The sequence below is a fragment of the Tyto alba genome, unplaced genomic scaffold (genome assembly GCF_018691265.1).
Source record: "Tyto alba isolate M040663 unplaced genomic scaffold, T.alba_DEE_v4.0 Super-Scaffold_41, whole genome shotgun sequence".
Classification (NCBI taxonomy): domain Eukaryota; kingdom Metazoa; phylum Chordata; class Aves; order Strigiformes; family Tytonidae; genus Tyto; species Tyto alba.
The window spans coordinates 492,616-558,281 of record NW_024881317.1 but is presented as its reverse complement, the minus strand read 5'-3'; the positions used below and the strand labels follow the sequence as shown (position 1 = coordinate 558,281).

Below are 65,666 nucleotides of genomic sequence, written 5' to 3'. Positions count from 1 at the left end.
CAGCACCGCGGGCACAGGGGGAGCGCACAAATCCTGCGGGCTGGTCCTGTGCAGGCAGGTGAGCGAGGTGGGTATGCACCAACTGAGATAAGCACCCACGGAGCTGATCCCCACATGGGGCTGAGCGCGGTCAGGAGCTCCTAGCCCTGCCTTCTTGAGCTCTGCCCTTTCAAGGAGAAATGCTGGAATATTTGCACTCACCCTCGAAGCCCCAGCACCCACCCGCTGCTGCAGCCAAGGCCCGGGCCCATCCTGGCACATCTCCTGGACCCCCCACGCCGCGGGGACGCACAGGGACGTGGCAGAGGTGCTGGGCACTTCGCAGAGCTGCAGGGGAGGTCTGCAAGCTCCGTCCCACATCAACCTCTCCCGCCCCATCCCTGCGCTCAGCCGTTTGCAGCTCCGGCAGCACGAGAGCCCGGTGACTTTTGCCAGCAAGTGGGGTGAAGGCAGAGGGACCCCCACGCTCCCACGGGCCAGTGCTGTTGGCAGGCAGGCCCTAAAGAGAGGGGTTCCTGCTCGCATCCCGCACAGGCTCCTTCCACCCCAAGACCTCAGCTGCGGGGGGGGGGACACCTCGCAGCAGGGTGGGCAGCAGCGGCACCGCTCGGACCCCAGCCGAGCCACCACGGGGTGCCAGGGTTTGGCTTCGCAGGCTGCCGTGCCCACCGTGAGCGGGTGCAGAGCGGCACACCGGCACCGGTGGGGACCGAGACCCAGAGGCATGGAGAGCGCTGGGGACAGAGCTGGAGACACAACCACGGCTGTTTGGGGGTGTCCAGAGGGGCTGGGAGCGAAGACGCCGGGTGTGGGCCGTGCTGCTTGTGCGTGTCAGAGCTGGGGGAGCGGTGAGGTGCTGCCCGGTGTGTGCCGGGAAAATGGGAAGCAGCCTGCGGGAAAGCTGCTGTGCTGGAGGGGGCTGCTGCTCCCGAAAGCTGCACCTCTGCCCAGCACGCCGGGCCGTGCTCGGGACGGGCTGTGCGGGTGCTGGACACGCACCCGGAGCCCACGTGCCGCTCTCGGGGTGTCGATGTGCAGAGCGGCCACGAAGAGCATCCCCGGGCTGCCCTGTCTGGGTGGGTGGCGAGTCCCAATCCTGCTGGGACACCCCAGGGGAGAGCCCAGGCTCCCCGCACGCCAGGCAGAAGCAGGGGCTCAGGCTGGGAGCCGGACAAGGCTGCCATCCACAGACCACCGAGCAGGTGGAGGGGGGTCCTGCCCAGGGACAGGGATGCTGGGGGTCCCCAGGCCCCTCCAGCCAGAGGCATGAGCCACCTCGGCCGCTGCCGCAGCAGCTGACCCCACAGTGGGGGCCCCAGGGAGCACCCACAGCCCCGACGGGGCTCTGCAGGGTGCCCGCTGGGCTCCCACGGGACCCCGCTCGCTGCCTGCAGCCAAGCGCCCTGCCCGCAGGGAGCACGCGGGCAGCCGGGCGAGAGAAGGCTCAGTTTATGCCACGTCATTTAAATTGATAAATCACGCTAACGAGAGCTGCATCCGCCGCAAACGTCCTCATTAGGCTTTGGTCATGCGTTAATATTTAATAGGGATCTCTCGCCTGGGCTGAGCTGGGCTGAGCACCCGGACTCCCGACCCCCCGCAGCCCGTGGGGTGGCAGCTCCAGGCAAAGAGCAGCGTGGGGGGATGTATCACAGGAAAACCCGCCTGGCACATCCCACGGGAGCCGCCGTCCCGCTCCGGTCAAGGCTCGACCATCCCGGGGCCAGGACACCGAGCGGGAAGGTCCGGTGCATCACCCTCGCCCTCCTCGCCGTGGTGGCACCAGGAAAGCCGTGTCCGGCTGCCAGCCCGCTGCTCCTCCAGCACCGTGCCGGCAGAGAGCTGGGCACAGGCTCCGGGACCCCGGCTCTGCCATCGCCCCGGTGCCAGGACGCCTCAGGGGTGTCACACCGAGACCCCCGGGTGCCACCCCCGGGGTGCCGGGGTCGGTGGCTCTGAGTGCCGCAGCCGGCGATGCAGCGCGGGTGGATTTGCCGCTTCGGCTCCTCGCTCGCCCCAGAGCCCCTCGCCCGCCCCAGAGCCCCTCGCCCGCCCCAGAGCCCCTCGCCATCGCGGGGCCGGGGCCGGAGCCCCTCGCCGGGGCATCGCGGCTGCAGCCCCATCGCTCCCGCAGCGCGGGCCCGGGCGGGAGGTGCGGGGCCGGCCGCGCACAGCCCATATTGCAGGTGACATCCAGCGGCTGCGGGGAGGCAGTGCAGCCCCGCCGGCACCCAGCACCCCGGCACCCGCACTCCGGCACCCGCACCCTGGCACCAGCATCCTGGCACCCTCACCCCGGCACCCAGCACCCCGGCACCCACACCCTGGCACCAGCACCCCAGCACCCTCACCCCAGCACCCAGCACCCCGGCACCCACACCCTGGCACCAGCACCCCAGCACCCTCACCCCGGCACCCAGCACCCTGGCACCCACACCCTGGCACCCACACTCCAGCACCCGCACCCGGCACCAGCACCCCGGCACCCTCACCCCGGCACCCAGCACCCCGGCACCCGCACCCTGGCACCAGCATCCTGGCACCAGCACCCCGGCACCCAGCACCCCAGCACCCACACCCTGGCACCAGCACCCCGGCACCCTCACCCCGGCACCCAGCACCCCGGCACCCAGCACCCCAGCACCCCGGCACCCACACCCTGGCACCAGCACCCCAGCACCTTCACCCCGGCACCCAGCACCCCAGCACCCCGGCACCCACACCCTGGCACCACCACCCCAGCACCTTCACACCGGCACCCAGCACCCCGGCACCCAGCATCCTGGCACCTGCGCCCTGGCGCTCACACCCTGGCACCCACACCCTGCACCCTGGCACCCTGCTCCCCAGCACTCTCACCCCAGCACCCTGGCATCAGCATCCCAGCACCCTAGTACCTGCACCCCAGCACCCACACCTTGGCACTCACACCCTGGCACCCACACTCCAGCACCCCAGCACCCTGACACCCACACCCCAGCACCCCACATTCTGACACCCACACCCTGGCACCCCACATCCTGGCACCCTGCACCCCACCACCGACACCCAGCACCCGCCAGCCTGGTCCCGGAGGGAGACCCTGGGTGCCCGGCCGTGCTTCCCCCTGCTCCTCTGGCACATGGTGCTTGCACAGGAGACTGGGACCCCCGGCAAGGCACCAATGGGTGCCTCCGATCCAGGAAAAAATAGGATGTCTGTGCCAGGTCAGGACCAGTGAAAACCAGTGGAAAGACAGCCCTAAACAGGAGCTTCGGGAAGTTTAGTCTGGTGTTAGTCCCGGCACATCACCCTGCAGCACCCGCCAGGCACGGGGCAGGCTGGACGTGCCGGGGCCCCCTCGAGCCCAGGTAGCCAGAGGGTCCAGCGCTGGGAGCAGGGACCTGCTGGGGGGGAGGAATCAGGAGGTATTTGCAATTTCCTCCCCACCCCAAGGGGATTTTCTCTCCCCTCTCCAGAGGGCAGCAGCAGAAAGTTCACTTTTCGTCTCCTCCAAGAGCTACTTTAATAACAGAAATATGTGGGGGGAGGCCTGTAAGCACAAATAAATCTGCAGAGGGGAGCAGTGGCGAAGGGAGCTCACCTTGCACCCAGGGCCTCGTCACCGGGAGCCCTGCCCCATGCCCCCACAGCTCCCACACCTCAGCCCCACGGCAGCCCCGCACCCGGCGAGTGTGTCTTGAGCCCTCCTGCCCCCCTGCCAAAGGGGGTTTGCCCCACGGGCAGCAAGCGTTGGCTAGCACCAAACAGAACCAGGATGGGACACCCCAGCCCCGCAGAGCTGGGACCCGAGGGGACACCCCAGCCCCACAGAGCTGGGACCCGAGGGGACACCCCAGTCCTGCAGAGCTGGGACCCGAGGGGACACCCCAGCCTCGCAGAGCTGGGACCTGAGGGGACACCCCAGCCCCGCAGAGCTGGGACCCGATGGGACACCCCAGTCCTGCAGAGCTGGGACCCGAGGGGACACCCCAGCCCCGCAGAGCTGGGACCCGATGGGACACCCCAGTCCTGCAGAGCTGGGACCCGATGGGACACCCCAGCCCCGCAGAGCTGGGACCCGAGGGGACACCCCAGTCCTGCAGAGCTGGGACCCGAGGGGACACCCCAGTCCTGCAGAGCTGGGACCCGAGGGGACACCCCAGCCCCGCAGAGCTGGGACCTGAGGGGACACCCCAGCCCCACAAGCAGACCAGCCTTTTGCTTGGCGGGTGGCAGCAGCAGGATCCGGTGTGTCAGCACCGGGCTGCCTGAATCCATGTGACACCTCAGGAGTCACTGCCAGCCCCCCCCTTGCCATCCTGCCCAGGGCTGCGCTCACCCCCAGGCACGTCCAGCTCAGCGGGGCTGGGGGACAGCACGTCCCTTGGTGCCACCTCCCTCCCGGTGCTGCTCAGCACCGCAGCCCCGTGTCTGCCCCTCCTGTTGGGGCATCAGCCCCACTGCCATCGCGTTGGCATTGTGAATGAGCAGCTTCTGCAAAGAAACTCGTTTTGGGGGCGAGCCCTTGTTTACTCTGAAACAAATGTTCACATCCCTTGGAGCTACTCAGCTACATAATCATCAAAACCAACACGGGACCCAGGGCTGCTCTTTCTTTTTGTGCTTGCCCACTGGCCGCTCACAAAGATAAAAGGCTTGGCTCCGGCCGGCCGCAGCCAGTCCCACGGCCTTTGTCTGGCTGAGCCCGCCGCGCTTTCCCACCGCGCCGGGACGGTGGCACCGGGCACGGCGCGGCAGCGCCGGCGGGAACGCCGTGAGAGCCACCGGCACAGCCGGCGATGCCGCAGGGCTGGAGCTGCTCCGGCGCGGGGCTCGAGCCTCCTGCTGACCCCGGGGCATGAGCAGCCCGAGAGCTGGCACAGCCCGGGGGGGCGAGGAGCTGCGGGCCGTGCTCTGGCGCGGGCAGGGGGGGCTCGCTGGGCACAGGCCACTTGCGCCCCTTTGGTGTTGCCCTGGGTTTGTCGTACCCCCCACTTCTCTCCCACCGCCCAAAGCAGGGGGGACGTGATTGTCACTGTCACCCCACTTTTCCCCCAGCACACCCCGAGGCAGGGCCAGGGCGAGGGGCAAGGGATGGGGTCCCAGCCCCGGGGGGGGCACGTGGGGAGTGCACAGCCCTTGGCTGTGTCCAGGGGAGGGCTGGCATCGGGACAGCTTCTCACAAGTCTCCTTTTGTCCAGGATATACCCTGGGGACACGGGGGATGGGGTCTCACCCCGGGGCGTTTGTGCTCGCAGGCACAGACCCTCACCCCGGCACATGGACTCCTGCGGAGGTTTTGTTGGTCCAGTTTAACCCAGTCCAGCCTCACGGCCCTCGCCCCCCCAGTCCTGCTCTACACCCAAACAGCCATCCCCACGTGTGCCGAGCCGTGACCGTCTCGTGGGACTTGGACAGCAGCGGGACGCAATCGCCATCTCCACGTGTGCTCGCCCGAAGCGGCTGGGGTGCGCGGGCAGAGGGGGCTTCTCCCCAGCACCCCCGGCAGCATGCAGCACCGCCAGCCTCAGTGCGACGCAGGGAAACATCTGCCTCCTCTCCCTCCTCCTCTCCTCGCAGATGTTTTAAATGGGACAGTTTGTACCTTCCAGCGAACTCAGACCCTGAACACGGCCTCGTCCGGCAGCCTGAATGCCCGGCGCGGAGCCAGGGAGGCCACAGCACCCGCCGCTGCCGCCCGGCCCGGGGCCCCGGGGAGCTGCGCGCTCCCGGCGGGGAGCAAGGCTCTCCCCGTGCCCCTTCCCTGTCCCCGCGAGCTTTTGTCAGCTCCAGTCAGAGGAACCGTTCCCCAGCTCTGTTTTGCGTGCGGGGGGGAGGCTGGAGCGCCGGGGCCGCCCCTGAGTCAGAGGGAGGTGTGCGGGTTCCGGAGCGTGCCCGCGCCGGACGCCGGGAGCCGGCGGCAAAGGGCAGATGCTCGAGGGCTGAACGCGGCCCCGGGCGCTTCAACAGACCCTGTTCCTGAGCGAGCCGAGCCGGGGCTCCCGCGCCCTTCCCGTGGGGTGGCCGAGGTGACAACCTCAGCCGAGCCCCCCACAAGTGCAGGGCGGGGGGGGGGGGGGGGCAGCGAGGGGCAGCGTGTCAAGCTTGCCAGCGCTGTCGCCGTCTCCTGTCCTTAAGGGAGCAAATAAACGGAGGAAAGGGTGAATGGGAGATGCAGCTGCCCTGAGCTCACGGCCGCAGAGACGTGTGATAAAGCCCCCAGAGCTCACTGCGCTGCAACAGAGGAACGGGGCAAAAGTTTTTAGTTTTGAAAGAAAGTCTATTTCCACCTCAGAGGTCACCCTGTGCTCCCTCCGTGCTCGTGCATGGCCTGGGAGAGGGTGACGAAGCCCCTGGGAAAGCGGCGGGTGAGGGGGAAGGGAGGGATTTGGGGGTGGGGTAGGACACACGGCATCCGTACCCAGGGCTGCTTCGTCGACCCCACCCTGCCCTGCCAACCCTCCCCATCGCCGCCTCCAAACCCAGTTTCCAGGAGCTGTGCCGGCGGCGAGGCCGGCTGCTGGAGCAGGGGACGTGCCAGCCCCAGGGCACCCAGCAAGGGCTTTGCCACCCCCCTCCAGCTCTGCACCGGGGCAGGGACACCGGGGGGGCCCTTGGAGCCCGCAAGGACCCGGCAGGTGTCGTACTGGCCTCATTTCGGCCAAAATGTACCTGCGGTGACCCCCCCCAACCCAGCTGGGTGGCTGTGGCTGAGGGCTGCGATCGCCGGGGCCAGGCTCGGCCGTGCAGAGGTTCCCCCACCTTGGGGGGCATCGCTCCCACCTCGGGGATGCCCAGAGCCGTGACCGAAGGACAGGGGGGACCCTGGCTGTGGGGCGGTTGAGCCAGGAACATCCCCTCGACATCGCCAGCAGCTACGAAGGTGTCGGGGGGGGGGTCTTTTGCCTCTGACTGACACCAGGAAAGGATCTCGGGCTTAACCCGAGCATCCCCCAACACGCTTGGTGTGGGACCGGCCCCAGCTCTCACTCGTGCCCACGAGGAGAGGTTTGACACAAGCTCGCACACGCCCAAACTGGGGAGCAGAGATCCAAATTCCTCAGCTCCGGCCTCGGCTGCACTGGAGCTGAAAAACGAGGGGTTGGGGTGCTCCGGGGCGAAGGTGCTGGTGGCCGGGCAGAGCGGGCACGTGCCCACGGCTGGCCCAGCCCGCCGGGATGGTCCAGGCTTGGCCGCTCGCCTTGAGCCGTCGCCCTGGAGCGTGCCGAGGGGCAGGAATCACTCCCGAGAGGGGTGGAGGACAGCGCGGGGACGCGGTGACACAGGGGGAGCTGCCTTGGGGGGTGGGGTGGGGTGGCACCGCGGGCACAGGGGCCCCGGCACCCGCTGCGGGCATCTCCCAGCCGCCCGCGATGGGGTTTTCTTGCCTTTGGGAAGTGGGGCACCCCCAGCCCCGGTCCCGCCGCGGCAGCGGGCTGGGGAAGGCGGCGGCCGTCGGTGCCTTTCTGCAGCGTCAGATGAATCCGCCCAGCCGAACCCCCGCGATTTATACAGCTTAATCCAGCGTTGGGCAGGTCCCCACCCGCGCCCGGCCAGGCCGGGGTGCCGGGCTCAGCCCCGGCGGGCGCGGGGCCGAGGGGGACGGTCCCACCCCGCAGGGAGGGGACTGAGGTGATGAAATTTGTGAATGGGGAGTGTCTGGGGGGCTGGAGCAGAGGGAGCCCACGGGGCGCGGGGCACTCGCTGCGGGCAGCGCGGGGGCAGCGGCCGCTCGCACCCGGGGTCCCGGCGCTGCACCTCCCGCCCTCGCCAGCACCCAGCCCCGCCGCCTGCCCGCACCCAGCGCCGGCGCCGGCCCGAGAGAAGAGGCGACCGGTGATGTCCTGACCTTTATTTCACGCGTTACTGGTCTAGCTTGCTTTCTGCATTTTCTATCCTAAGGTTTTAGGGGGGGAGACGTCTCCTGAGGCCATTCTCATCTCCTTATCACTTTTCCAGCCCAGCTTCTTCACTGTAACTGTTGGACGGAGAACTGATAAGGGTATGCGGGTGACACGAGCGACCGTCTCGGCACGCCAGCCCGAGTGTCCCCAGTGCAGCCCGCGCAGGCTGGGAGGCAGCAGGCGTGCTTGCTCTGCTGCAGATGCTGGCTCTAAAGAAAACCAACTGCAAAGCAAACTCAAGGGTTAAAGAAACATATTTTTTTCACTAAGAGCTGGCAGGTCCTGTCATTCCAGGCTTTTTCTCTTGCAGCATCTACAACAGGTCTCCTGCAGAAAAACGCACCTTTTTTTTAAAAAGGTCTTGAAATACTGTTTGGACGAGGGGTCCTGAAATGCTATTTTAGCACTTTGCCGCTTGCTTGCGTTTCAGTGGCGTTAGCTTGAAATTGTTTGGAACTGGTATAAGGAGTAACTACAAAAGAAAGAAGTGTTGTGCAAGTGTAAAGCTCCAATGCTTCATGTGCTTCTGGAATTGTTTACGTTAGAAGTTACTTATTCCAAAGGTTTACATAATTTTAAAGGTGTGTGCTCACCGTAAGGCTCGAACTGGAGCTGACGAAAGGACTTGCGCTGCCAGACGGGCAGATACCCCTGTGAGTCCGAGAAGCAGAGCCGGGATTTAGGGAAGCAAACCAAAGCGCAAGGTAAGGGGGCACTTGCTCAGCAGGGGCAGGCGGCAGAGCCCCGCGCTCGCACGCAGGTTGGGTGCACAGCCCGTGTCCCCGCCGAGCCCAGGGACGCCGGGGGTCCCGCAGGGGCTGCCCCCCCCGCTGCACAAACCGCTGCTCTAAACCACCAAGGATTTGCTTCATGTTTCCACCCTTGGTTTTTGTTTGGTTGGGTTTTTTTGGGTTTGGTTTTTTTTTTTTTTCCAGTTTTCCAGCTATTCTGGTCAGTCAGATCTTCCCGATCTCCGCTAACGTGTCCTGCCCAGGCGGGGTGCCGGGAAGGGCTGCGCCGCCTTGCAGAGCCCGTGCTGGCACGCCAGCGTTCCCGGGCGCTCGCCCCACGGCCACAGGGCACACGGAGTGGATGGAGATGGCACCAGGGGGGCGGGGGGGGGTTCTTCACAGCGGGGAGAGAGTCTGGCCCGGCTGAATCCCCTCGGCCGCACAGCCCTCGCCCCAGCGCTGCCCCAGCCCCACACGATCCCCCCACAGCCCACCCTGGCCCCACGGGGCTCCCGGCAACAGGAGCATCCTCACGGGGACCGAGATGTTGGGGAAGGGGCAATGCCACAGCTCCCTGCAGAGGCTGGGGGGGGTCCCAGAGCTGCCTGGGCGTGGGTACCCCAAATCCCCTCAATTTCCAGGCGCAGGCATCGGGGCCGGGACCGACGTGGACGAGGCAGCTCCCAGTCAGGCAGCACAATCACCGGTTGGCCTGGGGAGGGGGGTGCACCCCCCAAACCCAGGTGCTGCCTTCGGGCACCCAGACCTTCCTGCTCCCAGAGCCTGGGCCCGATCCTGACCCTTGGGACCTGGCCCGGCCCCAGAACAGTGAGTTGGAGGTGCAGCACCAATGTGGGGGTCTCAGCCCGCCCTGGGGTCATCATCCCGGGCTGCGCTGGCTTGTGCACCCACTGTGACTGTTTGGGGGGGGCCCCGGGCTGCACCCCGGGTGCTCTCCCCCAGCCTCAGGCGGCACAACGGCAGCCCCCGCCGCAGCCGGGGGGCCGGGGCATGTGCTGCGGCCAGCCCCTCCCGCCAAATCCAAGCACCCTCTCCAAGCAGAGAGGGACGCGCCAACATTTAGGACAGGCTCTACTGCCCCTCGCCTTCGGCTTCCGCCGGCTGGAGTCGTGAGAGGATAACCTTGGGGTGCAGCCCCTCCCTTGCTGACTCAGACCCCAGGCCAAGGGTGGCAGGATCAGGCCCACCCCCCATCCCCCCCCAGCAGAGTCTGCAGAGCCGGGGGTGGCAGGCAGCAGACATCCCAAGCAGACTGGCACCAGTGGGCATGGAGCTTTTGGGGGCCCCAGGACATCCCCCCAGGCCCCCCCCATCCTCTGGGGAGCTGGAGGGGCAGAGCACAGCTCTACAAGCAGCCCCTCCAGCTCCTCAGGGCTGCTCCCACCCCCCAGGGAGGTGGTGGGGAGCCCCAGAAACGGAGTGGGGGGGAGAGGAAGTTTATCCTTAGCGTCCCCTCCATGAGCTGGTCCAGGGGACCAAAGCCGGGGAGCTCCCAGCACCCCTTGGCCTTGACCCGGCTGCCAGCGGTGCTGGGGGGGTTTTCCCCGAGAGCTTGGGGGGGGGATGTTTCTGGATCCAGAAACTGGCCGGGTGCGAGCGTCTGCATTCTCACGGCTGCTTCTGCATGAGGGGTTCAGCAGCGGGACGGGACCTCATCTGATCCCTCTCCAAACAGAGCCGGCAGCGAATTGTCAGTGTGCATTCGGATTTCCCCCGCGGCAGGCAGTGTGATTAGCCATGAAAAGCAGGCTTAGCGCCGGCTGGAAAACTACTGAGGCAGCCGAATTCCCCGCAGTGGCCCCAGCCCAGCCCTGTGAGGGGGAGCCGAGCCGGGGGAGCCGCGGCCGGGGGGTGTCAGAGCGGGGGGAGAGCGATGGCTGAGCCAGCACCGGCACTGCCGCCGTGCAGCCGCTTCCCTCCCAGAGCACGTAGCCCTTATATTAAATCCATAAATAGGAAATTCCACTTCTTCAGAAAAAAAAAAAACAGAATCCGGATGTTTCATAAGTGTCCCAACGGACATGAAAGCTGAATCAGGAAATTTCGTTCAGCAGAGATTAAAATTGCTGCAGCCCTCCAGCCAGCCGCAGCAAAGCCCCCGCGCCGCCCGCCCGGGGCCCGGCACAGCACGGGGGCTGGCTGCGGGCACACGCGTGTGCCACGGCCCCGGCCCTGCACACGCAGCCCCTCAGCCACATGTTTCACCGTCCCTCGCGTCCCTCCTCCCCCCCCCGGCGCTGCCACAGCCGCTATTTTCCTCTTCAGGAGGTGACCCCAGGTCTAGCAGAGCCGGGCTGCAGCTCTGGGAGAGCTCCCACGGGAGAGCATTGCCTCCCACCCGGGGCATCCCCAGCTGCAAAAGCGAGATCCGCGCCCCCCCCTTTGCAGCCACAGCCCCCGATCCTGCCACAGGCAGCGTGGGCTACGTGTGCCGCGCAACCACCGCCCGCCCGCGCCCCGGTAATGGGGCAACGGGCTGCAAGGGCACGGACCAAAGTGCCCAAGAGGCTCTTCCCAACGCAGGGACGAGCAGAGGCGCGGTGCAGGGAGGTCAGGCAGGCAAAAGGGTCTTGCCCTGCGTGGCTGGAGCCGGGGCCCCCCATCAGCCCCCTCCGCTCCCAAACACAACCCCTGCGGGGCGAAGCCCGTCGGCACAACTCGCCTTCCCACCCTTGAGGTGTTGCAGCGCGATCCCAGCGCTGCGCGGGGAGGTGGGGTGGGGGAATCATGGTGAGTGGTCGTGCTTAACCGACGTGGCGGCACGGCCACGGGTGGTCGTGGGAGCTGGGGGGGGGGGAGACACTGGACATGGCTGGGGAAAGCGGGCGGCCGCCCTGGCGCTGCCGAGGCTGCACTTCGGGGCCGGTGTCTGCACCACGCTCGGCTCCCAGCCGGAGCACCCAGAGCCAGGACCCCCCCAGCACTCCTTGCCCAATGCAAAGTGTCCCTTTGATCACCAAGAGGCCAAGGACCCCCCCCCCCCCTTTGGAGAACCCCACCGGCTCTGTCAACCCCAGCCTTGCCAACTGGCAACCCACCGGTGCCCGCCGAGCGCGGGGCCTTGCACCAGGCCCCGAGAGCATCGCGCCGAGGAGGGGGGACGCGCCGGGAGCAGCCCCCCCATCCTGGCACCACACTCTGCTCAGAAACGCTCAACCCCCCCCCCCCCCCTCGCTCTGCCAGGGAAAGAGCCGCCCCCACAGGCACCGCGCAGAGGTAATTGCAGGTTATTACAGCGCTCTGTTGTTAAATACAGATCACTTCTCTTCCGACAAGCGTTCTGCGTAATGCAAACTCAAATCATCTCCCTCCTCCACCGGGCACCTCTGCTCACCTGCCAGGAGCCACGGCGGTGGCAGAGGCTGCGAGAGCACCGATCGTGCCACGGCGGTGGCAGAGGCTGCACTGTGCGTTGGACACATCATGGACACGGACACCTCAAACCACAAAGTCACTTTCCCGCCCCAGAGCACATTCATCCCCAGGATGGGGTTGGGGGGGTCTCAGGCGGGTGAAAGCTCTGCCTCTCCCCCCGTGGATTTTCAGCAGGCCGCTCAGCCCGCAGCTCTGCCCGCTGTCCCGCCCCAGCTGAGGGACTAAATCGTTATTTTTTTGGCCTTCCTGCTGCCGCCCATCTGAAATTCCCGGTGAAGCCCGAGGTGAGGTGCTGCAGCAGAGCCATCCCCTCCCCGGGTGCCTGCCCTCTGGTGCTGCGCACATCCCTGGCCGCAAGACATTTTGTTACAGCTGCCCCAATAATTCCTTCATTTACATGATTTTAAGGAAAAACTGGAAGTTAACCAAGCGTGAGTTTAACCACTGCGGCTCGGCCCCTGTTCCACCACAGTTGTCCCTGTAATTAGGGACACGTAGTGATGAAAGAAGCAGGTCGGAGCCCTGGAAAGCCAAGGCCAAGGCTGAGTCCGTCTGCGCCGTCCCCCTCACTGGGTGCTCCCCCAGCCCCCCACCCCCCTGGCCGGGACGTGGTGCCACGGCTGCCGTCTGCTCCCATGGAGAGTCATTTTGAGGCAACAAGAGAAAATGTCACCCCAAGGGGCCTCAACTTTGTCAGAATCAGAAACCAAGTGCCCAAATCTCGGGCTTTGTTTCCAAAACCAGCACGCCTTCGCCGAGGGGCTGATGCTCCGGCACGGCGTGTCCAGCATCTCGCCCCACCTCAGCCGCAGCCGGCGGGGGGGGGGTCCCACCACACACGACATTCAGAGCCCCCCCGGAGCTGTCTGTCCCCAGCTCGGCGGCACAGATCATCCGGAGAGGGACGAGCGAGGGTTCTCCGCGTTCAAGGAGCAAGGACGTGAACTCGAGGGAAGAGAAATAGGAAGAAGAAATGCTTACTAATGACTGCTGGGTGGCACCCGAGGACCCCAAACCCCTCTGAAACCATTAACTCTGCTCCATGACCCCTGCAGCCCCGGCACTGACGCAGCTGCTCGGCCGTAGGTAACAGAAGCCCTGATCCAGCGAGGGGCTGAGCTGAGACAGGAGCACAGGACCGCTGGCTGCTCGCCCTCCTGCACCTCTACCCTGCCCATAAACTAAGGCATTAACCCCCCCACCTCAGCTGCCCTTCTCCGCAGCCATGAACATTAACGTTTCACCAGGCAGAATTGGTGCGAGGCCAACACAAAATTGCTTTCTGTATAAACGAGCTTAAATCAAGGCGATTTTTACATGGGGATCTGTTTGCCGTGATGGGTCTCAGTGCTACACGCGTAAGGCAGGAGCGCCAGAACGGCGGGGCCAGTATTTACCCAACCCACCCGGAGCACAAAAAATGTCTGGAACGGGAATTCGGCAGTGGACACTGATGAAACACGGACGCCAGCTCGCGGCCTCGCTCCCCGCAGCCCAGAAAGCACGAGCACGGCGCATCGGGCACGCGTGGTCCCCAGGGCAGGGCAGCCCTGCCGTGCTGCCAAGAAATAGGAAACTGGTCTGGGGGGGGGGGGGGGGCGTGGAAAATCCTTCTGTATTTTGTGGTTACTGCGATAGTAACTTAAAACGATCTGGTTTCGGTCCTTGGCCCTTTGCCCCGGTGAAATGAGGTTTCTCGGACAGGGGCGCAGGACGCCCGCGCTGCCGGGCTCACATTCAGCCCCTGTTTGCTGAGCCCCAGGGTGGCAGCCGGGGCTGGGGGGGTGGGCTGCCTCGCATGTGCTTCCCGCACAAGAGCCTTGGTGTCACCAGCAGCCCCCCCCGAGCACCCCTTCGTGGTGCAGGGGGGCCCGATCCTCGGCAGGGGGGGGTGGGTGCCCGCAGACCCCGGGGCAGCGCTTGCGGCTGGGGTCCCACTGGTGCTCCCCGGGGAGATTTGGGGGGTGGGAGACGCGGTGCCCAGGCAGCCCTGCACAGACCCGTTCTGGGGGAGTCTCCTCCTATTTCTTGTTAGAAAGCGCTTTCCTGCGCACGGCAGGATTTCACCTTCCGGCGAAGCCTCTGCCGGTCCCCAGGACGAGGCGCTGACATTTTGCTTTTGTGGCTCCACGCGCCGTTACGTTTGCAGAGCCTTACGGGGTTAGAAGTGAAACGCAACCCAAAGAGTAACGTAATGGCTTCTCGAGAGAAAATGAGTTTCTAAAAATAAACCAGCAAAATGAGAGAATGGAATATTTTCGCATTGATTTCACTGCCATGAATATTTATAAAACTTAGTTTAATAATATTAAATAAAATAAAAAAAGCGCACGGGGTGAGAACTACTGCCAGCATCCCTGTTCGCATCAAACTGCAAAGCACACATGAGGAAACACCCCAACGACGGCCGCTCCTGAGACCCTGCCACAGCACCCACCCTGCAGAGATCGATTCCAGGGGCAGGGAACCACCAGTCCAGAAACCAGAAAGATCCCCAGAAAGACCCCCAAAGCCCCGTGGGGTTTATTGCCCGTGGTGACAGGTCACTGCCCGGGGAGGCCCCAGCACCCCGGTGTGTCACCAGCCCCATCTCTTTCCCCTCCCGGCTTCACCTCTGCCTTGTCAAGCCCTGTCCTCAGGCCAAGCAGCTTGTTTCTCCCATCCCAGATGATGCCCCTGCTCATCTTAACGGGCAAATAATCACGACAAATTGAATTGCCACTCAGCTCCTACTCCTGCCTATTAACCCCTGGAGTTAGCAGGTGAAACCGCTCCCCAGCACAGGCTCCAGCCCGTTTCCAAGTTCCAGCACTTGGTGCCGTCACCCCGGGCTCACCCACCCGCTCCCAAACCCCTGGATGTACCAGCTGCCCCAGCCCCGGGGCCGGGGGGGGCCCGTGGCTTGGGAAGGACACAGGACACTGTTCACTACGGTGAGATGGAGCAAGTGCCGCTTCGCCCAGCTGCGACACGACTGTCCTCTTCTTCCACCGCTGCCTATAAATATTCCCTCCTCCCGCAGTGTGCGGTTTTCCAGCCCGGCACTGAGCGCATTTCCCTGCCTTCCAACCCAAAGGGCTTCTCTGCAGCACCTCCGGAGCACAGCCGAGATTATGGGGGGTTAAAAAAAAAAAAAAAAAGGCAACATGGAGGTGCAGGAATGTACAGATTACAAAGGAAAAAGGATGAAGAAGTGCAAGGAGAGGGATGCGTTGCCAAAGCAACCACTGACTGTGGGGATGAGAGCGGGAGACCGAGGAGGGGGCAGAGGGAGCGAGGGCACCGGGGGAGCTGGGCGAGGAGCTGCACCCATGGCACGGGCTCACCGGAGGAAACGCGGCTCCGCGAGCACAGGAGCCGGTTTGCAAATGCTTTTCCAGCTGCTTTTAAAACCCATCCCCACCCGCGTGCGAGGGGAGGGGAGGGGGGAAAGGAAGGGGTTTCTGAAGCGGACCTTCAGCTCGGGAGCCTGGGGCCGCCCGGAAAGCCCAGGGGAGAGACCCCCCAGCCCCTCTGCCTGCCGGGGCAGCCCCCGGCCCCGCTCCCAGCGAGGGAGGGGGACACAGGCACAGCAGCCCCCCCCCCCCCCCCCGAGCCCACCAGACCCCACAGCCCGGCTCCCTGGAGCAGAGCGGTCAGGATCCAAGGGGTGGAAGCTGCCGTTATCTGAGGGCCAGCGCATTGAGTTAATTGTGCAAAATGTCAACCAGTAATTAGAAAATGAGAAGCACTCGCTGTTTAGTGACACATAGCAGTGGCATTTCTATTTTCAGACCTTAACACAACTTATTAGAGTCAAAGTCTAATCAACGCCCCACACTTGAGCAGAGGATGGAGAGTGACCCAGATCTCACCCATCTCTAAATGCCCCTCGCTTACGGGAAGGTTTTAAACTTTGTTCACGCTTCAGACGTGGATCAGGAGGAGATGGGCACTGAAGTCCCTGGAGCAGGGCAAAGCGCTGGCATCACACAGGGGCTCGTTCTCTGTACAGGTGCCATTTTGTGCTTCGTTTGCAAGTGGAAAATGAAGCAATGCCAGACTCCTCCTGGCAGAGCCAGGCCTGGGGGGGTGCTGGCAAACGGGAGCGAGTGGATTTCCACGCGCGGTCTCCATCTCTGCAGCAGGGAGGGATGCCCCGAAGCTGCTGGCCCCCAGCCGCGCTGTCCTCGCAGCAGGCAGAGGGGGCCACCAACGCCCCGAGATCCCCAAGTCTCGGTGCGATCCCCTGCAGAGGATGCCACAGCAGTTGCCCAGCCCTGGTCCCACAGAGGATGGCCCCAAAGCCCCGGGTCTCCTGTGTCCCCCCTACACAAATCACTGGGGGGTGACAAGTGGCCCCCCCTGACCTGCCCCCAACCCGGGGTGAGCCCAGCCTGGCTTTGGCACAGCTGGAGATCCCCATCTCTGACAATCAGGGTCGAGCAACTAAACCCTCCCGAGGTCCCTCAGGCTGGCCCCAAAAATCACTGCCCCCGCGAGCCTCCGGCGGGATTTAGGCTGCTCCTGTGTTCACCTGATGTTGGAGCTTCGGAAACCTCCGACCTCGTCACGCTGGGCAGCAAACACCGTCACCCAGAGGGGTCTGAGCCGCAGCCCCTGCCCGGGGGCACGGCCGTCTGCAGAACCCGGGGAGGGGGACAGCAAGGCACAGCCACCCCCAAGGCCCACGGTGGCTGCAGAGCTGCTGCTCCGACACGGGACGGCAGCAGGGAGGGCAGCCTTGAATCCGAGCTGAACACCACAGCAGCGACCGTGCACGCGTGCTGCTGCTTTTACAACCCTTTACGCTTGTTGACCTGCGAGAGCCCCTCGTGTGCAAGCGCCCATCACCGTGCAGCCAGGACTGGGAGAGCCCAGGCGCTGGTGCAGGAGCATCCCGGAGCTCTGCACTGCCAGGATCCCACACCGAGACGGGAGGCACATCCTGAGCCCCACAGCTCCCCCTCTCCTCGGCTGCTGGTGGCCCTGGAGCATCCCCGGCCCAGACGGCAGCTCCCAGCAGCAAGGCGAGCCCTGCTCGTCGGGTGAACCCCTGCTCCCCCAAGCACTGCATCCCAGGAGCTCTCCCTGACAGCTCCAAAATTCTCTGGCACTATTTTTACCCCGCGGTTGCTATAGAGACACCAGACCCACTCGCCGTGATGCAGCCTCTTTCGGAAGCGCTGCATCACCGGCTGCCTCCAACAACGCACGGGGCAGGAGGCCACTATTTTGGGCAGAGCCCCACCGTAGCCGGAGGAAGCCCAGCTCTGCAGCGCAGCCTGGACTGGGAAAGCCGAAAGGTCCAGCAGGGAGAGTGAGATGTGGATGGCGGGAGGGGGACAGCAGCATTTTGGAGCCCCAGGAGCCTGCAGCCCATCACCCTGCCCTCCCCATCCAGCCCCGCTGCTCTTTATCCCCCGGGCTGCACTTAAAAGCAAGCAGGGAAACGCTGAGGCTGCCCGACATGGGGTATGCCAGGAAGGGTTCGGGGCCTGGAGATGAGAGAGCTCACGTTCAGGATTCATCCGCTCAGGGCTGGATGCAGCCTGGCAGCAATACCACAACATCCAGACTCGGAAATAAAGGGGCAGCAGCTTTCCGAAGACATGAGAAGGGCTCGGTTACGGCCGTGCTGGAGCAGGAGCGGGGTGCAGGTCCCCCTGGACACCCCCTCCAGCCTGGGGGAGCTTTGCCAGCTCCCCCTGCCCTGCCGAGGGGCGATGCTGCAGGACGTGGGAGCAAACAGCCTCCTGCTCCATCACTCCTGGTGTCCCTGGGGCGAGCTTCTGCCTCCCCCCCAGCCTGGCCAAGGTGCAGCCGTGCCCGGGCAATGTCCCTGTGCCGGGGCTCTGCTTTCCCAGAACCACGGCCAGCTCGACCCTCGGGCCAAAGCCGGGGACAGGAGGGGACGTGGAGCCGGCTGTGCCCAGCACGGGTGCAGCCCTGTGTGGCCACCCACGGCGTCAGTGGCAGGGCTGTCATGAGCAGAGGCCATCACGGATGGCAGCTAATTAATCTCCATTACACCGTGGGAAGCCGGGACTTGCTTGTTTAACACACACCTGCAGCATCCTCCCGGCACAGCGAGGCGTGGGACAAGCCCACCGCAGGGCCAATGCACACACTGCTGCGCGCGAGGAGCACGCTGAAGGGCTGGGGACCCCCCCCCCCCCATCTGCCTTTGCAGGGCACAGGGACCCCCACCACCACCCCACAGGTCACCCCAGGAGACACGGGCCGTGCCCCAGCCAGGGCGCTCGGCAGCAGCAGCGGTCCCCTCCAAAACGCTAAAAGCTGCCCCCCTTCACCTGCGCTCATCCCCCCGGGGGGAAGCACGTTTATAAAAAGGCCTTGCGTGGATGAGCTGGCAGAAATAGCTGCGCGCAGCCCTCTCCGGGCGGTGTAAGGGATGAGCACCAGCTGTGCTGCAAAACACCCAAAATAGAACCAGCGCCAGCGCCGCGCAGCCCTCGGGGAGCTGGTCCCCGGTTAGCCAAGGCAGCCAGAGAAGGGAGACCGTGCCCGTGTCCCCCCCTGCCTGCATCTGCACCCCCCCACTGCCGGGGCAGCCTCAGAGCAGCCGGGAGCTTGGGGAGAAGCCCCCTCCCCAGCAGATGGGCTCTGACAAGCTCCTCCCGTGGCTTCAGAAGCAGCCGGAGCCGTGCTTGACCCTGAGCCGGCGGCATCCCTGGCCTCGGACCCTCGAAGCGTCTCTACAGCCCCTGCTTGAACGCCCCAGGGGTCGCGGCTGCACCACACACAAACCAGACAGGCCCCTCACGGTCCCAGCAAGCTGCTGAAAGCAGCTCCCTCCTCCTCTGCGCTGGGCCAGACTCTAATTACCACTTCAGAAGGCTGCACTAAACAGATGCGAGCTGCCCCACAGTTTGTCTGGGGCGAGATATTGCTGGAGTGGCCCAACAAAACCCTCGACATCCCTGCTATTCCCTTCGGTGTCACAGCCCTGTCACCTCTGCCTCTCCCTGCCCGGGAGGAGGGCACCACAGGGGAGGAACGGCCCCTCTGCCGGGATGAGGGCTCTGGGTACCAGCATCCCAGTGCACTCCGGCAGCATCTCCACAGCAGCGCCCAGCCCCCCGCTGCCTGCCAGGGCTGTTCTCCAGAGCAGAGCCCAGATCACCCGCGGGATGGCACCCACAAAACCGCCTCCATCCCAGCCTGGCCCGGAACTGGCTGGGTCTGGACACCGTCCCGCAGCCCCCGGGCCTGCCCAGGGCACTGCTGCAGCGCTCAGGATCGAAGCGAAGGCTCGGAGCCCGCTTGCACCGGAGCTACAGCTTCTCCTCCCGCAGCCATCCCTGCCAGCCCTGTTGCCATGGCACCCTCAGGGATGGCACGGATGCCGGCAAGGAAGATGAGGAGGATGAAGGTAGGTGGACACCTTGGCTCCGCGTAGCCAGGACGGGGCTGGGGTGGATCTGGGGGTCCCCCGTGCAGCAGGCGGGAGCCATTCCCCCCGCCCGGGGTGTCCCAGCTCTCCAGGATAACTGGCGGCAGTGGGCAGCCACACAAGGTGCTGAGCCGGCCTTGGCGGCACAGGGCTGGCCCTGCCCCGGGCTCCACCGTCCCTGTCCCCATCCTCGGCACGCAGGTTGGGTGAGCTGCTCCCATCCGCGCCTCCGACACAGCCACGGGAAGAAATCAGCTTTTGCGCTGGGTCATGAACAGTAACCGGGCTGAGGGCTGCTGCCCCCCAGCCTACCCCTGCCTCCACCTCCCTCTCCCCCCTCTCTGGTTGCTTTTTGGGGGTCTCAGACCGCGCTGTTTGCATCAGCGCTAGCAGAGGCTGAGCAGCGAGCCACAGTGATGCTGGTCCCACAGCAGAGGTCACATAAAAAGGCTCGGTCCAGAAGAACAGCAGGGTTAAAGCCGAGATGACACAGATGACACTTTCCAGGAGTCTACGCATCCCCCGGGGTTCAGCCAAGACCCTTCGTGTTCACCGCTCCTCATAAACCAAGGGAGAGGCAGGGATATTCAACCCCAAAGCTCTTGTTTAACCCACCACGCAATTAAAATCTCCCATTTTAGGCACATCTCCTATTCACAGCAACTGAACTTGGTACCCGGAGCCTGGCGAGCCGGCACTGGGCACGCAGTGCCCGGAGTCCTGGTACCAGGGCAGGGAGCAGCGCGGTTCCCCCAGGTCCCACAGTGAATCGTCAGGGAGCAAACCGCAGCCCAGGGAACGGCGCAGACATTACTCAGCAAATCATTACGAATAACTAATAGGTCTGAAAAAACGTAACCTGTGATCATGTGCGAATAAGAAGGGGGGGGGGGGGTGAGGAACAACGACACACATCTCCATTAATCACTCATCATGAATTATTCAGCAAAAGAGGAAGCAGAAGGCAAACACAGGAACGATTCGTGTAGAAATGGAGTGGGTTTGGTGTTCAGCCCCTCCATAGCCAGCGGTCCCAGCAGCCTGGCAGGGCCCCCCCAGCCCCTCGGGGAGATGGAGCTGGCACCGCCGTGCTCAGCCCTCGCTGCCAGGAGCGGGGCCGGGGCATCTCCCACCCGCCCGGGCCCCGGCGAGCTCAGGCTGGCAGAGCAGGAAAGCAAACGCTCAGGTCCTGACCTCTCAAGGAAGCTGCTGGCAGGTCTGCCCTCCGGGACACGGCACCCAGGAGCTGCAGGGAGAGCCCACGGGTGGGAGACGGGGCCTCTGAGCACAGCCCCCCCCCGAGGGGCTGGTTTCCACCCACACAGGGTCATTTCTGCCACCTCCACCTGTACCCAGGCCGCAGCTTTTGTCCCCGATGACCCGAACGCCAAGGCAAAGGCAGGGCAGAGAGTCTGCGCTTCGGTATTTCCTCAATGCGGTGGAAACCGCCAAGCACTCCTGTAATCCCACGCTACAGAAGCGTGCTCGGCGAGGCCGGAGCACCAGCTCCACCCCAGAGGCACCTCGGGGCCCCGCACCCACAGCTCCCCGCTCCAGGCACCCACTCCCGACACCCCAGGACCTTCCTTCTCCCCCCCTGCTCCCTCCCCAGTGTGACCATCCCTCACCAGTCCCTCTGCTCCCCAGCAGCCGTGTGACCCCCCCTCGAGCGGGCACACACACGGCCCCTCCACGCCCGAATGCTGCCGTGGCTTTTCTCTGGTGCTGGAGAACAAACCCCCGCTCCCAGGCAGCCTGTGCTCATCCTGCCAAGACAATTTATCTGCTTCTAAATTTTTCTTTTTCTTTTTTTTTTTTTAAAGTAAAGCTTTTCTACAAATAATCTGGTGTGCGTGCATGCATCTGAAAATGAACGGACAAACATATATTTTCAGGGTTTATATGGCCAATTTAGCCAGCTACTGAGACATCTCTGTGTTACTGGAGTTAGCAAAGAAGCTGCCATAAGGTTTTCCTAAACGCTTGCTAATGTAATAAGACCTTCATTTCTCTGTTAGCTCTGATTATTATTATCATCTTTTACCAAAGAAGGTTGCAATTTTAGATTATATTTTAGTAATCACAAGAGAAATTTCCCCTAATGTTAATCTAATCTAGGAGAGTGCTATGATAAATACTGTTACAGGCAGCGGTAGTCTGCTAAATTACAGACCCATGTGCAACACTGTGTTTATTGTGCATTTATGACCATTTCCCCACTTTCCACCCAATTACCTGTTTCTGCTGGGACCGCTCCTGCAGCCAGCAGCCACAGGGCGAAAGGCACTGGAGTCTGCAGGAAAGCGGGTTTCTGCCCGGGTGAGAGATTTGGGGACCCAAGGTCTGGCCAGGGACAGGTCCCAGTAACCTCCCAGCAGCGCCGAGGGGAGCTCTGTGCCCCAGAGAGCAGCACGCAGGGGCCCCAGATCCCCCCCACCCAGCACAGAGCACGCGGGCACCCCAGACGTGCGCTGGGACCCCAGGGCCATTAGCACCGGAGGGGAGCGGGGGGGTCTCTGGTCCAGCCCCCAGCTCCTAGTGGGGTCAGCTGGGGGCTCGCGTTTGCTCCCAGCTGGGTGCCCCTGGGTCCGGAGCCTCTCCGGGAGCCCACGCCGGTGCTGAGTGGTCCCCGCAGCGACACCCACGGGGCACACGCACCAGTGCACGGCCACCCTCCCAGTGCCCGGGCACACGCGGGTGGCACGGCCTCCCCCACTCCAGACGTGGGCACGCAGACCCCCAGGGACACGAGCACCCCGGGGCAGACACACGCAGAGCCCCCCCCGCACGTGGACACACCCTTGCATGTGGGCACACGTGCAAATATGCGTGTGCAGGGGCACGCGGGCACGGGCACACGCACACAGGGATGCCGCCCCGCAAAGGGGCACGCACCCACAGCGCAGCACCCACGTGGGCACACGCGTGGGGACACCCCCACACACACCCCCACACCCCCCGCACAAACACACACCCACGCTCACCCACCACACGCACAAACGCCCACGCACGGGTGGGCACAGACGCTCACACCCCTCCCACTCCCGCCCACGGACACATCCACATACCCCACGCTCACGGTCGGGCACTCACACGGACACGCCCCCCCAGCCGGGCAGGGACACAAACCCGCATCCCCCCCCCCCCCCCCCCCCACGCCGCACACGGACACCCCCGCCCCGCCGCTCCCCGCACCCACCCGGGGGCGGACGCGCCGCCTCCCCCCCCCCCCCCCCCGCCCGTGCCCTCCTCCCCACGCAGCCCGGGGAGCGGCGGCGGGTGACGCAGCCGCCCGGAGCGAACATAAGGGACGATGCGGGCGGGGGCCCCGGTGTAGCCCGGTACCGCCAGACCGGGCACCGGCACCGGGAACCGGGCAGCAGGTAGCGGGCCGGGCACGGGGGCGGTGGGCTCCCCCCCTCCCCTCCCCAGCACCGCGGACAGGCCCTGGTGGCGGGGGGGGGGGGTAAGGGGGGGACTCGGGGGGGGTCCCCGGTGCCCCCGTCCTCCCCCCGCGGGCAGCGGGAAGGGCCGAGGCTGCAGCCGGGCTGGGACCCGCCGGCGAGATGGAGGTGAGGAGCCGTCGGGGAGCGACTTGGAAAGGAGCCTGCGGGGTCCCCCGGGGTGGGGGGCAGCGGCCGCGGGCAGCTCCCGGGGACGGGGACACACACACGCACACCCCCCCACACCCCCCCGCTTGCGCCTTTGAGGGGGGCTGTGGGGGGTGATGCCCCCAGGGCGAGCACTTACAGCGGGTCCCAGAGGTGCGGGGTGCGCGAAGGGCAGGGCAGCCTGCGCACACCACGGGGGAGGCTTTTGGGGAGCCCCTGTGAGCACGGGCTGCCAAGAGCTCCGGGGGGGGGGGGGGGGGGGGAGATGCTCCGGGTGGGGACACACGCACGCAGAGCCGGGCAGGCAGCAAGGGGCAACAAGAGCGTGGAGCAGGCGGGGGCCGGGGCGTGTGGGCAGAAGGTCTGTCTGTGCCTCGGGTGTTTCCACGGTGCTGGGCACCCACCGGGCCCTCCAGCACGGCTCCGAGCTGCCAGCGGAGCCCCCCCCCAGGTCGCAGAGGTGCAGGGGGGGGCGGGTGTCGCCCCCCGGGGGCAGCAGGGCCGCGATGGGGAGCGATGCGCAGGAGCCTTACCTGGCTGCATCTCCCGTAGCCAGCCCGTGGCAGGCAGCGCCAGGGAAGCACTTGCCCGAAGAGCCGGTGCCTGTCGGTCCTGCGGAGCCGGCCCTGCTGCGGGGGGAAGCTGCTCCCCCGGCACAAGCGGCTCACACCACCATTAAGCAGCACGGGGTTACGGGCAGCGTGGCCACAGCTCCTTCACGTTTCCTCCAGCAGTGAGGAAGCAAAGATCACGGCTCCAGCCCGAGAAGCCACGGGAGATGCTCACGCTGTCACCAGCGGGCTCTGCGTTACCTCCCGAGAGACCTAGAAGACGTGGTGGAAACCGCCTCGGCATCAGGACCATGCTGATTTCTGGGGCATTTGGGGAAATCGGCTGCACCCGGGCAAACGCCAGCGCAGCCACCGGCGAGGCCGGGCTGGAGAAGAGCGAGGCAGGATGAACCGAGGGACATTGCCCGGGAGCAGCGAGAGCAAAGCTGCTCTGCAAGGGCGGCCGAGCCGTAGGCTGAGGGTGACCCCCCACACAGGCTGGGGACGAGATTGCATCAGCAGGGCCAAATCAGTGACGGGTCCCACAAACAGAGACCATCGGGCCAAGGCAGGGCGGCAAGTCAGGTCCTAGGTCAGGGAGAAAAGTCCCATGAAGGAATCTCACAGGAGCGGAGGCACCTCCATCACCTCCATAGCTCAAACCAGGACTGGAGGGCTGGGCCAGCGTTTAAATAGAGCCCCCGCCCAGGGGCTGAGGGAGGGAGGGAGGGTGGGGGTCTCAGGTGAGGCTGGTCAGGGCAATTAAGGGCAATTAGTGCGCTCAGGGCCCTGGCAGCCAAGTCCACTAGTGTGTCTGGAGCAGCGGAAGGCCAGAGGCTCAGTGACAGATGGAAAAAAATACAGTACCCCCTAGAGATGAGATTATTGAGAGGGGGCAGATGCCGTAAAGCAAAGGCGTGGAGCGGCTGTGAGAAGGCAGGGCTGGGGCATCTCCCACCTGACAAAGATCAGCTCTTTCTCCCCAGGAGACCCCCGAGGAGAGCCAGCCTGTCCTCCCACTGCCACCCACCTGCCCCGCACCCTGGGTCCCCGCTGTGTGCAGGGGGCTGCGGTGCTGCACACGGGTGGGGAGTGGTTTTGGGGGGCTCCTAGTGCCCCAGGGCGGGGGTGGACGTGGCTGGAGAGGTGGGAGCAGGGCTGAGGAGCAACCCTCACCTCTCCTTCACGGTTCCTTCCGCAGCCGCTGGCCGACGCCATCTCTGCCCACCAGTGATCAGCGGCCGGTGCCATGGATGAGGTGACGGAGCTGGAGATGGGGGGGAACTCTCTCCTGAAGGCAGTGTGGCTCGGCCGGCTCCGGCTGACCCGCCTGCTGCTGGAAGGGGGGGCTTACATCAATGAGAGCAACGAGAAAGGGGAGACCGCCCTGATGGTGGCCTGCATCACCAAGCACGTCGACCAGCAGAGCATCAACAAGGCCAAGATGGTGAAGTACCTGCTGGACAACCGAGCTGACCCCAACATCCAGGACAAGTCCGGGAAAACAGCCCTCATGCACGCCTGCATCCGCGGCGCCGGCGGGGACGTGGTGTCCCTGCTGCTGGAGAACGGGGCAGACCCCAGCCTGGAGGATCACTCGGGAGCGTCAGCTCTGGTCCACGCCATCAACGCCGACGACAAGGACGTGCTGCAGCACCTCCTGAACGCCTGCAAAGCCAAAGGGAAGGAGGTGATCATTATCACCATGGACAAATCGGCCTCTGGCACCAAGACCGCCAAGCAGTACCTGAACGTTCCCCCCTCGCTGGAGTTCAAGGAGAGGGCCCCCCCCGAGGCGTGCACAGCACCCTCCAGCACCCACCTGAAAACTCCCATCTCGGCACCTTCCCCTGCTGAGAAGGAGAACGGCATCTTCAGCTCGCACCCCGGGGACAGCCCCTCGGCCAGGGCTGCCGACGAGCCCCCCTCCCCGGGCCGGAGAGCTGGTGCGGGCAGGAGAGCCCGCCTGCCCCAGCTGAAGCGGCTGCGGTCGGAGCCGTGGGGTCTGGTCGCGCCCTCGGTGCTGGCAGCCTCCGCGCACCGCGACGACACGTGGGTCTGCGCGGACGACGAGGTGATCACGGGCATCGGCGACCTCTCGCTCTCCAAAAAGTCTCCCCTCGCCCGGGGCAGCAGCAGCAAGAGCAAGGACCCCTCTCTCTTCCCCCCGGTAGACGAGCAGGCCCTGAGGACGCCGGCAGCCCCCGGGCCGCTGGCGAGGAAAGCAGCCTACGAGAAGAGCCAGGCCACCCACCCGCGCCTGCCCCGACGGAGCACGGTCCCCGAAGAGCCGGAGAGCGTCGGCTCCGGTGCCGCCGGCTTGGCCGCGGTGATGGATGCGCTGCACTGGCGGAGGCTGGGCGCCGAGCACTACGACTGCGACCCCCAGCCCCCCGGCGCGGCCGAGGCGGGGAAGGTGCCGTCGGAGAGGAGGAAGCTCAGCGGGTCCCACCTGGCCCTGCTGGGCGGCTCGCGGGAGTCCCTGGACGGCATCGCCGGCACATCGCCCGGGACCGTCCGGCGCCGGCCGCCCGGCTTGCTGGAGAGGCGAGGGTCTGGGACCCTGCTGCTGGACCACATCTCCCACACGAGGCCGGGATATCTGCCCCCCCTGAACGTGAACCCCAACCCCCCCATCCCCGACATCGGCTCCAACAGCAAAACCTCCCCGCTTGCTGCTGGCTTGAAGTCCCTGGTGCCCATCGCACCCAGCTCGCCCAGGCGGGGCGACTTGAGAGCCAAAAGGAAGCTTCTCCGGAGACACTCCATGCAGGCGGAGCAGATGCGGCAGCTCTCCGATTTCGAGGAAATAGTGGCCCAGTAGCTGTGTCACCATTTGCCTCCCAGGAAGGCTACCAAACCAGTGCTGTCCCTGCAGAAACATGACGGTTCCCGCACAGAGCGGCCGCCCGGCTCTAGGGAAGCGCTGGTGGCCACGGGCGTCAGGCCTGTGCCCCGGGGGCTGGACCAGGAGGTTCCTGCCCTCACTTGCCAGAGATGTAAGGAGAGCCTGGGCGTCCAGCCTGAAGAGCTGAAGTCTCTCTTGTGCTCTTCATTCACTTCTGGACCTTTCCCCAGGAGCAGCTGCCTGAGAGGTGGATCCCAGACCACCCCAGATCGTCAGGCTTCGCACAAGGGCTCCTGCCTGCAGTTCGTTTATTCCTCATTATTTACAATCCACTTTTCTTCCATCCCGCTCGTTGTGACACAGAAACCCGTCCAGAGCCCCGTGCCAGTGAGCCGTGAGGCTGGTGTGTTTGTGAAGTGCCTACCAGGAAGGAAAGGAGCTTAACGCTGCGCGAGGTCGGAGGAGCAGAAATATCCCTCTCTAGCCATCGAATGTACCCTCACTGTGCTGGAGAGGGAGACAGTTCTCCGCCTCAGAGATTTCCAAGCACTTTGAAACTCCAGCGGCTGAGCTAAACCCCGTTACTGCTGCAACCCGGTGCCTTCGGTGGGCCTGGATTGGGAACGGGTTTGTCTCTGTCTCTGAAGCGACCAAGGTTCAGGGGCATTTCCCACCGCACTGAGCAGCTCCAAGCCCTGAATTCCTGGGCGGGGAGCGCTCCCAGCTCGTCTGCGTGGGAAGCTTCTGCCGACAACGGGGGAGCAAGGATGCCAAGTTGCCGAGGATGGCACGTGGCGAGTGTCAGGGGTTGGTCCCAGCCTGGGAAAGCTGCAGTGGTGCAGCCTGAGTCCGAGCACGGCTGGAGGCGGGGGTGCGGCTGCGGTTCCTTCCCGGGGCACGGGGACCCCAGCACCCAGCCCTGCAGACAGCCGGGGCCGCGCAGCACTCGCAGCACGTGGCAGCTTTGCAGCATCAAGGGCAGCGAGACCACGCACCGCCGGCCCCCTCCCACCCGCACACCCCAACCCGGCACCGGCCGGCGGTGGGGAGCACGCCTCGCCCCACGCTTCGACGGGGCCAGGGGCTGGATGCGTGCCGCAGCTGCCGGCTGCCAAGAGGAATCAGCCCACAGCCCCGACTCGGTGAGCGTCCCGGATCTGCGCCCCCCCCCGGCCTCGTGCCACCCGTATAAACCCGAGCGACAGCAACTCCCGTGGGTTTATTCAGTGACGTCCCGCGTGTCCCGCCGCCCACGGCACAGGCAGCGGCACCGAGTGACAAGCACACAGCAGCAGCGTCGCCCCCCGGGGCTGATGCCGGATTCTGCCCTCACCTCAGTCCTCCCTCCGAAACAGCCAGCGACGAGCCGGGGGCATTGGCCGTCCCGCTCCAGGCTGCCCCAAAACTGTGTGAGGCAGCACCGCTTTTTGGGTTGAATGTTCTCTGAAAGTGCATTTGAGATTTAAATACGCTATTTAGAGCAAAGGTGGGCTTATATTTTTACAGCCTTAAAGTTTATACTTTCTGTAGGTCAACTGTCTTCTAGAGTGAATTTCAGGCGTATTTTCCCTATAATGATGATGTTTGTGTTGTGTTTTAGCGTGGCATTTTAAATCTCGCGGCTCGCCTTTTCCGTTCGTTTCTAAACATTGCAGTATTTGGCGTTTGTCCCTTTTTTAAGCCGCATCCGCGCCGGGGCGGGCCGGGCGAGCGGCGCTTCCCCGCGGGGGGTTTTATTCCGCGTGGGCGCGGAGGTGCGAGCTGGCAGGTGCCGGGGGGGTGACGCCGTGCAGCCCCGGAGACCTTTTCTGTTAACGAAGAGCCCAGCGATGGCCCGAGCCGGCCGCTGCCCGCGGTGCCGGGGCTCCGGCCGCCGCTCGGGGGCGGAGCGGGGGGGGGGGGGGGGGGGGCCCGGGGCCGCCCCCAGCGGAAGCGCTGCCGGTACCGGGGCCGGGCGGGCGCCACGTCAGGGGGGCGGGATGCGGGGCGGGATGCGGGGCGGGATGCGGGGGCTGGTGCTGGGGCTGGTGCTGTGCGCGCTGCGGGCCGGCCCGGCCGGTGGCACCGAGCTGACCTTCGAGCTGCCCGACAGCGACAAGCAGTGCTTCCACCAGGAGCTGGAGAGAGGCCTTAAATTCACGCTGGACTACCAGGTATTGCCCGCTCCGCCCCTTCCCCCCTCCTCCCCGGGCAGGGCTGCGGCTGCACCCCCGGCTCCCCCCAGCCCTGGCCCCGGGTCCGCCCCGGAGCCGCTACCGGGCTGTGCCCGCGGCGGCCACCGGAGCCCCCGACCCAGCCATCGGGGCTGCCCCCCCCGTGCGGGCACCCCACCGGAGCTCCGGGCACCCCACCGGTGCTCAAGGCACCCCATCCGAGCTCCAGGCACCCCACTGGAGCTCCGGGCACCCCATCCGAGCTCCGGGCACCCCACCGGAGCTCCGGGCACCCCATCCAAACTCCGGGCACCCCATCCGAACTCCGGGCACCCCACTGGAGCTCTGGGGACCCCACCGGAGCTCCAGGCACCCCATCCAAACTCCAGGCACCCCATCCAAACTCTGGGCACCCCATCCGAACTCCAGGCACCCCACTGGAGTTCCAGGCACCCCATCCGAGCTCCAGGCACCCCACCAGAGCTCCGGGCACCCCACCGGAGCTGCTGGGGTGCAGCATCCCCAGGGGCTCCCGCATCCCAGGTCCCCTCCTGTGGTGGGCAGCCGTGGGCACGGCGCAGGCTCAGCGAGGGCACGGCCGTGCACGCAGTTGTGGGGCCGGGCAGAGCGGTTCCCTCCAGGGCCAGAGGCTCTCGCCGTGTAGTTTGGCAGGTGCCACCGGCGTGTCCTTGCACAGGTGATCACCGGGGGACACTACGACGTGGACTGCTACGTGGAGGACCCCAACGGCAGGACGATCTACAAGGAGACCAAGAAGCAGTACGACAGCTTCCCGCACCGTGCCGAAGTCAAGGGCGTCTACACCTTCTGCTTCAGCAATGAGTTCTCCACTTTCTCCCACAAAACCATCTACTTCGACTTCCAGGTGGGCGACGAGCCACCGATCCTGCCCGACATGAGCAACCGTGTCACCGCCCTGACGCAGGTGGGTCACCGCACGCTGCCACGGGAGGAAGGGCTTGCTGCAGCTCCTGCCTGCGGCCAAACGGCCCCACGGGCCGGCAGCTGGGGGCTCGTCCCTCTTCCCCTCTGCCAAATGCAGAAGTGCCAACCACCGGCCAACCGCCCCGCCACGTGCAGGCCACGTCCTCCTCCCGGTGCCACGGGCAGGAAGGGATGTGGGGGGGGGGGGGGGGGGGGCTGCTCTGGTTGTGAAACTGAGCACCCCGTTTCCAGCCCACGCAAGGGAAGGGCAGCAAGGCTTCTCCATCCCTTGGTGTGACCCCGCCGGGATGGCTGGGCCACCCCTCGCGCCTCAGCGGGGCCCCCGGCCATGCCCCGGGGCTCACGGCAAGCTCCCGCCGCCGGACGGTCTGCAGCTGTGCCCCTTTGAGCAGAATTGCCCTCGGGCCGGGGCTGGCAGAGACCCAGCGGCACAGGGTGCTGCTGTCCTGCTCCCGGGTGCCCCGGCACGGTCCTCAGCCCCCCCTCGGCCGCTGCGCTGTGCCAGGAGCGATGGAGCACGCTTGTCTCCCTAGATGGAATCCGCCTGCGTCACCATCCACGAGGCGCTGAACACGGTGATCGACTCCCAGACCCACTACCGGCTGCGGGAAGCGCAGGACCGGAGCAGAGCCGAAGACCTCAACGGCCGGGTCTCGTACTGGTCGGTTGGGGAAACCCTCATCCTCTTTGTGGTCAGCATTGGGCAAGTGATGCTGCTGAAAAGCTTCTTCACCGAGAAGAGGCCCGGCGGCGGCGGGGCCGGCACCTAGAGCCGCAGCAGCCCTGGGCCCGAACTGCAGGAGGGGGGCAGGCGGGCAGCGTTCTCGGGGGGGGGGGTCACGCTTCACCTCAGTGTTCGAGGCGCTGCCGTGGGGGGGTGGGCTGGGTGGGAGCGGGGGTTGACGTGATGCTGCTGCTGCTGAGCCACGTGGATAATGGTCACCCCAGCATGCGCGTCCCCCCCCCCCCAGCATCACCTCCCGCTTTGCCTTCGCCTGCCCTGCGGCCCTGCCCCCTCGCCCAGCTGCTCTGTCCCCACTCCCCAGCTCCCCCGGGGAGGCGGGCGGACACGCCGGGGTTTGGTGTCAACACTCTGGCCTCACAGCGAAGCCTTTCCCCCGTCTTTCTGTGCTGCAGGAGCAAGCAGCGTGCCCCGTACACGATGGTATTTTCACATTTACGTGAGCCCATGCCCAGGGCTTGTCCCCCTGTGCCTCCCACCGTGCCCAGCAGGAGCAGGCACAGCTCTTCCCCACCTGTGCCGAGGAAGCCCCATCCCCACCCCAGCAGCAGGGAGCACCCCCCCACACCCCCGGGACTGCAGCCCCCTTCCCAGGAGCCCCACAAAGCAGCGACCCACCACGAGACCCCCAGGGAGACCAGCGCGCTGAGCGGGTGCGGGATCGCTCCTCCGGAGCCGGTTCAGCACCACGGGTGTTTTACTTTGCCACTTCGTAATAAAGATCCCTGTGACAGTGACTGGTGCTGCCGTTCTTGGGGCACCACTCCCGGGGGGGGCAGCCAGGTACGGCCACGGCCACGGCCTCGTCGGGCACTCACCCCCCACCAGCGCTCTGGGGACAGGGCTCAGCATCCGCGGGGGTGACGCCAGTCTCCCCCCCGGCCCTCGGCAGACCCCTGTCCAGGAGGAAACTTTCTGGCACAGGCAGTGACCGCAGCCTTGCCACGCACCGGCCGAGTGGGCTCCCAGTGCCAGACCAGATGCTGGAGCCGGGGAGACCGCGGCGGCAGGAGCAGCTCTCCCAGCCATCGCCCCACTGCTGCGGGCAGCTTGTGCACGGGGCCGCGCCGGCAGCGGGGGCTCCCCCGGGGCTCCGGGCACAGCCCCAGGTCTGGGTCCCGCCTGGCAGCGGGGGCCCAGCCACCCACCGCAGCAAAGCGGGGAGCCCCGGCCAGATGTGGGCTGGAGTCAGCCTCTCGCTCCAGTGCTGGCTCCGGCTCTCCCCGTAACCCTTCCCCAAAGCCGGGGGGCACCACAGCGGTTCCCGTGCGCCGTCCCTCGCCCCCAGCATTGCTCCCGGTGCCCCGGGGAGGGCTCAGACCGGCTGCTCCAGCACGCAGCGGGGAAGCGAGGGGCCCAGGCACCCCCAGCCCCTGCTCAAGGCCCAGGGCTGCAGCCACCTCCCCAGCCTCTCCCGGCCCCACCAGCAGCGGCAGCTCCCCCGGTAGCGCTGGCCTTGGGGCTGTTGCCACGCAGCCGGGAGCAGCTGGGCCCCCAGTGCCTCGCAACGACCTTCAGCGGGAGCTGGGAGCTCCCGTTCGGCACGGGGCCGCCGGCGGGCGCGAGGCTGCTGCGGGCAGCACCGTGCCCTGGGACTGCTGTCACCTCGGCACCACCAGCGGGGACCAGCCCCGCACCCCACGGGGGACAAACCGCCCCCGCAGCACCCAGCCCTGGCCACTGTGTGGGACGGGACACCCTTGGATGTGTCCCTCCCTGGGGACCCTGCCAGCACCCCACGGCGAGGACGGAAGCAGCCAGGACTGGCCCCAGACCAGCCACCCCCGCGCTTGGGGCTCCCACCCAGCCTGCCCCCAGCAGCGCTGGCTCTGGGGACCCCAGCCCAGCTCTCGGCTGGGGACGCAGGCAGGACAGGAGGTGGCCACAGGACGCTTTATTGCGGTGCTGGGCTCTGCCCCAGCCGCTGCGCAGGGCTTGGCAGGCGCAGAGAGGGGACCAGGGGGCACCCACACAGCCCCCACATTGCAGAGGCGCTTCGGGATGCTGGAAAAGAGCGACAGTGACCCCCCTCCCTGCCAGACCTGTCCTTGGTGTCCTGCTCCCGGTCCCCTCTCGCCTGCACCCCCGGTGCCTGCTGAGCACCCCGGGGTGGGCACGGGGCCGTGCCCGGCTCACAGGGAGCTGCTCTGGCAGGAGCCGGCCCCATCGGGCACCCGCTGCTCCCGCCCCCCCAGGACACCCCGTTTGGGTGGCAGGGAGGAGGCTGAGCAGCGGAAGGAGCCGGTGGCCGGGGAGGGCGGCTGGGGCTGGGGGCCGTGCCCACAGGGGCAGCCCCAGCCCCTCTGGAAGGGGATGGTGAAGAGCCCGTAGGTGATGGGGTCCAGGCACGCGTTGAAGAGGCCGAAGATGAAGAGGATGTGGGTGAGGGCTGGTGAGACCCTCTTCTCCATGGCCCGTGGGCAGAACCAGTACCACAGCCCCAGCAGGTAGTAGGGGGTCCAGCAGAGGATGAAGGAGGAGACGATGACCAGGCTCATCTTCAGCATGCGCAGCCGTGCCCGCGGGATGTTGTTCCTGGAGCACCGCAGCGACACGTCCCGGGAGGAGACTGGGGGGGAGCACAGCCCACGAGTGGGGGACACTTAGCTTCCTGGATGCTACGGGGACCCCACACCCCAAGGGAGGGCCAGAGGGTCTCCACACAGCCCCGGCCAGGGCTCCCCACTTGCTCCCTCCATCCCGGGGTCCCTGCAAAGCCCCTGCCCGGGCGTGGGGACGTGGCAGCCGGGTGCCCGGGCACTCACAGAGGCCGGAGCCCATGCGCCGGGAGATCTCCAGGAGGATGCGCGCGTAGCAGCAGACCATGATGAGCAGCGGCAGCAGGAAGAGGCAGGCGAAGCCGAGCATGTTGTAGAGGGTCTCGTGCCAGGGCTGGGCGAAGCTGCCCCGCGTCGTGCACTGGGTGAAGTTGTGCGGGGGGCGGAGGGTCACCGTGCGGAAGAGGAACAGCTGGAGGCAGAGCAGAGGTGGGAGAGCGGCCCCCTCCCCGGGGCCGCGGGGTGACGGGGTCTCTGTGCCCCCGCGATGCCAGGGCACCAGCTTCCTGAGCTGGGGACCGCTGGACCCACAGTGTCAGACCCCCTGCCCCTGTGCCAGCTCCCCTCTCCCAGGGGGCTGGGGGCACACAGCGGGGAAGGGGGCAGAGCTGGGTGGAGGGGGCACGCTGCCACAGCGCCTCCGCTGCCTGGCTCGGCTGCTTCTCCACCAAGCCCTCTCCATCCCCATCCCGCAGGTCGTGGGAGCACCGGCACGGTGGGCGGGTGGGGGTCTGGCACGGGGCCGGAGAGGATCCCCAGGGGTACCTGCGGCACCGAGAGCCCCGCGCTGAGGAGCCAGGCGACGTAGAGCATGATGCGGTTCCTCCTCCGGGCGCGGGCGATGGCCAGCGGGCGCAGGATGGCAGCCTGCCGGTCCAGGCTGATGACGACGGTGACGAAGGCGGAGGCGTACATGGCCAGCAGCCGGAGGTACATGAGGAGGCGGCAGGCCAGGTCGCCCGCCTGCCACTGCAGTGTGATGTTCCAGACGGCGTCCAGCGGCATCACCGCCACCGTCACCAGCAGGTCGGCGGCCGCGAGGTGCAGCAGCAGCAGGCGGATGTGGGAGCGCCGGCCGCCCCCCCGCCGCCCCCCCCGCCGCCCGCAGCACCGCCAGGTTGCAGCCGGCCGAGAGGATGAAGAGGGCGAAGGTGGCAGCCACACGGGCCTGGGCGGCGGGGGAGAAGGTGGGCAGCCGCAGCGGCTCCTCGGCACCCTCGGCGGGGGGGGTCCAGGAGCAGCCCCGCTCGGGGGGGGGCAGGCTGCCGGGGGGCTCCGCGCTGGCGTTCCCCACTGCAGGGTCTAGGTCTGGACGGCCCCCTCCTGCCGCAACAGGGAGACAGGCAGCCCAGAGCAGGCCCTGGGGTGGGGGCTCCGGGGGGGACAGGTCACAGCATGGCGGGTCCCGGCCCCTGGAGCTCCCTGCCCAGGGCCAGGGTGTCTGCACCACGACCACTGCCCCAGCTCGCTGTGTTCCCCTCCTCAGCTGCTCTCTGCATCCCCACTGCTCCTCCAGAGCCCCCCAGCAGCCCTCAGAGCCCCCCAGAGAGCTCCGGGGGTCTTTGGCACCAAGCAGGGCATGGGGGGACAGTCTCAATTGACCCCAACCCACCGCCTACCCCAGGCTATTGCTGCTGCCCATCCACCCCCCACCCCGCAGCATCCCTCGTGGTCCTGCTCGGGACGGAGACCACCCCAGCCTCATGCTGGAGCCCCCAGGGCACCAGACACCCCAGTCCCCCCCCCGCCCCACCTCACCTCCAGCCAGGGTGTCCTGCCCAGCACCGCCCAGTCGGGCCATGTCACGGCTGCTGCTCGCGCACTGTCGGGTCCCCACGCCGAGGGCTCCTGCTTCCACACCGGGCCCGGCGGCAGCGAGCTGGGGGGGGGGGACACACACCGGGGAAAGACGGGGAGCAGGGCAGGTACCGCCGGTGCCTGCAGCCGCCTCGGCGCCTGCTGCGGGGCCACACGCGGGAGGTGGCCGGTGGGATGCCCTTGGGGGCTCGGGTTGCTCCTTGACGTACCCAGCCCACTCGGAACGGCGCGGTCCTTCACCCTGCGCCGCCCACGCCCACGTGTGTAAGCGTGCCCAGCGCTCACACACGCACCCCCACCCCCCCCCACACACACACAGAGGCTCAGGTGCACGTTCCTGTTGACGCACACGCCTGCGCGTACCTGTGCACACGCAGCTCTGCCCTGACACCGCGTCCCGCTACCCCCCACCCGCGGGCGGGCAGCTCCGTCCCCCTCTGCCCACTCCCATCACCCCGGCTCATCCCAAACCCTGTCCTCACAGCGTGGGGCTGGCCGGGCCCCTGCTCGGCACCTTGGGCACCTGCCTGCCCCAGGAACCCCCCCCGGGGCAGGGCAGTGGGGGCCGGGGAGCTGGGCGAGGAGCTGGGCAGAGGGGGACCCCCCCCAGCCCGGGTGGGTGCTGCAGCCTGCCCTCCCCAGGGCTGGGGCTGCTGCTGCCAGGGCCGAGCATCGGGGTGCACAAAGGCCCCTTGCCTGGGGGTGCATCACTGGGGGGGGGGGGGGGGTGGCTCAGAGACCCACGGGTCTTTTCTCCCAGCCCGGCCTCTGCCAGCTGCTCCTGCAGACCAGGGCCAGAATGTCTCCCCAAGTCCCTTGAGCCCTGGCTGTGGAGGGGGGGCTGCAGTCAGGGGGAGGGCAGAGGGGCTGCTTTGCATCTCAAAGGCTTCGACCTAGCCCTGGCAGAGGGAATTAACATTATTAGCAAGTCATTTCACAGATAAGTGGGGCTCATTAGCCCTGCAGACCCCCTGCCCCAGAGCTCCCGGAGTGGGTGGGGAAGGGCCCCCCCAGCGCATTAGCACCCAGCTGCCAGGCCCCACCATGGTCCCTGTAATGGGCTCAACAGACCCCGACCCGCACCCCACAGGGAGCCGCCGAGGGGGCTGGGGGGCAGAGGGGCCCCATCTGCAGCCCTCCCCCCCCCACCCCCCTCTGCCTGCAGGGTCTCCAGCCAGAGGGGTCAGCCCCAGCCCCACGCACAAGCCCTTCCTCTCTTGCTGGACCCCAAATTCCCACATTCAACCCTGTGCTGGGGGGGGGGGGGGGTGTCTCACAGGCACCAGCACAGGGGGGCAGGCGATGCTCAGCTCACACCAAGCCCCAGGGCCGGATTCGGAGGGTGCTGGTGACCCCCACGCCTCCCCGGCCAGGGGAGGCCCTGGGGCAGGCAGTATCTCTCCCCAACCCTCCCCACAACCGCTCCCCGAGCCGATGTGGGGGTGTCCAGACATGCTGCACCCCGTCCCATGCCCGCGGGAACAGCCACGCGGTGACACGTGGAGGGGCACAGGGATTTATTTATGTACAGTCGCAGCCGCCCCAGCACGTCCGGCACAGCTCCAGGCTCACACGAGGGGCAGCTCGTCCCCGCCACCTCCCAGCTGTCCAAGGAGGGGGGGGACACACACAGACATGTCCCCCGAGCTGCAGGCATCCGGACCGTGCGTCGTCGTGGGGCTGCGTGGCACCGGGGGCTCTGGCACCGGGGACCTGGGGGGCTCGTCCGGGTCAGTCCTGGGGCTGCGACGGCAGCAAAGCCTCCAAGAGAGAGAGCAGGTCTGCGGAGAGGTCCTGGGGGGAGCAGAGCGGGGTGAGGCGGAGAGCGGCCAGGGCAGGGGTCCGGGGCAGGGCTGGGGTCTCGGGGGGGTGCAGGAGAGGGCTCCCACTTAGGGATGACCAGGACCACGGCCTGAGGTCTGTCCCTGCTGATGGGACCCCAACACACAGGAGGGAGGGTGTCCCCGGGGAGGACGGGCGCAGGCGGAGGGATCCGCACGCACCAGGAGGGGGGACACCTCCGTTCCCAACCCTGGACAAGGCTGTTGTTACCCCAAAACCAATCCGCACACTGCCCCAAGCCAACGGGGCGCCGAGCGCAGCGGGGCTGAGGCCTGCCCCATGACAGCCCTGTTCTGGGGGTGCCACCCGGGCTCGCCCCCACCCTGCCCGCACACGTACCTGGGTGACTGTCCCTGCATCCACGAGCTCCGGCAGCATCAGCCCCGCGTCCAGGAGGGGGGTCGCCGGGGAGGTCCGGGGGGGCCCCTGCGCAGTGGGGAGGGGGCAGCCAGGAGGACGTGTTGGAGGCGACAGCCCCGTGCAGCTCCGGGGGGGTCCCGGTTGCAGGGGCGTAGGGGGGTGACCCCCAGGTCTCCGTCCCCATGTCAGGAACCCCAAGCGCCTCCGGGGGGGGTCCCCGCCGCAGCGCCACAGGGGGGCGACCCCCAGGCCCCCGTGGCGTGCGGCTCCAGGGGGGTCCCCGCTGCAGGAGGTGACCCCCAGCCCGCAGTGCCGGGGGGCGAAGGGGCCGGGGCCGGTGGGCGCAGGCGGGGGGCCGGGCTCTGGCAGCACCCCAGGCCCTGGGGGCAGAGGGGGCAGTGGCGGGGGGCTGCCCCCCGCCGCCGGGCCAGCGCCTCCTCGCTGAGCCCCAGCAGGGCCGAGAGGTGGGCGATGTAGCGGATGGCGAGGCGCAGGGTCTCGATCTTGGTGAGGCTCTGCCCGGCGGGTGCCAGCGCGGGCGGCAGGTAGTGCCGCAGCCGCAGCAGCGCCTGCGCCAGCCGCCGCATCCGCAGCTTCTCCCGCTCGCTGGCGCTCTGCCGCGGGCCCCCCGCACCCCCGCACCGCACCCCCTTCCTGCCCCCGGGGCCGCCCCGCAGGCGGGGGGCTGCAGGGCCGCGGCGGGGTCCCCGGGGGGCGGCGGGGGACAAGAGGCCGCAGGAGTCGGGCGAGGGTGCGGGCGAGCTGCTGCTGTAGCCCTCGGGGTCCGGGGGTCCGCGGCAGCCCCAGTCCTGAAGCAGGGCCGTGGCGGGGGGCGCGAGGCCGGGGGCTGCCGAGCGGGCCATGGCGGAGGGGCCGTGTGCCGGCGGCCCCCGGCCGCCCCGGCTTTATGCGGGGCCAGAGGTGTGAAGTGGCACCTTCGTGGCCGCATCAGCAGCACTTCAAAGGGCGGGGGGGGGCGGGGGGGGGGGGGGGACCGGAGTGCAGCCACCTTTGAACACGCGGGTGACGAATTTTACCCCAGCGGTGTGAGGCTGCTCTGTGCTGCCCACCCACCCCACCCCCCCTGCAGCCCCCAACCCTCTGCGCTGTCCTGAGGAGGGGGCTTGGGGCCCACACAGGGCCTGTGTGGGGCTGCAGTGGGGGCTGCTGGGGGGCTGCTGGGGGACTGCAGTGGGGCTGCTGGGGGGCTGCTGGGGGGCTGCAATGGGGCTGCAGTGGGGCTGCAGTGGGGCTGCTGGGGGGGCTCCACAGCAGGGTGGGAGCCGCAGCGGTGCCAGTTCTGGGTGCCCACGCCCCCCCACCCCGCAGCGTGGCCCCAGCCGGGCATCCCCCGTGCCCAGCGGGGCTCTGCGGAACACCGACCCCCGCGCCCGGTGCCGCGGGCGGGGGGGGGGCACAGCCCGGCCTCCCGCAGCCCCCGCTAATGGCGTTTCACACTGAGGGGCGCGGCCGCCCGTCGCGGAGCCGGTGCCGGTGCCGGTGCCGGCGGGTGCCGGGCAGGGCCGGCCCGGGGGGGCGGGGCTGGGAGGGGCCCCCCCGCCGCGTTCCCAGGCCCCGCAGGTGTCGGTGCCGGCGGGTGCGAAGGTTTCCAGGGAAACGCGGGAAGGAAAAACCATCAGGGACACCCGGCACCGGCACGGCCCCCCCGCCCCGGCAGCGCGACCCCGGGGTAGCTCGGGGGACGTGACCCCCGCACGGCAATGTGCACGGGAACCCCCCCCCCTCCGGTACCGGGTACGCACAGCCCCGGGGGGACAGCGGTGGGCACGGGGACCCCCCCATACCGGATGTGCACAGCTCTGGGGGTACAGCAGTGGGCACGGGACCCCCCCCATATTGGATGCACACAGCCCCAGGGGTATGGCGGTGGGCACGGGACCCCCCCCATATAGGATGCACACAGCCCCAGGGGTATGGCGGTGGGCACGGGACCCCCCCCATATTGGATGCACACAGCCCCAGGGGTATGGCGGTGGGCACGGGACCCCCCCCATATTGGATGCACACAGCCCCAGGGGTATGGCGGTGGGCACGGGACCCCCCCCATATTGGATGCACACAGCCCCAGGGATATGGCGGTGGGCACGGGACCCCCCCCATATAGGATGCACACAGACCTGGGAACATGGGACTCCCCCATACGGGGTGCGCACCGGCCCAGGGGGATGGCAGTGGCTGTGGGACCCCCCCCCCAGGATCCCTCAATGTCAGGTCCCAGCCCCAGAGCTGGGCAGGGGGCACAGGGCCAGCTGTGGGGGTGCAGGGGCCCCCCCCCCCCCCGCCCCGTGAAGCGGGGTGAGCCAGCGCCGCGTTGCTCGCGGGCCTCGTGTTTCCCGGCGCTCCCGGGAAGCCCGTTCCGTTTCCCGCGGCAGAGCCGTGGCACGGAGGTGACGAGATAAATCCGGCTCGTCACCCACCGCCAGCCCCGCGCTCCTGCCGCGCTCACCGGAGCCGGGCTCGCTGCTCAGCCCCCCGGCAGCCGCGGGCAGGGGTGCGGGGCCCTGGGGGTCGGGGTGCTGACCCACCGCCCTCCCTTCCTGCCACCACGCTTTGCCGTGGCACCCATCCACGTGCTGCTCAGAGCCACGTGCACCCCGGGGTGTCCCCCCCCACCCCGGCAGCCTTGGCCCCGCGCCGAGCCCTGCTCCCGGCACCCGCACCGCCTGCCGTGAGGATATCGGCCCGCAGGCACGGCACAAAAACGCCAATTAATTAATTAATGCTATTAATGCCCTCTGCCCCCTCGCTGGAGGCAGTGCCACGCCGCTGCCCCGACCAGGCTCCGAGGGCGCCGGTGCCCGCCCGGCCCCACGGCACATCTCTGGGTGCGCGGGCGCCTGACGCCGTCCCAAAGCCCATCCCCAGCGCTGGGGGGGCTGCAGCTGGGGGGGGGCCAGTGGCAGCTCGGCCCTAGGAGCGTGGCGGGGTGCTCTGCACCCAAGTACACAGCTTGGGGCACAGCGCCTTCCCCCTCGGCGCTGCCCTGGCCCCACGCCCCCCCATTCCCAGGCCCCCTCCTGGGTCTCATTAGCTGATGAGCTCCCGGGTAATGAGTTCTGCGGCCCCGCTGGGCAGCCGCTTCCCACCTCCCTCTTGTTTGGACAAGTGCTGGAGCGCGGCTGGGCCGTGGCAGCGCTGGCCGTGGGGTCAGAGCCGCCCCCCAAGGGAGAACCCCCAGCCCCTCACCCCTCGGGGGAGGTGGGGTCCCCGCACATCCCTCCAGCCTGTACGGATGGAGCACAGGCCGTGGGGCAGGCGTGGCGAGGGCTCCGGGATGGAGCTCGGCTGCAGAGCCGCAGGGCTCCCGACCGCTGCTGGCCAAAGCCCCCCCGGGGGTCTGTGCCCAGCTCGGACCCGTGCCCCCAGGAGCGGCCAGCCCTCCCGCTGAGGGGGTCCCACAGGCACTGCTGGGGGACCTCCCCGGGACAACTTGCTGCTCACTTTGGACCCACCATCCCTGCTCCAGCCCCCCCTGGGGGGGGGGTCAGACATCCGCATGGCCCCCAGCCCTGGCTGGGCACTCTTGTCCCTCCGGCCGGGATGGGGACGGCTGGCAGGGATGGTGCCCAGAGGCTCTGCCCAGCCCAGGGGTGAGTGCCCCAAAAACATCCCAGAAAACAGCCCTCTGCACCCCACCCCAGAGCTGGGCAAACAGCTGCACCCCCCCACTCCCCCCCAGGGCTTCTGCTGTGCCCCCCCCCCAGCCCACACGCACAGGCAGGGTCCCCTGCCCTGGAGCATCCTAAGGAGCTCGGCACCCCACCACGGTGCTGCCCACTGCCTCGGGGACCCCGACAACCAGTCTGGGGTTGGCACCAGCAGGAGAAGCAGCAAAGGGACCCTCAGGTCCACACAGAATGGGGGGGTGGGCACAGCCCAGTGGGTCCCCACAAACACTCGGGCTGTGCCTCCAGCTTCTCCAGAGCATGCCAGGAGCCCGGGGAGCCAGGGCTGCACCCCACAGCCCCACGGGGTCGGGGAGGCTGAGGCAGCACGACCGGGTGCAGGGATGTCTCCCAGGACGGGAGCATACTGGTCCCATTGCCAGCGCACCAGCCTGGCTGCCCATCCCCGCGTCCCGCTGCCCCTCGGGGCAAGCCCAGGACCCCCAGCCGTGGGGCTGGGAGCTGAGCGGAGGACAGGGGACACCCTTGGGTGTCAGGGCTGGCGGCTCAGGGTCCCGGCACTGGAAGGTCAAGGCCCCGCTGCCCGGGGTGCAGAGCGGCGGTGCGGGACGGTGCGGGTCTGGCAGGGCTGGGCGACGCGTTAGCATCTCTCACGGGCGTGTGAATTGGTCCCTGCACACTTCCCAGCGCCGGGCAGCGCCAATTAAGGGTCGGAGGAGTCAGAACTGACACCTCTGCAAATGGGCCCGGCATTCCCAGGCTCCCGGCCGGCCCCAGCCCGGCTCTGTAGGTTTTGACACCTCCAGGCAGGCACAAAGGCGTCACCTCGCACCCCGGCCCCGCATAAAGCCGGGGCTGCCCGGGCACCCCCAGACGCGGGCAGCGGAGCAGACCCCAGCCATGGCCGGACCCCCAGCCCCGCTCCAGCCCCCGCCGGGCCATGCTCTGCTCTGGGACCAGGCGAGGGAGCTCAGCGATGCCACCTCCCCAGCCGCTCCCGCAGAGCCCCCCGCCACATCCCCGTGTCCCCCGCGGGGCCGCCGGCCGGGGTCCGGGGGTCAGCGGGGCGGCAGGGGTGACCCCGGGGGTGCGGGGGGCCCGCGGCAGAGCGCCAGCGAGCGGGAGAAGCTGCGGATGCGGCGGCTGGCGCAGGCGCTGCTGCGGCTGCGGCACTACCTGCCGCCCGCGCTGGCACCCGCCGGGCAGAGCCTCACCAAGATCGAGACCCTGCGCCTCGCCATCCGCTACATCGCCCACCTCTCGGCCCTGCTGGGGCTCAGCGAGGAGGCGCTGGCCCGGCGGCGGGGGGCAGCCCCCCGCCACTGCCCCCTCTGCCCCCAGGGCCTGGGGTGCTGCCAGAGCCCGGCCCCCCGCCTGCGCCCACCGGCCCCGGCCCCTTCGCCCCCCGGCACTGCGGGCTGGGGGTCACCTCCTGCAGCGGGGACCCCCCTGGAGCCGCACGCCACGGGGGCCTGGGGGTCGCCCCCCTGTGGCGCTGCGGCGGGGACCCCCCCGGAGGCGCTTGGGGTTCCTGACATGGGGACGGAGACCTGGGGGTCACCCCCCTACGTCCCTGCAACCGGGACCCCCCCGGAGCTGCACGGGACCACCCCTGGCTCCATCTCAGGGTCCTGGACATCACCGCTGTGCAGCCTCGGAGCTGTGACCCCCCTGGAGCCCCCCCAGAGACGTGCCGCGGCCACAGGCACTGGAACCGCTTCCTCCTGCTGCTTGGAGCCTGCAGCCCCCCGTCAGCCTCCCGGGGCAGGACTGATGGACACAAGGCCCCCCGAGACCCCCACGCGTGGCTACCAGCTGCCGGCACACCACCAGGTACCCAGAGCGCCCTCCCCAGCCCAGCCCCTGCTCCCACACCTCCCCGGGAAGGGGGGTGGATGCTCCTGATGGGGTGCAGGCAGAGCTGCACCCACAAATCCCCCTGCACACAATGGCTGGGGTGTCTGCATGGGCTGGGGGGCACAGGGTGCGGGGCGGGGGGCACGGTGCCATCCCACAGCCGCTCACCTAACGCAGCTCTTTCCGCACAGCTCGGCAGCCCACCGGCCCCGGACAGGCTCGTCTCCCCAGCCCCCCGAGCAGCCCCAGTCCTGCCCACCTGCACCCCAGCACGGCACTGGGGGGGATGGAGCTGAGCCCACACCCCCACCCGCAGAGGCTGCGCGGGGGACAGCGGCGCGGCACAGAGCCGCGCGGGACGGACACCGGGAAAAGGCCCCTCATTAAAGCTGCCGTGCACCGCCGCAACCCGACTCGTTACTGGGGACCCCGCTCGCTGCACCCCAGCACGGGCAGGGTTGGGGTCCCAGGGAACCCCCCCCACACCCACACAGCCAGGTGCTGCCTCCGCGCCGGCGGCTTGGTGCCCCCCCCCCCCCAGCCTACCCTGCCACCCAGAGATGTCCCAGAAGTAGGGTGACAGCAGGACCCACCACCCGGGGTGCAGCCCCACTGAGCCCTGGAGGGGCGGCTCCCACCCCCCCATCGGGTCCCATCCTTCTCCCGCACCCAAAACCCCCACGAGGGTTTGGGACCAGGGCTGCAAGAAACACCCTTGTGCTGCTGGGACCATCCGGCTCCGTCCCTTCCTGACCTGGGTAACCCACGGGGGACAGTCCCCGGGGAAGCCACGGCCCCACTGAGGCACCCCGGCCCCGGAGGGAGGGGGCACGGCAGCCCCCCGTGCGGGGCGCAGGGCTGGGGCTCAGCGGGAGAGCTCGCACGCAGCCGTCAGACAGAGGGGCCGGGGGGGGCTGGCGTCGGCAAAGCCCCCAGAGCCACTTAGCACCAGGCTTCTAACAGCCCCAGGGGGGCTCTGCGGCCCCGGCCCCCGCCCCACGCCCACCGTGGGGTCCTGGGCGCTTCCTGCCCCCCCCCCCCCCCGAGCCGGCATCCCCCCAGCAACCAAGGTGGCCGGTGCAAGCTGCCGTGCAAGCCTTTATTTACACCCCCCCTGGCTTTGCACGATCCTGCAGAGCCCAGCTCTGCCCCAGGCACCGCGGGCAGCAGGGCTCCCCCGCCCCCCCAAAGCCCCCCCCGCCGCCCATCATACAGGCATCAAGCCCGGCCCGCGGGCAGCAGCCCCTGCCCCTCACGAGCGGCAAAAGACCCGGCTGGGCTGGCCAGGGTGGGGGGCACAGGGGCTGCCAGGGGAGAGCGGTTGGGGCTGGAGAGGATGGAGTGAGTGGAACTGGGGAGGGGGCGAGGGTCCGGCCCAGCCGTGGGGCTCGGGGAGCTTCAGGCTTGGCCCCCGCAGCCCCATCCCGTGGCAGCCGGCCCCAGGGCCGGGCCGGGAGGAGGGCGCGCAGCCCCCGGGGCCGCACGGTTAGCTGGCGGCCGTCTCGGCCTGGAACCAGCCCAGCACCGTCGCCTGGTTCTCCTTCACCCAGGCGATGTTGGCGCGGGTCCTCTCCAGCGCCTGCTCCAGCGCCCGCGTCCCCGACCCGAAGCCGATGTCCTCGTTGTCCGCCTTGAACTGCTCCAGCTGACGGGGAGAATTGGAGCTGGAGCAGGGGTGGGGCACCCCGGCCAGCACCCTGACAGCCCCCGGCAGCACCCCACAGCCCCTGGCAGCACCCTGACAGCCCCCGGCAGCACCCCACAGCCCCCGGCACCACCCCACAGCCCCCAGCACCACCCCACAGCCCCTGGCAGCACCCTGACAGACCCCGGCACCACCCCACAGCCCCCAGCACCACCCCACAGCCCCCGGCAGCACCCTGACAGAGCCCAGCACCACCCCAGCAGCCCCCCACAGCCCCTGGCAGCACCCTGACAGCCCCCGGCACCACCCCAGCAGCCCCCCACAGCCCCCGGCAGCACCCTGACAGAGCCCAGCACCACCCCAGCAGCCCCCGGCACCACCCCAGCAGCCCCCCACAGCCCCTGGCAGCACCCTGACAGACCCCAGCAGCCCCCCACAGCCCCTGGCAGCACCCTGACAGCCCCCACAGCCCCCCACAGCCCCCGGCAGCACCCTGACAGAGCCCAGCACCACCCCAGCAGCCCCCCACAGCCCCCGGCAGCACCCTGACAGCCCCCACAGCCCCCCCACAGCCCCCGGCAACACCCTGACAGACCCCAGCACCACCCCAGGAGCCCCTGGCAACACCCCAGCAGCACCCCCCCAGCCCAGAACAAGGCCAGAAGCTGCCCGGAGCCCTGGGCACAGGAGGGGGGCAGGGGCAGGAGCCCCCCCTGCCAAGGGCTGCTGGCAAAGGGCGGGTTGCAAGGTGCTGGCAGCGCAGAGCCGTGGCCCCGCTCCGGCTGGGGCTGGGGTCTCCGGTGCCAGGTCCTGCGGTCCCTGTCAGGGTCCAGCCTCACCTGCTGCAGCTCAAACTCCGTGGAAAACCTCTGGGTCACCGATAAAATCAGCCGGGAGAAGGAGAAGGAGCCGCCGCCGTACCTGGGAGGGCAAAGAGGCAGCTGAGCTGGGGGCCCCGGGCAGAGCAGCACCAGGGGCTGCGGCTGCCCCGAGCCCACAGAGCCAGGGGAGGGATGGTGCCACCCCCCCGAGGGGCACAAGCAGACAAGGGATGCTGCCGGCCCCCCCGCAGCCCCCCGGCGCGGTGCTCACTGGCCAAAGATCGTCCTCCAGTTGCCGCGGATGAAGTCCCAGGCCAGGGGCTGCCCCACCACGTTGCTGGCGATGCTGTTGATGGTGGAGGTGGCATCCTGCTTCCGGATCTTGTTGGGGTCGAGGGTGTATTGCAGGTACCTGGGGGGGACACACGCTGCTGGGTGAGGGGCCGGCGGGGGGCAGAGCTGCAGCACCCACCCGGGCCCCCCCACCCACCGGTTGAGGATCCAAGGAGAGGTGCTGCAGGAGAGGGCTGTGCGGAGCTTGTCGGCCTCGGAGACGACGGTGGCCTCCCTGAACCTCTCCCAGATGAAGTCCCAGGCCTCCTCCCCGCCCGTGGCCACGATGCTGCAGTAGATGGAGGAGCGCAGATTCGGGGGGATCCTGCGGGAAGGAAGAGCCGCCTCAGCCGGGAGCCCCTCGCCGTGCCCAGCCCGCGGCACCCAGGGGACTCACGGGTTCTTGGTGACATTTTTCTGCCACTGGCGGAAGTAGTTGGTGGCCAGGTCCTGGCACTCGACGATGCCGTAGGAGCAGGCGGTGTTGATGGCATTGATCTCGTTGTACCTGGGGAGGGGGCGGCCGTGCAGGGCTGGGGACCAGCACACGGCAGCCGGGGCCACATCCTTCCCCCCCCCCACCCCCCACACGCAGGGGTGACCGTCCCGGTGCAGCTGGGGAGACCCCGGGGGTCCAGCCCAGCCCTGGGGCTGCGGCACTTACTGGTCCATCAGGCCGCTGGGGATGGTGACCCAGTTATTGGTGATGTTCTTGTAGTGGTTGAAGAGGGGCGTCACCTGCTTCTGCACGTATTTCTGGGGGGCAGGAGGACAGTCAGCACGTGGTATCGGCCCCCCGCCCCAGCTCTGGGTGCAGACCCCAGGGCTCCGCTGCGGGGCCCTGCTCACCTTCATCACCCCGAAGACCTCGGTGCGGTCGAACATCAGCTGGAAGTAATGGAGGTTGTTGAGCGCCGCCTCCCAGGGCATGTACGCCGTCTCCCGGCTCAGGAACCGCGTGGTGCTCAGGGCCAAGGTCACGTTCACGTACTTGGCCCTGCAAGGGGTGAGGGCAGCGTCAGCCCCGTGGGGCTCCCGGGGCACCACCCCCCCCCCCCTCCAGCCCCCCCGGCGCAGCTCACCTGGCCAGGTTAAAGGCGTCATCGATGATCTGGGCACGGTTGATCACGGGGATCGCCTGGGAGGGAGCAGAGCCGGCGTCTCAGGGCAGCCCCGAGCTGGGGTGGGGGGGTGGGGGGGGGTGCCCCCCGTACCTGGTGGTCGCTGGCGAGCTGGCCGAGGAGCTGGTCCCAGTTCTCCTGGTTGTAGTTGACGCGGAAATACCCGCTGACGTCCAGGTTCAGCAGGAGCCAGCTGGGGCTGCTCACCTTGAACTGGGTGTTGGTTTCTGGGAGAGGGAGAGAGGGTCTGCCGGAGCCACCCCCTTGCTGGCGAGGGGGGCCAGGCTCAGCTCCCCGCCCCGGGGGACCCCGACCTCTGCCAGGGCAGGGGGGGTGGCACCCAGACCCCCGCGCCCAGCCCAAGCAGGACGCGCCGTACCTGAGACGTTGGTCAGCCAGTACCTGTCCCCGGTGGTATTGTGCGTCATCCAGGTGATGGGGATGATCCAGACGTAGCTGTGCCAGGGACAGGCAGGCAGCGGGATCATCCCCTGCCCCCCCCGGACCCCTCCACCACCACCACTGACAGCCCCCCACCCCACTCACTTGAAGACGGAGGGTCTGTCCACCGTGGAGGTGGGGTCCAGCAGGAAGTGCCTCTGGCTGACGTTGCCGGTGAGGGTGTTGACGGTCACCACGGGGAAGCCCATCTGCAGCGTCCACCGGTCCATGATGTTGCTGATGGAGTCAGGCAGCGAGACGTTGTTCCTCGCAACAGCCTGCGGGGAGGGCAGCGCCGGGGGTCACCGGGGCCGGGGGCGCGGGAGGGGGGCACAGGGCTCGGCCGGAGCTGCACCCCCTCGCCCAGCACCCGGCGGCTGCGTGGCCGGGACCCCATCCCGCCGGGCAGCCCCCCCGGAACCGAGGCAGCAGCGGGGAAGGGGCTGGGTGGGGGGAGCAGCCGGCAGCAGCCAGCCCCCTCCTACCTCTTGCAGATAAAGCCAGAGGTCCGTGTAGACGGTGTTTTTGTAGGCGAAGTTGTGGAGGTAGGACTGCGGGAGAGCACCAGGAGAGACGGGTGGGCAGGGGCAGGTCCGGGGTGCAGGGCACCCGCAGAGCACCCGGGGAGGCCCCTTCCCTGGGGTGCCCCCCCCCGGCACCAGCAGAGCCTCACCTGCAGCCCCTCCCGGAACACGTCCTCGGTGAGGAAGTCGGAGAGCATCCTCAGCACCGACGCTCCCTGCGGAGACGGCACGTCAGAGACCCTGGGGTGCACGGGGCACCCCGCAGCCCCCCCGGCCCCCCCCAGGGCCTCGCGTGCCCACCTTGCTGTAGGCGATGCTGTCGAAGACCTCGCTGATCTGGGCCGGGGTGTTGACCTCGTCCTCGCGGATGGAGAGCGGGTGGGAGGTGGTCAGGGCATCCGTCGCCATCACCGTGTACACCTCGTTCAGCACCATCAGGTCTTTCTGCGGGTGGGGGGGAAGCGCCAGCACCCACCTCAGCCCTGCGGGCACCCCGCTGGCAGCGGGGACAACCGCGGGGGGTGCAGGGGTGGAGGGGGTGCCCCTACCCCCCGCCCGCACCCCCCGGCACTCACAATGTTCCAGGAGGGCTCCACCGAGTTGGCGCCCAGGTACTCCACGTAGGAGGCAAAACCCTCGTTCAGCCACAGGTCGTTCCACCACTGCAGCGTCACCAGGTTCCCGAACCACTGTGGGGGGGCACAGCACCCCGTCAGCCAGCCAGGCCCCGCCGGGCAGCGGGGCGAGCGGGGGGCACGGCGGGTACCTGGTGGGCCAGCTCGTGGGCGATGACGGTCACCACCCGCTCCTTGTTGCCGATGGAGGAGTAGGCATCGTCGAAGAGCAGCGAGTTCTCCCGGTAGGTCACCAGCCCCCAGTTCTCCATCGCGCCCGCGTTGAAGTCGGGGAGGCCGACCTGGTCTGGGGGGGGCGGAGGGGTCCCGTTGGCGGGCGGGTGCCGGGGTGCCGGGGTGCGGCTCGACCCGGCGCCCCGCGCGCCCCGTGGCACCCACCGGACTTGGGCAGTGGGTACGCCGTGTTGTAGTGATTCTCGAAGAAGTTGAGGATGGGGCCGGTCACCTGGAGCGCGTAGCTGCCCTGGCCCTCGGCGATGGCCTTGGGGCGGCCCCAGATGCGAATCTGGCGGGGAGGGACGCGGGGCTCAGCTGCTGCCCAGGCTCAGACCCCCGGGCGGGCGGGGGGGTCCCCCCACCCCCAGCCTACCAGCACGTTCCCCATGTCGTTCTGCACGTAGCCGAACTGGCTGACGATGAAGGCCAGCAGGTAGGTGGACATTTTGGGGGTGGTCTGGAACTCAGTGATGTTCCAGCTCTTCCCATCGATCTTCAGCTCCCGGGTGCCTGCGGGGGAGCAGAGGGAGGGGGGGGGTCACCCCACAGCCCTGCCGGGACCCCGGGCACCCCCCCGCCAGGGCTCCCCCCGCCCCACTCACTCCTGGCAGGCATGTTAGAAATGGCCTCGTGGTCGGAGGGGTGGATCAGCGTCACCGTGAAGTTGGCTTTCATGGCCGGCTCGTCGAAGCAGGGGAAGGCTTTCCGCGCATCAGCCGCCTGCATCTGCGTGGTGGCCACTACCCTCCTGCAAGCCAACCCCGTCAGCGCCCGGGGGGCGGCCGCTGCAGGGGCCAGCACCCCCCCCCGGGTCCCCCCAGTCGCCCCGCACCCTGCCACCTCCCCAGTCCCATCCCCGCTGGGGCGGCATGCGGATGCAGGGGGGCACAGAGGCTCCCCCCCACCCCCTCCCGCCATCCCCTCGCCCCAAACCCAGCCCCCTGCCCTCCACCTACTTGGTTCCTGATGAATCCACGTATTCGCTGCGGTAGAATCCGGCCAGGTCGTCGGCCAGCTCCCCCGTGAAGATGGAGGTGAGCCGGTAGCGGTGGCCCTTCCGCAGCTTGCCGCCCAGCTGCACCACCAGGTACTGGGTGCGGGTCTCCAGCCAGGTCGTGTAGATGGGAGGCACTCTGGAGTTGTTCATCGACTGCAGCGAGACGTGGAAGAGCCCTTGCAGGGTGTAGTTCAGCTTCTTGCTGTGGATGAGGATGAGGTTGGTGGCTTCCGTGCAGGTGAAGACCACGCTGCTGTTGCCCTTGAAGATGTACATGTTGTTGGCGTCGGGCGTCAGGAAGGGCTGCAGGGTCACCTCGTAGGACTCCGGCACCAGCGTCGTCGGCAGCCTCCACCGGTTCCAGGGCTGGACGGGGGTGGCGCTGGTGGTGGGGAGGTCGGTGACCGTGACGGGGGGTCTCTGTGTGGGGGGCTGGGGAGCGGCCGTGGTGGGTCGAGGGATGGCCGTGGTGGTGGTGGTGGTGGTGGTGGTGGTGGTGGTGGTGCCAGCATCCGTCACCTTGTTCTTCTCCTGGGCGTACACCACCGAGAGCGCGATGATGGTGGCCACGGCCCCCAGGGCCAGCACGATGGCCACGATGGCCACGCTCTTGCTGATGAAGAAGCCGGCCGCCATGGCGAGGCTGTAGGAGCGGTGCCCACGAAGGAGGCTCTGCCCGGCTGGCACGGCTTTTAGCCTCTCGCTCTCACGAGGTTTATTAGTCCAAGTTAATGGGTGAAGTATTAAATGACCATAAGGCTCAGGGCGGCAACGGCCCCCGCGATGAGCTTTCCACCCGCCCTCCTCCCAGCCTTGCGGGAACACTAACGCCCAGCGCCGCTGCAGCGGGGGGGTAAATCCAGCAGCTCAGGATTGCACCATCAGGGATGGGCAGCGCGGGAGCGGGCGCGGGCTGCGGGGACCCCCTGGGTCCCTCCCGAGCACCGGCCTGGCCCTGCAAAAGGAGGGACAGAGCAGGTAGTCACAGCCGGTGGCCACATCCCGGGTGGCCCAGGCGCCGGAGCCCAGCCTCTGGCTCAGCATCACCCTGTTTGCCCTCGAGTGATGGGGTCTGAGCTGCCGCCGGGGGGTCCCGGCTGCCCCTCTCCCTGCCAGGGACCCGCTGTCGGGGCCGAGGGCACGGTGGGTGGGGGCCGGCGCCTGGACCCTGGCAGGGGAAAGGAGGGAGGGTGCGGGGGGCAACCCCGGCGGTCCGGGTGGAGCCCGGGATGGTGCTGGGGAGGAGCCCACCCTGGCCCCAGCCCTCTCAAAGTCCAGGGTTGCGTTGCCTGGCTCGCACCCTGGGGTCAAACTCCAGGACCCAGCTCGGGCAGGCATGTGTCACCAGCCACGGGGGACCCCGTGCGGGGCCACGGGCCACGCTCGGCCCTCCCGCCAGCCACGGGGCGAGCTGGGGGTCTCCAATGGCACGGCACACAGCTGAGAGACAGCAGGTCCCGCGGGCACAGCCTCGCCTGCACCCCACGGCGCAGACACCCCCCCCCCCCAGCAAACACACCACAGTTTGGGGTGCTGGCGTGCGGGAGGGGGGCACACGCTTCCCTGTGAGAGCTCTGCCTTGGCGGGGGAGAGCAGCCCGAGCCCCCCCAGGCCGTGCGGGTCGGCCCCGGGGGCCGCGCCAGAGGCAGGGCAGAAAGCCACGGAGCGAAGTCCCCACGCAGGGCAGGGCGGGGAGGTGCTGCGTCTCCCCTGGGAATAGAAACTCCTGTCCCCAGGGTCCGACCTCTCCAGCTGGGAGACGTGGGCAGGTCGCGCAGCTCTGGGCCAAGGGGTGAACCCCGGGGGGAGGCTGAGCAGCGTCGGGAGGGACCCGTGCCCTGTCCCCAACAGCACCCAGCTGCACCCACCGGCATCACTGCACCCGGCAGAGCATCCCCGAGCCCAACCGGCCCCACGGCCCGGGCGCGGGGGGGCCTGCAGCGTGGGCTCACTCTGCCCCAGCCCCTGCCCTCGCTCGGGCCGAAGGCGCAGAATTCGGGGAGCGGCGAGCGCCAAATCACAGCTGGGACGGCTCCCCCCGGGGACAGGGGCCACTGCCAGCCAGGGGGGTGCGGGGCACCGCGCACCGCTGCGTCCCTGCCCGGCGGCGACCCCCCCTCACCCTTCGGGTACAGCGTGAAGGCACTGACCCCGGCTCCCCCCCACGCATTTCTCCCCCGTTAACACCAGCCAGCCCCTGCCCCCTCCCTGAGCCCCCTCCCCAGGCTGCCCGCACCCCCCCGGTCACCCCACACCCCGACTCCCCCAGACCCAGCACACGCAGGCTCCTGCCCACCCCCCACACACACAAAGTCTCCCCCTCCGCAGAGCCCTCGCTGACGGTGCACACGCGTGCCCCACGTCCCACACGCGTGCCCCACATCCCACACGCGTGCCCCACGTCCCACACGCGTGCCCCACGTCCCACACGCGTGCAACACTCAGGGCACAGAGGTTGGGCGTCACCCACATGGACACGCAGCTCCCTCGAGGCCCTGGCCCCACGCACCCCATAACCCGACACGCACACACACACACACACATCCCACAGCCTCCCAGAACATCATGCACCCCCAGGGACCCCCCCAAAACCCCCCCATCACTTATGGGCCCCATAGCCCCCACGCACATGAACCCCTGCAAGCACCCACACAGCCCCTTCCCCCCTCAGCCCAAGCGTGGGGACCCCCAGGACCCCCCGGCTGGGGCTCTGCCCCCCCGTCCCCTCCCGGGGGTTTGGGCAGCGGCATCGCCCCCCACTCACCTTCCTGCGCTCAGCCGCGGGGAGCGGGGGGCAGCGAGGGTCCTGCCCGCCCCATCCCCACCGAGGCACCCGGCTCTGCGCCCTGCCTGCCCCCGGCTCCCGGCCGCCCCAGCTCCGCCAGCTCAGCCGCCAGCGGGAGGAAAGTTTCCTCCGAAAGCTCCAAGGGAAGTAACCTGAACCTCCTCGCCCCCTTAACCCCTGGGCTGCTGGCCGGCCCGGGGCGGGGGGCGCCGGGGGGGGGGGACAGAACCCGGCCCCACCGTGGGCTCCCACACGCCCGGCACACGGAGATGGCGAGGGGTCTCTGCTGGGGGATGGTGCCTCCGGCCCTGGGCAGAGCGGGACCCCCCCGGGGCTGCGGGACCCCCCCGGGGCTGCGGGACACTCCTGGGGCTGCGGGACCCCCACCCCCAACCGCAGCTGGGAGCCGTTAGTCAGGGATGGATGCCCACCAGCCCTACGCAGGTTGGGGTCTGCGGTGCAGCCCGCCCTCGCCCACCCGGCCCCTACACCCCGGAGCACCCCCAGGGTCTTGCTGGGGTTCCCCCCCACACACCAACGCTAGCCAGCACACTCACCACGGCGGGGGGGGGGGGATGTGACAAGAAAGGGGACAAACCACCACCCAGCAGCAACCAAGCCAGGCTGTGCGCCCTCCCCCCAGCACCCAGGAATGGTGTCCCTGCTTGGGGGGTGCCCCCTGCTCAGCCCCCCCAAGCTCAGCACCCCCTGCCCCGGCAGCGGTGGGTTCAGAGGCGTCCTGGTCCTTGTGAGCAAGCTGCGGGGCTGTGGTGGGGGGCACAGACGGGTTTGCTGGGTGCGGCACCCCAAGGCAGCCGGGCCCCGGGGTCTCACCGCACGGGGGGTGACCCAGCACGGGCACGGGCTCGCCTGGTGCCTGGCAGGGCGAGGGTAAACGTTTGCCTTACCCCACGGCTGGGCCGGTGCCAGGCTCCATCGCTCCCCTCCACCCCCGGGGGGGGGGGCCTGGAGTTGGGGGACACGCTCCGGCAAGCAAACCCAGGCTGAGCTCAGCAAGACCCAGCGCCCACCAGTGCCAAAGCACGGCCTGGCTGGGGACGGAGCCAGCCCCAAGCCCCAGTCACATCTCCCACCTCCGGGCCACGCAGGCAGCTCAGACAGGAGAGCACTGAGCCCCCCATGGCACCCCCTGCCCCCCATGTCCCCCTCCCCCTCACCTCGGGGTGCAGGAGGGCTCTGGTGACACAGCCACCACTGCTGCCGCAGCGGGAGCCAGCGCTCACCCCCGGTACAGCCTCCCCACAGCTCTGTCGGGTCACTTTGGGCTCCTGTCCCTGGGCAGCCCCCCGGGGTCCCTGGGCAGCCAGGGCTTGCAGGGCCACCCCTGCCCCGGCCAGGCTGGGCTGCTCCCGCACAGCCCCATGCCCACTGGGGCCAGGGCTGCAGCCCGCTTGGATGGGGAAATGGGGGTCCAGGGGCTTCATAGACTCATGGAACGGTTTGGGGTGGGAAGGGACCTCAAAGCCCCCCCAGTGCCCCCCCCTGCCCCGGGCAGGGCCCCCTTCCCCCAGCCCAGGGGGCTCCCAGCCCCGTCCAACCTGGCCTTGAACCCTTCCAGGGAGGGGGCACCCACAGCTGCTCTGGGCACCCGGGGCCAGCGCCTCACCCCCCCCCCCCCCCCCCCAGGGAACAATTTCTGCCTTAGATCTCATCTAAATCTGCCCTTTTTCAGTTTAAAACCGTCCCCCCCTGTCCTACCCCCACCCCCTGACCCAGAGTCCCCCCACCTCTCCTGTCCCCCCTTTAAGCCCTGGGAGGCCGCTCGAAGGTCCCCCCGGAGCCTTCTCTTCTCCAGGCTGACCCCCCCAACTCTCTCAGCCCGGCCCCCCAGGGGAGCTGCTCCAGCCCCCCCAGCATCTCCGTGGCCTCCTCTGGCCCCGCTCGAGCAGCTCCGTGTCCTGGCTCACCCCGCGTGAACCACTCCACCATCCCTGCCCTCTTCCACACGGGCGAGGGGCCGGCCCTGCCCCAGCACGGGGGTCCTTGGCCCCCCCCAGAGCCGAGGCGCCGGCAGGACACGGGAAGGGGCAGCGCGGGGGGGGGGCTGCGCACCAACCTCCTCGCTGCAGAGGAAGCACGTGTGGCCGGACACATCCTGCACCGGGGAGTGCTGTGCCACGGCGCGGGGCTGGGCGCAGGCACCCATCGCAGCCAGTGCTGCCCGACCCCCCCGGCACCCCCCTGTCCCGGGCCGAGATCCTCGCCACGGGGCAACCTGGAGTTTTCCCCTCCGGCCACGCCGGTGCCTGCCGCACCCCGTGTCCCAGCCCCAGGACATCACTCACCGGGCTCCTTCCACCCCAGCGCTCCGGCAGCCGACCGGAGGAAGAGGAGGATGGCTGGCGGAGAAGAGGAAGAAGCAGGTTGCCTGGCTCTTTGACCTCCCCAGGGCCACTGGCCATGGCTCGTGGCCAGCTGGGGAAGGGTTAAGCAGGGAGGCGAGACGGCAGGAAAATTCCTTCCAGGCAGAGTCACAGTTTCCCTGCCAGGGGAAGTGGAGGCAGAGCGGGAGCCCGGCCGCGCCGGAGGGGAAGCAGAGGAAGGGGCCCCGAGCCAGCCCGGAGGCTGGTGGCCAGATGGAGCCGTGGCCGAGCCAAGGGCACGGGGCACCCAGCTCGAGGAGCCCCGCTGCCCATCCCGGCCCCCGCAGCCACGCTCAGCCTGACCCCCAGGACCAGCCCCGCTCCCCCCAGACCTCGGGGTGGGGGGGGACACACCAGCCTCAGCGTCTCCACATGCCCCCCAAGGCGTGCGGGGCCAGAGAGAAGGCAGGAAAGCTGGCGGGAGGGCTGCGAGCACGGCAGGCTGCAGGCTGGCGACCAAAGGCCCAGAGCAGGGGACACCACTGTCACCCCCCCACCGCGGCCATCGTGCCCCTGCTGCCTGCTCCGGAGCGCAGGGCAGGGTGCAGGCAGGGAGCCCACGCTGCAGCAACCCCGGCCCTCCCCCGAGCGGGGTCCAGGGCCCCTTTTCCCACCCCCCTGCAGCAGCCAAGAGCCCCCGGGGGGCTGCAGCTGCCCCAGGCCCCTGCAGCCCCCCCCCAGTGCTGCCTCCGGGGCCGGGCCAGCAGCAGACACAGGCGAGGGTTCACACGGTGGTTTATTAGGACGCAGGGACACGCTCCAGCCTGGCCGGGCCCCGGCAGAGCGCCGGCAGCTCCCAGCCCAGCAGGTACCAGCCTCGCTGGTACCCACCCCAGCTCGGGGTGCCAGATCCAGTGGGCAGGAACAGGGTGGATGCGGGGACACTGGGCAGGGGACTGCCCAGCCCAGGGGGGACGGAGGAGACCACAAGCCTTCAGCTACAGGTGCATTTTTACAGCTGGGAATCCCAAGAAGTGCTGGGAGAGGCAGGAGCCAGCTCTTCCCCCCAGGGCGAGGAGAGAGGCTGCGTGTCCACGGGGAAGGAGAAGGGAAGGGAAGAAAGGGCGCTCTTGTCGTCGGGGCACGAAAGAGCAGAACCGAGCCGGGGTGCACGGTGATGGAGGGGCTGACAGCACCACCACCACCGCTCCCTCCCCTCCGCCAGCGGCAGCACTCCGGGCTCACCGTGTGCTGCGTGGGCAGGGGCCTGGAGGGGCAGGGGGGGCCCCACGGCGGCCAGCCCAGGCCCCAGCCCGCCGGCGCGGGCAGCCCTCCCCGCCACGGGACGCTCACATGAACTGCGACAGGTTGGGCACTTTGATGTTGATGTCGCCGATGTTGATGTTGCGAGGGATCTCGGGCAGGTTGATGTTCTTCACAGCCGAGACCGCGCGGGAAGGAGCAGCCGAGAGGCCGCCCTGCTGACGGGGAGGGGGGAGCAGTGACCACCAGCCCCTCGCCCCCACAGACCCCCCCCGCGAGGGGCTCCCGGCTCAGCCCCGCGCTTTGCCGCAGGAGCATCCCCGAACCGAGCCCTGCTCCGTGCTGCCCTGCCTCCCCCGAGCCCCAGGGCCCGGCCGTGTGTCCCCCCCCTCCCAGGGCTCAGCTCGGCAGCACCCGGGGAGCAGCCCCCACCCCGCCGATGGGCCCGTTTCTGTTCACAGCTCGGGATCGGGAGCGGCAGGGCCGGCACGACGCTTCCCTGCGACCAGAGCGGAGCTGCGTGCTCACGACGACAGCGCAAACAGGGGCAATAAACTTTTCACTCCCTCGGGTTATTAACCTTGGTGGGAACAGCCGTTTCCATGCTCGGGCTGCTCCTAAGCAGCATGGAGCATGGCTGGGGAGGGATGGCCCATACGGCTCCCCGAGGACTCAGGCAGGCAGAGACTGGGGGTACTGGGGACACCCCCTGAGCACCCAGTAAGTACCTCAGCCTCCTGTGGGGCAGAGCTGCAGCACCGCCACTCACCTCCGCCTTCTCCAGCTTGCTCTGGGCCTCCACCTGCGCCACGATCTCGTTCATGTTGGTCTCCAGCACCATGCCGCCTATCACCACCTCCTGCAAGATGTGGTGAACCTGCGAGGGAAGGGATGGGCAGAGGGAGGGCTGTGAACCCAGCCCAGCTCACGGGCCGGCCGGGGGCAGCGGCGGCCACCGTGCTGGCATGGAAGTGTGTCAGGGGCTGACATTTCTTCCCCCGAAGAGACACAAATCCAGCCCCGTCCCCCCCTCAGCCCGTGGTCCGCGGCACAGCCCCACTGCCTGCCCTGCCCCTGCTCCAGAGGACACCTACCCCGGGGGCCGGAGCGAACGTCGCCCACCAGAGCAGGGCAGCCCCCAGAGAGGCCGGGACCAGCCCGGCTCGCCGGCACACGCTGGCTGCACCACCTCTGACACCTCGAGCTGAAGTCTGATCCCTCCCTGCGCCGGGATCGGGGTCGCACCCAGGAACAGCCCCCTGCCTAGAAAGTGTGCTGGGGAGGGGCCCCCCGGGCAGCGAGGACCCCCCCCGGGCAGCGGGGACCCCCCAGTCTCCCAGAGCTGCTTCTTCCCAGGACGAGTTTCTTCTCCCCAGAAAGCCAGGCCAGAACCCAACTGCTTTGCTTTCTCTTAGGAAAGACAGGATTGTGACACACGCTCGGAAAAAGCACAGAACTGCTGAGAGAGCCTGCTCCCTTCCCCAGGCTCTGCCCGGCTCCAAGGATGAGCCAGACAGGCTCAAGGCAGCGAGCTGCTCCCTCCTGCCAGCCCCCTCCACGGCCGAAGCAGGAGAAAGGGCTCACTGTGATGTGCAATCCAAGAAGAGGCGCACCTTGGGCTCCACCGCCCCGCTCAGCCCAGCCTTCCTTGCTAAGTCAGCAGCTCCCAACAACCACCCAGCACAGATAATGAGTTTATAGGTCTCTGGTTCCTTCCGTGAAATAGGCTATTACTGCGAGGTGGTGCAGTTATTATATCGTTTTATGGCTTCACGAGGGCAGGTTGCACTTGTAAAATCTGTGTGGCACACAGTGCCGGGGCAATGCTGTGGAAAATAAAGCGAGCTACAGAACCCGCTAGAAGGGGGGGGAACCCGGCTTTGTGCAAGCAGCGAGCCCGATGCCCCCACAGGGCTCCCCGGGGGTCCCATCCTGCTCCAACGGCGCCAGGAGCGGAGGGTGTGTGGGGTCAGCACCGCAGAGGGTGAGCCACGGGCGACGCAGCATCTTCCTGGGACGCCCGCGGCACCAGGACCGCTGTCCCGCAGCACGGCCTCAGCCCAGCCCCGGCAAACACCGCACCCGACGGTGCTGGCAGCTCCCCGCAACGGGACAGCATCTGGGCCGCAGGAAACCTTGCTCCTTCGAGATCTGGCTTCAGCCCGAGTTGGACCAAGCCCAACAGGGCAGAAATCCCAAGCAATCTTTGTTATCCAAACCGAAACACAGAACTTCCTGGACAAACCATGTCCTCTCCGGGACCTTGCAGCTGCTGACTGAAACTCACATTCTCCTCCAAAGTACGAAGAACAACCAGGGGTTGGGCAGGAGCCTCCTCTGAGCCTCCCCACGGCTTCGTGGCTCCCCTTGTGAAAGGGGGATCCCCGCAGCTCTGAGGCTGCTGCTCCCAAAGCCGACGGCCTAAAAGCACTGGTGTCACCGGTGCCCGAGAACCACAGTCCCACCCAGCTGCCCGCTGCGAGAGCGGGGACCCAAAACCCACCGCAGCTCTCATTTCACGGCCCCTGTGCTGCACAAGGTGTATCTTAAAGCCACAACAGAAAAAAAATCACGAAGGCCAAGCCGCCCCCAAATCCCAGCCAGAACCCGCTGGGTCGGGGGTGTCGACAGCCAGAGTCCCCCCTCGACAAACCGGCGCTTGGTGCCCGGCCTCGTTTCTCACCAGCTCCGCGGGGCAGAGGGTCGCAGGGCGCCCTGCACGGCTCCTGCCGGACACAACGCCCGGGGCAGGCTCCACGGGAGCGCTGGGGCAGCACCACAGGGCAGAAAGCCCTGCCCCAGCACCCGGGGGGCCAGACCCGGCCACCGCCGGCACACGCCCGCGGGCCCCCAGCACCCCCAACGCTGCCCGCCCGCGACCAAGCTCCTGGAAGCACGGGCACACTCGACAGCAGCACACTGAAAAATAAACCCGTGCCAAATATAGAGACGAGGGGAGCGCCTGATAGCGGCCAAGGACTGAAGTCAAGGCTGGGAAGCAGCAGGAGCACAGGGCGGGCAGTAAACAAGCCTGACTGGTAGGAGAGCCCAGGGGCGACCGAGCCCGGGGTCTCCCCGGTGAGAAACCCTCCTGAGCCCCGTCTCCTTCGAAGCCTTTGCCTGGCAGGAGAGTTCAGAAGAAGGGCAACCCGTGCTGCCGCTGGCAAACCAGAAAGCGACAGGGTAACCGCTTCTGCCGGGGGCTGCGGACTGAGCGTAAAGCTGCCGGCTCTTGGTCACGCCACAAAATAAGGAACCGGGAGCGCATCCTCCCCGGCTGGGGCCAGAGGTGCCCCGGGGGGGCTGCCGTCACTGCTCCCACAGGTGCCCCTCCTGCCTCCCTCCTTCCCCTCCTTTTGCTCGCTTTGATAAGAACAATTTTTCTGATGAGTTAATCAACAGTGCAACATTCCTGAAAGTTTACAGCTGGGCAAATTATGAAACCAAAGTCTTATTTCATCAGTTGCTAGTACATTCAGCTGATCCAGCTCACTTTCTAAGAAGATTTTCTAACGCCATTTCTCTGCCAGAGTTCCCAAGTTGGAACCGCCGACAGAAATGGAACATTTTACAGCCTTATTGATTTTTTCACACTCCTCTTTTTTGTTGGCGCGTTTTGTCTTCAACAAAGCAAGAAAACCCTTATCAACAGCAGCACAAGTCCAGCACACGTCAGCTAAATTCTCCTTTCTCCGAGCATAATCCCGGCTATCTTCAGCCCCATCTATGAGACCATCAGAGAGGATAGGTTCCCGCCCAGAAACCCAGTCCAGCTGAAGAGAAGTCATTAAAGGCTGTGGCTCAAATGAAAGTTTACCGAGCACTTTGTGTTCCAAACACTCCCATTGTTCCGTGCCTTTTTTCTCCTGCAGCTCTAGCAAAATGCTAGCAGGACCTCCAGCAGGTCCCACAGTAGAGGGAGTAGAGGCAGAACGCCCCTGCACAGCACCAGAGCCTGCCCAGCTCCAGCCCACGCAGGCTCGGCTCTCCCGTCGGGAGGGCACGACGTGAGCAGCTTACCCCAGGCTGACCACTTCCCCGCCCGGGATTTCACTCTCCCCCCCAAGAAGTGAGGCCCGACCGTGCTGGCATCCTGCCCCCCCAGGCACCAGAGCTCCCGCCCGCGGGCGCGCAGGCACGGGGCTGGCCCGGAGGAGCGCCCAGAGCCACGACCCACCTTGTCCATGTGGAAGATGAGGTCCAGCTCACAGACGTTCTCAAAGCACTTGTCCAGCGTCTCCACAAACACCTGAGGCGGCAGGAAGGGAAGGTCAGCACAGAAGACACCCCCCCCCCCCCCCAGCAAGATGCGGAAAAGCCGCAGCCCCCACCAGAAACCCGCTGTGCCCCGGGGTGTCACCCCGAGCGGGGACAACACCCTCCCAGCCACCCCCACCTCCCGTCGGCGGCAGGAAAGTGCTGGTCCCCGGGTCAGAGACAGGCGGGCCCGGCCCGCGGGCTGCCCGGGACCCCCAGCACGGCAGCAGCAGCGCGGGGTCGGGGGACTGCGGGGCGGGCACCGGTGGGCAGCCCTCACGACACCACAAAACCCAGCTGGGGAAGCCCGGGAGACGGCGAGCGTGTCCTGGGTGAGGGGCTGCAGCTGGAAGGAGAGCCTGGGCGCGGCGGCTCGAACCGGGCAGCGTTGGGGGGCTCCCGCTCCGGCCAGCTCCCCCGCAGCAGCGGTGCGTACCCACTCGCTGCTGTCTTCAGGCGCTGCCCGCACCCCCAGAACCCTGCTCAAGCGGCCCAGCACAAGGCGAAGGGCAGCAAAACACAGGACGCGGGTGACCCGAGCAGGGCAGGGTGACCCCGTCCCGTGCCAGCGCCCCCCCGCCTGCCGTCAGCCAGATCTAGCAGAGGTCCCTTCACAAGTCCATGCAGCGTCTGAACACAACTTTTAAAAGGGGCGTGTAGCTCTGGGTCCCTCGCTGCGAGACGGACACTGAGGGGCTGGAGCGTGTCCAGAGAAGAGCAACGGAGCTGGGGAAGGGTCTGGAGCACTAAGTGCTGCGAGGAGCGGCTGAGGGAACCGGGGGGGGTTCAGCCTGGAGGAAAGGAGGCTGAGGGGAGCCCTGGTGGCTCGCTACAGCGACCTGAAAGGAGGGTGCAGAGGGGTGGGGGTGGGTCTCTCCTCCCCAGTAACAAGCAAAAGGACAAGAGGAAACGGCCTCAAATTGCATCAGGGGAGGTTTAGATCGGGTATTAGGAAAAATGCCTTCAGTGGAGGGTTGCCAAGCACTGGAACAGGCTGCCCAGGGAGGCGGTGGAGTCACCACCCCCGGAGGGGTTTGCAGGATGTGTAGATGTGGCGCTCGGGGACACGGTTTAGTGGTGGAGTTGGCAGTGCTGGGCTCTTTTTTTTTGTTTGCTGGCGATACCAAACCGAGAGGGGAAGTGGACTCTTGGGAAGGGAGAGCCATCCTGCAGGGAGACCTGGACGGGCTGCAGGAGGGGGCTAACAAGAACCTTATGAAGTTCAACAACAACAAGGTCTTGCACCTGGGAAAACGTAACGCAGGAGGAATTAGAGCAGACCTTATCCTCATGTTCCGGTATTTAAAGGGCGGCTGCAAAGGAGATGGAGACACCCCCTTTACAAGGAGGCACACGGAGAAGTGGAGGGGTGACGGGCACAAGTGACTCCTGGGGAGATTCTGACTGGACACGAGAGGAAAACGTTTCCCCATGAGAACACTCAGCCGCTGGGATCACCTCCCCCGGGAAGCGAAGCGGCGGATTCCCCAGCACTGGGCACTTTGAAGATCCAGCTGGACGGGGGGGCTGGGCCAGCTTGTCCAGACCGGGCTTTGCCAGAAAGGCTGGGCCAGCCGACCCCTGGGGTCCCTTCCCCCTGGACTATGTATGACTGCACGATCACTGTATACGATTGTAAGATTAACGGTTGGACTTGATAGTCTGAAGGACCTTTTCCAACCTCCGTGATCCTATGATTCTACTTTTTAAAGAAATCCACCCAGGGTTGACTTCCTGCCGCTGGTTCCAGGTGGAGGAGCCGTGTTTGGGCTGGCGCGCCGGCAGCTCCCCCTCCCCATCGCAGCCCCCTGGGCGGCTCCCCGGTCGCTGCCGGGAGGCACCGCAGGCACTGAAAGGTGTCGGGGGCCGGACTGTGCCTCGGGGAGAGGTCCCCACCGGCCGCCCTCAGGCAACGGACCCCCCCCCCCCGGCAGAGAGAGAGACCCACCTGGATGAGGTCCAGGATGCCCAGCTCGCTCTCTGAGGAGTCCACGCAGAAGACGAAGTACAGCGTGGCGTAGTGGCGGTAGATCAGCTTGTAGTCCGAGCCCCCGAACAGGCTGCGGAGACACGAGAAGGGGCGATGGGCTATGAGGGCGTGGGGACACGTAGCCCAGGCGCCGCCCCGGGGCGAGGGGACAGCCCTGCGCGGCCCCCTCCTCGCCCCGCAGGAGGGGCAGGGGGTTACCTGCCGCACTCGAGGAAGTTGCAGATGTGGTCGTCGCGCTTCAGCACCAGGTGGAAAGTCTCGCGGATGATCTGCTGCTGGACCTCCTCTGCCTGCACCGAGCCGAGGGGAAGCGCCCGTGGGGTGCGCGGCCTGGAGGGCCCACGCCCCCCTGCTCTGCCCCACGGGACACCGCGAGCTGGCAGCTCCGGGACACCCCAACCCATGGCCGAGCCCCCCGGACACCCCAACCCGTGGCTGAGCCCCCCGGACACCCCAACCCATGGCTGAGCCCCCCGGACACCCCAACCCGTGGCCGAGCCCCCCGGACACCCCAACCCATGGCCGAGCCCCCCGGACACCCCAACCCATGGCTGAGCCCCACGGACACCCCAGCCCCAGCCCCATGGACACCCCCAACCCTGGCCAAGACCCCCGGACACCCCAACCCCACCCGAGCTCCCTGGACACCCCAGCCCCAGCCGAGCCCCCAGATACCCCAACCCCAGCCCCCGGACACCCCCAGCCCCACAGACACCCCAACCCCCTCCAACCCCGGCTGGGCCCCCAGATACCCCAACCCCATGGACACCCCAACCCCACTCGAGCCCCATGGACTCCCCAGCCCCAGCCCCACGGACACCCCCAACCCTGGCCAAGACCCCCGGACACCCCAACCCCACCCAAGCCCCCTGGACACCCCAGCCCCGGCTGAGCCCCCAGATACCCCAACCCCAGCCCCCGGACACCCCCAGCCCCACAGACACCCCAACCCCCCCAACCCCAGCTGAGCCCCCAGACACCCCAACCCCAGCCCCACCAACCCCAGCCCAGCCCCCGGACACCCCCAACCCTGGCCAAGACCCCCGGACACCCCCAACCCCGCCCGATTCCCACAGACGCCCCCAGCCCCCCCGCCGGGCTCAGGGACCCGCTGCCACCCACCCGTGTCCCCGTGTCCCCCGTGTCCCCGGCCCCGCACCAGGTGCTGGTAGAAGCGGACAAGCCGCGGCTTGCCGTGGTTGTTGAACACCAGGATGGCGTTGATCATCCCGGCGGCGGGCCGGGAGCGGCACCGGGAGCGGCACCGGGAGCAGCACCGGGAGCAGCACCGGGAGCAGCACCGGGAGCGGAGCGGGAGCGGAGCGGGAGCAGCACCGGGAGCGGCACCGGGAGCGGAGCGGGAGCGGAGCGGGAGCAGCACCGGGAGCAGCACCGGGAGCGGCACCGGGAGCGGAGCGGGAGCAGCACCGGGAGCGGCACCGGGAGCAGCACCGGGAGCGGCACCGGGAGCAGCACCGGGAGCAGCACCGGGGCGGCAGCAGCAGCAGCCCCCCCGCAGGAAGCCCCTCGCCCGCCCCGGGAACGCGACGGCGGGCAGCGGGGCGGCGCTGGGGCCCGGCCCCCGGCGAGCCGAGCCCGGGGCGACCCCGGGACGCGCAGCACCGGGGCACGGGGACCGGCGCGGGGGGGATGCTCAGAGCCGCTCCCGGGCGGGGACGCAGCCGCTCCCCCGCTTGCCAAGACCGGGGGCTCCCCGGGGCCGGGCTGCGGGACCGAGGCCCGGCCCGGCCCTCTCCGGGACGGCGATAACCACCGGGGCAGAGCGGGGAGGGGGCAGCCGGTCCCGGCGACCCGCAGCGGGGCCGGGCGCGGGCAGGCCGAGAGCCGGGATGCCGCTGACCGGGACCCCGGAGCCGGGAACGCGCTGACCGAGGGCCCGGGCCTGGAACCGGCACCGACACCGGAACCGGAACTGGAACCGGCACCGGAACCGGCACCGGCAGCGGCCCCGCCCGCGCCGCCAGGGGGCGCACCAGCCCCAGCGAGCGGGGCGGTGCGCGGAGGGGGCGTGGCCACCCTCCGCAGGGGGTGGGGCTCGGCGTCAGGCCACGCCCCCTCTTAAAGCGCCGGCGCCCCCGTTTGGCCCCGGGCTGGGGGGGTGACGGTTGGTGGCGGGCGGGGGCTGCGGTGTGGGCGGCGGGAACGGACCCCGGCCTGGCCCGCCCCCCCCCCTCTCCCCGCGGCTCAGTCCCGCCGGTCCCTGCCCCACTGCCCCTGCCCCACTGCCCCTGCCCCACTGCCTGCTGCCTCCTGCCCCACTGCCCGCTGCCCCACTGCCCGCTGCCTCCTGCCCCGCTGCCTCCTGCCCCACTGCCCGCTGCCCCACTGCCCGCTGCCTCCTGCCCCGCTGCCTCCTGCCCCACTGCCCGCTGCCCCACTGCCCGCTGCCTCCTGCCCCACTGCCCGCTGCCCCGCTGCCTCCTGCCCCACTGCCCGCTGCCCCACTGCCCACTGCCTCCTGCCCCGCTGCCCGCTGCCCCGCTGCCCGCTGCCCCACTGCCCGCTGCCCCACTGCCCGCTGCCCCACTGCCCACTGCCTCCTGCCCCGCTGCCCGCTGCCCCGCTGCCCGCTGCCCCACTGCCCGCTGCCCCGCTGCCCGCTGCCCCACTGCCCGCTGCCCCGCTGCCTCCTGCCCCACTGCCTGCTGCCCCACTGCCTCCTGCCCCACTGCCCGCTGCCCCACTGCCCTGCCAGCCCCTGCGCCACTGCATGCCACCCCACTGCCTGCTGCCTCCTGCCCCACTGCCTGCTGCCCCACTGCCTCGCTGCCTCCTGCCCCGCTGCCTCCTGCCCCACTGCCCGCTGCCCCACTGCCCTGCCAGCCCCTGCGCCACTGCATGCCACCCCACTGCCTGCTGCCTCCTGCCCCACTGCCTGCTGCCCCACTGCCTCGCTGCCTCCTGCCCCGCTGCCTCCTGCCCCACTGCCCGCTGCCCCACTGCCCTGCCAGCCCCTGCGCCACTGCATGCCACCCCACTGCCTGCTGCCTCCTGCCCCACTGCCTGCTGCCCCACTGCCCGCTGCCCTGCCAGCCCTGCCCCGCCAGTCCCTGCCCCGCTGCCCCACTGCCTCCTGCCCTGCTGCCCACTGCCCCACCGCCCCACTGCCTCCTGCCCCGCCAGTCCCTGCCCCACCAGCCCCTGCCCTGTCCCGGCAGGAGCTGCTGGGGGGGCAGTGACCCCCCCCAAGCCCACCGTGCGCTCACAGCCGGGCCGCCGAGGGCTTTACAGGACACTCAGCTGCCTGCCAGCTCCCCCCGAGCCCCTCGGGACCCGCCGGGGTGCCCAGGGGGCTCCGGTCCCGGCCTGGGGGGCTGCTGGGGGCCGTGGCTGCTCCTGCGGGCTCTCCCCCCTCCAGGTAAACCTCCTGCTGCAGCATGGCTGGGCCGAGCTCAGCGTGATGGGTGTTTTTTAGGGGGCTGCCGGCCTTGGGGTGTCCTCAAACCAGAGCTTCGTCCAGGTGCTCGGCCGCAGAGGGTGGAGGGGCTCGCACCCCGGGAGGGGGTGACCCCCCAGGAACGCTAACCCCCCATGGGCCCTGCCCGCAGACAAACAGTTGCCAGATTGCCGAGTAATTCGATCGGTGTAAGGGTTGTTTTGCAGAGGGAAGGGAGGAAAAAAAATCACGTACGACAATTGCAGGTTGCAGCAGCTGCTTTTTAAGGACCTGGAAATCAAAAAGCAAACAGCAAAGGGCGTGAGATCCCAGATTAACGTAAAGGAATCGCACAGGCAGGTAGGGTGTGTATGGGAATGTTGTTTTCCCATGGCGAGCCTGGTAAGGGTGCAGGGGCTTAAACGCCTGGCTTTTGGTTAAAGAACGAGTGATGTGTGTCGCTGGCGCTAACATACTAACTGGAACAGTCGGAGGTAGCTGGAGACACCGAAAGGCGTGGGGACCCCGCACGTGTGAACGCCCCCCCTTAGCACG

General features: G+C 68.1%; 7 protein-coding genes across 15 annotated transcripts; 3 read left to right on the top strand and 4 right to left on the bottom strand.

Moving 5' to 3' along the window:
• Positions 1–22,639: 22,639 nt before the first annotated feature.
• On the top strand, positions 22,640–27,994 carry ANKRD34C (ankyrin repeat domain 34C). 7 transcript variants are annotated; one of them, XM_042804304.1, is made up of 3 exons: positions 22,640–22,792; positions 23,755–24,139; positions 24,773–27,994. In XM_042804304.1, the coding sequence occupies exon 3, from the start codon at positions 24,821–24,823 to the stop codon at positions 26,393–26,395; it is 1,575 nt and encodes a 524-aa protein (XP_042660238.1). In that variant the 5' UTR covers positions 22,640–22,792; positions 23,755–24,139; positions 24,773–24,820; the 3' UTR covers positions 26,396–27,994. The 7 variants fall into 7 exon arrangements, with proteins under 7 accessions (XP_042660238.1, XP_042660237.1, XP_042660234.1 ...); XM_042804303.1 differs by having other exon boundaries at positions 22,640–22,981; positions 23,755–24,110; XM_042804300.1 differs by having other exon boundaries at positions 22,640–22,981.
• Positions 27,995–28,410: 416 nt separating this feature from the next.
• TMED3 (transmembrane p24 trafficking protein 3) lies at positions 28,411–31,017 on the top strand. The gene is made up of 3 exons (XM_042804307.1): positions 28,411–28,572; positions 29,270–29,518; positions 30,072–31,017. Exons 1-3 carry the CDS (start codon positions 28,411–28,413, stop codon positions 30,306–30,308), a joined length of 648 nt encoding a protein of 215 aa, XP_042660241.1. The 3' UTR covers positions 30,309–31,017.
• A 1,142-nt stretch (positions 31,018–32,159) lies between these two features.
• On the bottom strand, positions 32,160–34,724 carry LOC116959205 (gonadotropin-releasing hormone II receptor-like). The gene is given in 5 exon segments (XM_032983280.2): positions 32,160–32,849; positions 33,046–33,250; positions 33,604–33,933; positions 33,935–34,161; positions 34,597–34,724. Coding segments are annotated over 5 exon segments (1,242 nt in total). The 5' UTR covers positions 34,640–34,724; the 3' UTR covers positions 32,160–32,412.
• Positions 34,725–36,387: 1,663 nt separating this feature from the next.
• LOC122154575 (mesoderm posterior protein 1-like) lies at positions 36,388–37,721 on the bottom strand. The gene is given in 4 exon segments (XM_042804293.1): positions 36,388–36,450; positions 36,838–36,907; positions 36,909–37,069; positions 37,071–37,721. Coding segments are annotated over 4 exon segments (945 nt in total).
• A 3,684-nt stretch (positions 37,722–41,405) lies between these two features.
• On the top strand, positions 41,406–42,766 carry LOC116959202 (mesoderm posterior protein 1-like). Its single transcript, XM_042804292.1, has 2 exons — positions 41,406–42,338; positions 42,554–42,766. The coding sequence occupies exons 1-2, from the start codon at positions 41,406–41,408 to the stop codon at positions 42,656–42,658; spliced, it is 1,038 nt and encodes a 345-aa protein (XP_042660226.1). The 3' UTR covers positions 42,659–42,766.
• Positions 42,767–43,730: 964 nt separating this feature from the next.
• On the bottom strand, positions 43,731–54,253 carry LOC116961509 (alanyl aminopeptidase, membrane). Of its 2 annotated transcripts, none has more exons than XM_042804381.1 (21): positions 54,187–54,253; positions 49,055–50,050; positions 48,701–48,846; positions 48,472–48,608; positions 48,261–48,387; positions 48,014–48,168; positions 47,823–47,936; positions 47,548–47,691; positions 47,397–47,462; positions 47,209–47,274; positions 46,829–47,001; positions 46,662–46,738; positions 46,376–46,509; positions 46,244–46,299; positions 46,011–46,158; positions 45,826–45,917; positions 45,559–45,669; positions 45,319–45,486; positions 45,100–45,240; positions 44,847–44,928; positions 43,731–44,007 (listed from the first exon to the last, which is right to left on the bottom strand). In XM_042804381.1, exons 2-21 carry the CDS (start codon positions 49,729–49,731, stop codon positions 43,849–43,851), a joined length of 2,973 nt encoding a protein of 990 aa, XP_042660315.1. In that variant the 5' UTR covers positions 49,732–50,050; positions 54,187–54,253; the 3' UTR covers positions 43,731–43,848. The 2 variants fall into 2 exon arrangements, with proteins under 2 accessions (XP_042660315.1, XP_042660314.1); XM_042804380.1 differs by lacking the exon at positions 54,187–54,253 and adding an exon at positions 51,860–51,984.
• A 729-nt stretch (positions 54,254–54,982) lies between these two features.
• On the bottom strand, positions 54,983–63,053 carry AP3S2 (adaptor related protein complex 3 subunit sigma 2). 2 transcript variants are annotated; one of them, XM_042804267.1, is made up of 6 exons: positions 62,874–63,053; positions 61,913–62,004; positions 61,673–61,784; positions 59,645–59,716; positions 56,237–56,344; positions 54,983–55,685 (listed from the first exon to the last, which is right to left on the bottom strand). In XM_042804267.1, exons 1-6 carry the CDS (start codon positions 62,940–62,942, stop codon positions 55,554–55,556), a joined length of 585 nt encoding a protein of 194 aa, XP_042660201.1. In that variant the 5' UTR covers positions 62,943–63,053; the 3' UTR covers positions 54,983–55,553. The 2 variants fall into 2 exon arrangements, with proteins under 2 accessions (XP_042660201.1, XP_042660202.1); XM_042804268.1 differs by having other exon boundaries at positions 54,983–55,682; positions 62,874–63,050.
• Between the last annotated feature and the right edge of the window lie 2,613 nt (positions 63,054–65,666).

Excerpts from the sequence above, each read along its gene's own strand:
- LOC116959202 (XM_042804292.1), top strand. The coding sequence starts at position 41,406 with ATGGCCGGACCCCCAGCCCCGCTCCAGCCCCCGCCGGGCCATGCTCTG. Across the intron at positions 42,339-42,553 it reads AGCTGCCGGCACACCACCAG|CTCGGCAGCCCACCGGCCCC; the intron begins GTACCCAGAGCG and ends CTTTCCGCACAG.
- LOC116961509 (XM_042804381.1), bottom strand. The coding sequence starts at position 49,731 with ATGGCGGCCGGCTTCTTCATCAGCAAGAGCGTGGCCATCGTGGCCATC. Across the intron at positions 48,388-48,471 it reads ACGACATGGGGAACGTGCTG|ATTCGCATCTGGGGCCGCCC; the intron begins GTAGGCTGGGGG and ends CCTCCCCGCCAG. Across the intron at positions 47,692-47,822 it reads TGGAGCCCTCCTGGAACATT|AAAGACCTGATGGTGCTGAA; the intron begins GTGAGTGCCGGG and ends CCCCACCCGCAG.
- ANKRD34C (XM_042804306.1), top strand. The coding sequence starts at position 24,821 with ATGGATGAGGTGACGGAGCTGGAGATGGGGGGGAACTCTCTCCTGAAG.
- AP3S2 (XM_042804267.1), bottom strand. The coding sequence starts at position 62,942 with ATGATCAACGCCATCCTGGTGTTCAACAACCACGGCAAGCCGCGGCTT. Across the intron at positions 56,345-59,644 it reads TCATCTTCCACATGGACAAG|GTTCACCACATCTTGCAGGA; the intron begins GTGGGTCGTGGC and ends CTTCCCTCGCAG. Across the intron at positions 55,686-56,236 it reads GCAAGCTGGAGAAGGCGGAG|CAGGGCGGCCTCTCGGCTGC; the intron begins GTGAGTGGCGGT and ends CCTCCCCGTCAG.
- TMED3 (XM_042804307.1), top strand. The coding sequence starts at position 28,411 with ATGCGGGGCGGGATGCGGGGGCTGGTGCTGGGGCTGGTGCTGTGCGCG. Across the intron at positions 28,573-29,269 it reads AATTCACGCTGGACTACCAG|GTGATCACCGGGGGACACTA; the intron begins GTATTGCCCGCT and ends GTCCTTGCACAG. Across the intron at positions 29,519-30,071 it reads GTGTCACCGCCCTGACGCAG|ATGGAATCCGCCTGCGTCAC; the intron begins GTGGGTCACCGC and ends TTGTCTCCCTAG.